This window comes from Nicotiana tabacum, chromosome 7 (assembly GCF_000715075.1).
Source record: "Nicotiana tabacum cultivar K326 chromosome 7, ASM71507v2, whole genome shotgun sequence".
Taxonomy (NCBI): Eukaryota; Viridiplantae; Streptophyta; class Magnoliopsida; order Solanales; family Solanaceae; genus Nicotiana; species Nicotiana tabacum.
In genome coordinates, this window is record NC_134086.1 from 43955944 (window position 1) to 44028032 (window position 72089).

The window sequence follows — 72089 nt, forward strand, 5'->3', positions numbered from 1 at the left end:
AGCTCTATGGCATAATCTGGAAACAAAAGAAGGGTAACATTTTCTAAATGCCCTATAGCCTCTCAATTATAAATGTGGCGCGCAATACACCCATAAGTGAGACTCTACGAGGCACGGCTTTTGTAACGGCCCGGCCAGTCGTTTTAAGAATTAATGCCTCGATTCCCGGTTAACTGCATTCCACGTGTCTGTTTCTGCTGTTGTGAGTTGACGGGAGGATTTATTTGGAATTTCGGAGAGTTTTGGGACACTTAGTCCCTAAATGAGAGTTAAGTTTTAGAATTTGGACCGTAGTCAGAGCAGTGTTGTGAAGACAACCTTGGAATAGAATTCTGTTGGTTCTGTTAGCTCCGTTGATTGATTTCGGGCTTAGGGGCGTGTTCAGATTGTGTTTTGGAGGTTCGTAGCTTATTTAGGCTTGAAATGCCAAAAAATGAATTTTTTGAAGTTTCAGGTTCGATAGTGAGATTTCGATCTAAGGGTCGGAATGGGATTTCAGAAGTTGGAGTAGCTCCGTAGTATTGAATGTGATGTGTGTGCAAAATTTCAGGTCATTCGGAAGAGGTTTGATAGACTTTTTGATCGAAAGCGTAAATTGAGAGTTTTTGGAGTTCTTAGGCTTGAATCCATGGTTAATTTGATGTTTCGATGTTGTTTTAGGTGTTTTAAGGATTTGTATAAATTTGTTGGGCAGAAAATAAGACATTTCGAGGGTTTGAAACCTAAAGTTAGAAAATCGATTTGGAGCTCGGGAGAGGACGATTTTGGGAAAATTTTGAAGAGGAAATCAGTGGGTAACTATTCCTAATCCCTTTCTAGTTGTATTCCTATAATCTAATCTTAGTTTTGTCATTTAATTTCAGATTTGGGATGGAAAATTAAAGAAAAGTTCCTAGGCCTAATTTTGGGGATTTGATCTAGATTTTGATGTCGGATTGGAATAATTTTGGTATAAATGGACTCATGAGAGTATGAGGATTCTAAATTTATAAATTTTACCCGATTCTGAGATGTAGGCCCGAGGGGCGTTTTGGTCATTTTACCTAATTTCGCGTATTAGCTTAGAACTAATTATTGGAATCAATTACTTGAAGTTGTATTTACATTATGCAATTGATTTGAATAGATTTGGGCCATTTGGAGTTGAGTACTTGTGGCAAAAGCGTGGTTTCGAGTTGATTTTGAGCCGGTTCGAGGTAAGTGGCTTGGCTAACCTTATGTGGGGGAAACTCACCTTACGATTTGGTATTATTGATATTTGAAATGCTTTGTACGTGAGGTGACGAGTGCATACTTGTGCTAATTGTTGAAAATCAAGTTTTCATTAAGTAACTATAATTGTGTTTCCTTTCCTGTTTATACTACTTGCAATTTAAGCTTGTTGTTAGCTTAGGGAAGCATGTCTAATTGATTTAATTGCTTTAATTGCTCAAACTGCCCTATTTGGATTATGTGCAGCATGCTAGGCTAGAAATACCAGTTTTACCTTGGTATAATGGAATTTGAATTGAATTGTGTATTCTTCGTGTTGTTGCTGTGTATTTACTTTGGGACTACGGGACGGTATCCCGGGAGATCCCCCCCTGCATGTTTACTTTAGGACTACGGATCGGTATTCCGGGAGATCCCCCTGCACTTTTATATTGGACTATGGGGACTGCACCCGGTAGATTCCCCAAGTATTGAGTATTTACATTTGGGACTACGGATCGGTATTCCGGGAGATCCCCATGCACTATGAGTTGGACTACGGGATGGCACCCGGGAGATCCACTAGATATTTATATTGGGACTACAGGACAGTATCTTGGGAGATCCCCGTCTGTTATCTCTGTGTTGAGTTGTATTCCTTTTCGTGATTATTTTGTCTCTGTTATAGTTGTTGTTGTTCTTTCTATCCTATGTTACTTCTTACTTTTGCACTTAATTATACTATCCTATTCTATACTATTATACCTTGTTATCTCATTTAACCTCAGTAGGCCCTGACTTTCCTCGTCACTACCTGACCGAGGTTAGGCTTGGCATTTACTGAGTACCGTTGTGGGGTGTACTCATGCCTTTTCTGCCCATGTTTTTCATGTGCAGATCTAGGTACTTCGACTCACTCCTACCACCCTTGAGGCGAGGCGATTTTACTAGAGACTTCGAGGTATATCTGTCGCGTCTGCAGACCGAGGAGTTCCTTTCTATTCTCTCTTTAAGTATTAGCACTTCTGTATTTTCTTTTTGTTAGACATTCTAGAGTTAGATACTTGTAGACATTCAAAAACTTATGATTTCATGAGATTCCAGGTTTTGGGAAATGTTGTTTCAGTTTTCAAAGTTTGTATTGCATATGCCGAGCGGCATCTTAAACGCTTCGTTATGTTATTTCTGTAGTTTATGGTTAGTTTTATTTTGTTATTACGGTTTCCACAATTTGTTAGGCTTACCTAGTCGTAGAGACTAGGTGCCATCATGATAGTTCACGGAGGGCGAACTGGGGTCGTGACAAGTTGGTATCAGAGCTCTAGGTTCATAGGAGTCATGAATCACAAGCTGGTTTATTAGAGTCTGGATCGGTATAGAGACGTTTGTACTTATCTACGAGACGTTATGTAACTGTTAGGAAAATTCTACTTTATTTGATTTCCTTGCCGTGCGAGATTTTGATATCATAATTCTAAACTTCTATCTTCTATTCTCTCATAGATGGTGAGGACACATGCTACCAGATATGATCAGGCACCCGCGCCCCCTACTGGAGCCGTTAGAGGTCGGGGCCCAGGTAAAGGCCTAGGACATGCACGTGGTGCAGCCAGAGCACCCGCACGAGCTGCCACCGAGGTGCCACCAGTAGTTCTAGCCGGAGTCCAGGCACCTGATATGCCTACTGCTACTACTACTCCAGCGCTACAGGAGACTCTTGCGTAGTTCATGAGCATGTACACCACTCTAGCTCAAGCAGGGTTGCTTCCCCTTGCTGCAGCCACATCTCAGGTCGGGGGAGGAGCACAGACTCCCGCCGCCCACACTCCTAAGCATCGAGTGCATGTTGATCAGGTCCCAGAGATTATTGTTGTACAGCCTGCAGTCCCAACTTAGCCCGAGGACAAGGTAGAGGCTTTCGAGGATGAGCAGATGAGGCTTGAGAGGTTTAAGAACTATAAGCCTCATGTATTCAGTGGTTTAGCATCAGATGATGCTCTAGGATTTCTAGATGAGTGCCACTATATTCTCCGTACCATGGGTATATCTGGATCGAGCGAGATTTCCTTCACTACCTTCCAGCTTTGAGGAGCTGCCTATGAGTGGTGACATACCTATGAGTTAGATAGTTCGAATGAGGTAGCTTCCCTGATTTCGACTCAGTTTTCAGATATGTTCCTAAGAGAGTATGTTCCTCAGAGCCGCAGGGACGCATGGCGCGCAGAGTTTGAGCATTTGTGCTAGGGTACTATGACTGTCTCGGAGTATGTTGTCCGTTACACTAGCTTGGCTAGACATGCCCCAACCTTGGTTTCTACTATTCGCGAGAGGGTTTGCCGGTTTATTGAGGAGCTTATTCCCAGCATCAGGTCTAGCATGGATCGTGAGTTGGAGATGGATATTTCTTATCAGTAGGTGGTGAGCATTGCTAGGAGGATAGAGGGTATGCATGTTAAGGATAAAGAGAAGAGGGAGGCCAAGAGGTCTCGAGAGTCGGGCCATTATTCTGGTGCTCGTGCTCTAGCAGCAGTTCGTCATGGTAGGGGTTATATGAGTCGCCCTGTTCATTCAGTTCTCCCAGCAGCCAGTGGTATTCCAGCTCCTCCTAGGCCTCAGGAGACTTATTATGCACCTCTAGTATCTAGTGCGCCTCCTGTGCGGGGTGTTTTTAGCGGTTAGTCCAGCAAACCTAGCCCGAGCCAGTCACAGCTGCCACGTCCTCCCAGAGCTTGTTTTGAGTGTGGTGACACACACCATATGGTGAGGGATTTCCCCAGACTTAGGAGGGGTTCACCTCCACAGACCTCTCAGCCATAGCGTGCCCCGCAGAGTTTTCAGGCTATAGTTACAGCACCATTTACTACCCACCTACTTAGCCAGCTAGAGTTGGAGGTCGGGAGGTAGAGGTCTCCCTAGAGGGGGAGGCTAGGCCAGATACTATGCCCTTCCTGCCTATACCGAGGTTATCGCCTCTGATTCTGTAATCACAAGTATTGTCCTGGTTTGTCATAGAGATGCATCGGTTTTATTCGATCCAGGCTCCACCTATTCTTATGTGTCATCTTATTTCACCCCGCATTTGGGTGTATCTCGGGATTCTTTGACTTTCCGTGTTTATGTTTCTACTCATGTGGGAGATTCTGTTGTTGTAGATCTCGTTTATCGGTCGTGTGTGGTTGCTCTTAGTGGTTTTGAGACTAGAGCTGATTTATTATTGCTCAACATGGTAGATTTTGATGTTATCTTGGGCATGGACTGGTTGTCTCCCCATTATGCTATTCTTGATTGTCACACCAAAATCGTGACGCTGGCTATGATAGGTGTACCGCGAGTAGAGTGGAGGGGTACCTTAGATCATACTTCCCGTAGAGTTATTTCATTCTTTCAGGCTCAGTGTATGGTTGAGAAGGGTTGTGACGCATATTTAGCTTATGTGAGAGATGTCAGTATTGATACCCCTACAATTGATTCAGACACTGTAGTACGGGATTTTTCTGATGTGTTTCCAGCTGATCTTCCGGGCATGCCGCCCTATAGAGATATTGATTTTGGCATTGATCTGTTGCCAGGCACTCAGCCCATTTCTATTCCTCGGTATTGTATGGCCCCTCCTGAGTTAAAGGAGTTGAAGGATCACTTATAGGAATTGCTTAATAAGGGTTTCATTTAGCCTAGTGTATCACCATGGGGTGTTCCTGTCTTGTTTGTGAAGAAAAAAGATGGTTCTATGCGTATGTGCATTGATTATCGCCAGTTGAACAAAGCTACAGTGAAGAACCAGTATCCCTTGCCTCGTATTGAGGATTTGTTTGACCAGATACAGGATGCACGAGTGTTTTCTAAGATTGACTTGCATTCAGGTTATCATTAGTTGAAGATTCGGGAGCCAGATATCCCGAAGACTGCTTTCAGGACTCGGTATGGTCATTACAAGATCCTTGTTATGTCATTTGAGCTGACCAATGCCCCAGCAACCTTTATACATTTGATGCACAGTATGTTCTAGCCATATCTTGACTCGTTCGTCATTGTTTTTATTGATTATATTCTGGTATACTCCCAGAGCCGGGAAGATCATGAGCAGCACCTGAGGATAGTGCTTCAAACTTTGAGACAAAAGAAGTTATATGCAAAGTTCCCGAAATGTGAGTTTTGGTTAGATTCTGTGGCATTCTTTGGCCACGTGGTATCGAGTGAGGATATTCAGGTGGATTCGAAGAAAGTGGAAGCAGTGCAGAGTTGGCCCAGACCATCCTCAGCTACAGAGATCTATAGTTTTCTTGACTTGGTAGGTTATTACCATCGATTTGTTGAGGGGTTTTCATCTATTGCAGCCCCTATGACCAGGCTGACCCAGAAGGGTGCTCCGTTTCAGTGGACGGAAGAGTGTGAGGTGAGCTTTCAGAAGCTCAAGACAGCTTTGACTACGGCCCCAGTTTTGATATTGCCTACAGGTTCGGGGTCTTATACTGTCTACTAGGATGCCTCGAGGATTGGCCATGGAGCGGTATTGATGTAGGAAGGTAGGTTGATTGCCTACGCGTCCAGACAGTTGAAGGTACATGAGAAGAATTATCTTGTCCATGATCTCAAGTTAGCTGCTACTTTTCACGCCTTGAAGATCTGGTATCATTATTTGTACGGTGAGCCTTATGAGATTTATACTGATCACCGGAGTTTGCAGCATCTATTCAAGCATAAGGATCTTAATTTGCATTAGAGGATGTGGTTAGAGCTGCTAAAGGACTAGGGTATGACTATTTTGTATCACCCGGGCAAGGACAATGTGGTGGTCGATGCTTTGAGTCACCAGGCAGAAAGTTTGGGGAGTTTGGCTTATTTACCAGCATGGGAGAGGCCCATGGCTATGGATGATCAGACCTTAGCCAGCCAGTTTGTGAGATTGGGTCTTTCGGAGCCCAGTCGGGTTCTAGCTTGCGTGGTTTCTCGGTCTTTCTTGTTTGATCGTATCCGGGAGCGTCAGTTTGATGAATCTCATTTACTTGTCCTCAAGGACGATATTCTGCATGGCGATGCCAGAGATGTGATTATCGGCGATGATGGGAAATTGAGGATGCAGGGTCGGATATGTGTACCCAATGTTGATGTGCTTTGGAAGTTGATTCTAGATGAGGCCCATAGTTTGCGGTATTCCATTCATTTGGGTGCCGCAAAGATGTACCAGTATTTGAGGCAATACTATTGGTGGATGCGGATGAAGAAAGATATAGTTGGGTTTGTAGCTCGGTGCCTCAATTGTCAGCAGGTGAAGTATGAGCACCAAAGACCGGGTGGGTTGCTTCAGCAGATAGAGATTCCGGAGTGGAAGTGGGAGAGGATTACCATGGACTTCATAGTTAGACTTCCACGGATATTGAGGAAGTTCGATGCCATTTGGGTGATTGTGGATCGACTGACCAAGTCCGCACACTTCATTCCTGTGTGTACCACCTATTCTTCGAAGCGGTTGGCAGAGATTTATATCCGGGAGATTGTTCGTCTGCATGGTATTCCAGTTTCCATCATTTCAGATAGAGGCACTCAGTTTACATCATGGTTCTAGAGGGTCGTACAGCATGAGTTGGGTACTTGGGTGGAGTTGAGTACAGTATTTCACCCTCAGACAGACGGGCAGTCCGAGCGCACTATTCAGATTCTTGAGGATATGTTTCTTGCATGTGTGATTGAGTTTGGAGGGTCTTGGGATCAGTTCTTGCCATTGGCGGATTTTGCCTACAACAACAGCTATCAGTCCAGCATTCAGATGGCACCGTACAAGGCTTTATATGGTAGGCGGTATAGATCCCCGGTGGGTTGGTTTGAGCCGAGCGAGGCTAGATTATTGGGCACAGACTTAGTTCAGGTTGCTTTGGAGAAGGTTAAGATGATTCAGGATAGACTCTGTATATCCCAGTCCAGACAGAAGAGTTACGCGGACCGGAAGGTTCGTGATGTTTCCTATATAGTTGGAGAGCGGGTTCTGCTTCAGGTTTCGCCTATGAAGGGCGTTATGAGATTTTGGAAGAAAGGGAAGTTGAGTCCGAGATTTATTGGTCCCTTTGAGATATCGCGGCGTGTTGGTGAGGTTGCTTATGAGCTTGCCTTACCTCCCAGCTTGGCAAGAGTTCACCCAGTATTTCATGTTTCGATGCTCCGGAGGTATCACGGTGATCTGTCACACGTGTTGGATTTCAAATTAGTCCAGTTGGATAAGGATCTATCTTATGTTGAGGAGCCAGTGGAGATATTGGACAGGAAGGTTCGAAAGCTGAGGTCAAAAAACATTGCATCAGTGAAGGTTCAGTGGCGGGGTCAGCCGGTCGAGGAGGCGACCTAGGAGACCGAGCAGGATATGCGCAGTCGTTACCCTCATCTTTTCACTACTTCAGGTATGCCTCTATGCTCGTTCGAGGATGAACGAATGTTTAAGTGTAGGAGGATGTTTTCGGCCGGTCATTTTAAGAATTAAAGCCTCGATCCCCTGTTAACTGCATTCCCCATGTCTATTTCTGCTATTGTGAGTTGATGGGAGGATTTATTTGGAGTTTCGGAGAGTTTGGGAGACTTAGTCCCTAAATGAGAGTTTAAGATTTAGAATTTGGACCGTAGTCAGAGTAGTGTGAAGACGGCCTCGAATTCTGTTGGTTCCGTTAGCTCCGTTAAGTGATTTCGGGCTTAGGGGCGTGTTCGGATTGTGTTTTGGAGGTCCGTAGCTTATTTAGGCTTGAAATGCCGAAGGTTAAATTTTTGAAAGTTTCCAGTTCAATAGTGAGATTTTGATCTAAGGTTCAGAATGGGATTTTCGGAAGTTGGAGTAGCTCCGTAGTGTTGAATGTGACGTGTGTATAGAATTTCAGGTCATTCGGACGAGGTTTGATAGACTTTTTGATCGAAAGTGTAAATTGAGAGTTTTGGAGTTCTTAGGCTTGAATCCATGGTTAATTCGATGTTTCGATGTTGTTATAGGTGTTTTAAGGATTGGTATAAGTTTGGATAGTGGTATATGACTTGTTCGTGCTTTTGGTTGAGGTCCCAGGGGCCTCGGGATGATTTCGGATGGTTAACGGGAAGTTTGGAGAGCGGGATTTGCAGCTGAAACTACTGAGTCTGCTTTCATAACCGCACCTACGTGAATGGGACCGTAGAAGCGGCTGGGAGACCGCAGATGCGGCCAGATGAGGAAAGGATAGAAGCCGCAGGTACGGAAGTTTCCACGCACCTGCGTGACCCCAGATGCGGTAAATTGGTCGCAGGTACAGAAATGGGAAATTAATGAATTATCGCAGGTGCGGTTGACTTTTCGCAGAAGCGGGACAGCAGGTGTGGTCCCTTGGCCGCAGAAGCGGATTTGCTGGGCCGAAAACAAGACATTTCGAGGGTTTGAAATCAAAAGTTAGAAAATCGCTTTGGAGCTCGGGAGAGGGTGATTTTGGGAGGATGTTGAAGAGGAAATCAATGGGTAACGATTCTTAATCCCTTTCTAGTTGTATTCCTATAATCTAATCTTAGTTTTGTCATTTAATTTCGGATTTGGGATGGAAAATTGAAGAAAAGTGGAGAAAAGTTCTTAGGCCTAATTTCGAGGTTTTGATCTAGATTTTGATGTTGGATTGGAATAATTTTGGTATAAATGAACTCATGAGAGTATGAGGATTCTGAATTTGTAAATATTACCCGATTCCGAGACGTGGGCCCGAGAGGCATTTTGGTCATTTTATCTAATTTCATGTATTAGCTTAGAACTAATTAGTGGAATCAATTACTTGAAGTTATATTTACATAATGCAATTGATTTGAATAGATTTGGGCCCTTTGGAGTCGAGTACTCGTGGCAAAAAAGTGTGGTTTCAAGTTGATTTTGAGTCGGTTCGAGGTAAGTGGCTTGCCCAACCTTGTGTGGGGGAAACTCCCCTTAGGGTTTGGTATTATTGATATTTGAAATGCCTTGTACATGAGGTGACGAGTGCGTACTTGTGTTAATTGTTGAAAATACAGTTTTCATTAAGTAACTATAATTGTGTTTCCTTTCCTGTTTATACTATTTGCAATTTAAGCCTGTTGTTAGCTTAGGGAAGCATGTCTAATTGACTTAATTGTTTTACTTGCTCAAACTGCCCTATTTGGATTATGTGTAGCATGCTAGGCTAGAAATACTTGTTTTACCTTGGTATGGAATTTGTATTGAATTGTGTATTCTTCGTATTGTTGTTGTGTGTTTACTTTGGGACTATGAGACGATATCACGGAAGATCCCCCCTGCATGTTTACTTTGGGACTACGGATCAGTATTCCGGGAGATCCCCCTGCACTTTTATATTGGAACTATGGGACTCTACCGGTAGATTCCCCAGTACTGAGTATTTACATTTGGGACTACGGATCAGTATTCCGGGAGATCCCCATGTACTATGAGTTGGACTACCGGACAGAACCCGAGAGATCCATTAGATATTTATATTGGGAGTACAGGATGGTATCCTGGTAGATCCCCGTTTGTTATCTCTGTGTTGAGCTGTATTCCTTTCCGTGATTATTTTTTCTCTGTTATAGTTGTTATTGTTATTTCTATCGTGTGTTACTTCTTACTGTTGCACTTAATTATATTGTCATATTCTATACTGTTATACCTTGTTATCTCATTTAACCTCGGTAGGGCCCTAACTTTCCCCTTCACTACCCGACCGAGGTTAGGCTTGACACTTACTGAGTACTGTTGTGGTGTACTCATGCCCTTTCTGCGCATGTTTCTCATGTGCAGATCCAGGTACTTTGACTCAGTCCTACCACCTTTGAAGTGAGGCAATTTTATCAAAGACTTCGAGGTATATCTGCCGCGTCGGCAGACCGAGGAGTCCCTTTCTATTCTCTCTTTAAATATTAGTCCTTCTGTATTTTCTTTTTGTTAGACATTCTGGAGTTAGATACTTGTAGACATTCAAAAGCTTGTGATTTCATGAGATTCCGGGTTTTGGAAAATGTTATTTCATTTTTCAGAGTTTGTATTTGTGACGACCCGATCGGTCGTCTTAAGAATTTACGCCCCGATCCCCTATTAACTGCTTTCCCCGAGTTTATTTCTGCTATTTTGTTTTTTGGGGATGTTTGGTTTTGAATTTCAGAAAGTTTTGGGACACTTACTTCCCAAGTGAGAGCTTAAGTGTTAGAAAGTTGACCATAGTCGAAACAGTGTGAAGACGGCCTCGGAATGGAAATCTAATGGTTCTGTTAGCTCCGTTGTGTGATTTCGGGCTTAGGGGCGTGTTCGGATTGTATTTTGGAGGTCCGCAGCTAATTTAGGTTTGAAATGCCGAAAGGTCAAATTTTGAAGTTTCTGGTTCGATAGTGAGATTTTGATCCGAGGGTCGGAATGAAATTCCGGAAGTTGGAGTAGCTTCGTAGTGTTGAATGTGACGTGTGTGCAAAATTTCAGGTCATTCGGGCGGGATTTGATAGACTTTTTGATCAAAAGCGTATTTTTAGAGTTTTTGGGATTCTTAGGCTTGAATCCGATGAAAAATAGATGTTTTGATGTTGTTTTGAGCATTCCGAAGGTTGGAACAAGTTTGAATGAAGTTATGGGATATGTTGGTAGGTTTGGTTGAGGTCTCGGGGGCCTCGTGATGATTGCGGATGGTCTACCGCAGAAGCGGAAACTGGTCCTAAGTGAAAGGTCGCAGGTGCGACCATTGGTCCGCAAAAGCGGGACCGCAGATGCGGTAATAGCTGGGCAGAAATGTGAAATTTTGACGGTTTAGTTTCAAAAGATGGAAATTCGATTTGGAGCTCGGGAGAGGGCGATTTTGAGAGGAAATTGAAAAGGAGATCAGTGGGTAACAATTCTTTAACTCTTTCTAGTTATATTCCAACAATTTATAGTTAGTTTCATCATTTAATTTCGGATTGGAGATGAAAATTGGGGAAAAGTTGGAAGAAAGTTCTTAGACCTAGAATTCGACTTTTGATTGAGAATTTGACCTTAGATATGGATAATTTTGGTATGCATAAACTCGTGAGAGTATGAGATTTCTGAAAATATAAATTTTACCCGATTCCGAGACGTTGGCCCGAGGGGCGTTTTGGTCAATTTACCTAATTTCATGTATTAGCTTAGAATTTCTTTGTAGAATCAGTTACTTGAAGTATTATTTACATTATGCAATTGAATTGAATAGATTTGGGCCATTTGGAGTCGAGTACTCGTGGCAAGAACATGGTCTCGGGTTGATTATTGAGCCGGTTTGAGGTAAGTGGCCTGTCCAACCTTGTGTGGGGGACCTTCCTCTTAGGATTTGGTATATTTGATGCTTGAAATGCCTTGTACGTGAGGTGACGAGTGCGTACTTGAGCTAATTGTTGAAAATCCGATTTTTTTAAGTAATTTCAATTGTGTTCTTTTTTCCTGTTTCATTTTACTTGCAATTTAAACCTGCTGTTAACTTAGAAAAAACATGTATAATTGACTTAACTAGTTATTTGCTTAAACTGCCTTAATTTAATTATGTGAAGCATGTTAGATTAGAAGAATCTGTTTACTTGATACGAAATTGAGCTTAATTGAGTATTCTTGTGTTGCTGTTGTGTGTTTTACTTTGGGACTACGGGACGGCATCTCGGGAGATACCCTATACATATTTATGATTTGAACTGAGGTGCGGGATACCAAGAGATCCACGGGCACGTATATTGAGGATACCAAGAGATCCTCGGGATACCAAGAGATCCTAGCATATATTAAGGATACCGAAAGATCCTCGGGATACCAAGAGATCTCTGGCATATATTGAGGGTACTAAGAGATCCCCGGGATACTGAGAGATCCCCGGTTATTTCCTTATGATTGTTTTTACCTCTATTTCAGTTATTGAATTCCTTGTTTTCCTGTATTAAATTCTTAGTGTTAGTTTTCGACTATACTGCTTATCTTATACCGTCATATCTTATATTTTTATTTTATCTTAGCAGGGCCCAGACCTTCCTCGTCACTACCCGACCGAGGTTAGGCTTGGCACTTACTGAGTACCGTTGTGGAGTACTCATGCCCTTTCTACGCATGGTTTTCATGTGCAGATCCAGGTACCTTGACTCAGACTTACCATCCTTGAGGCAAGGTGACCCTTCGGAGACTTCGAGGTATATCTGTCGCGTCCACAGACCGAGGAGTCTCTCTCTATTCTCTCTTGTAGTTACAGCCCTTCTGTATTTGCTTGTTTTAGACTATTCTGGAGTTAGAGCACTATGTAATATCCTTAGCTTGTGATTCATGGGTGTCCGAGTTTTGGGACAGATATATATATATATATATATTGGATTTGACAGTTATATTTTGTATGCTGAGCGGCACTTTTAAAATGCTATTTTATTACATTATTTTTGTTTTAAATTGTATTCTTCCGCAAATTTGTTTATTTTCCGCATTTTAGGCTTACCTAGTCGTAAAGACTAGGTGTCATTACGATGGTTCACGGAGGGTGAACCGGGATCGTGACAGTATTGTATATGTCGAGCGGCATCTTAAACGCTTCGTTATGTTATTTCTGTAGTTTATGGTTAGTTTTATTCTATTATTTCTGTTTCCGTAATTTGTTAGGCTTACCTAGTCGTAGAGACTAGGTGCCGTCACGATAGTTCACTGAGGGCGAACTTGGGTCGTGACATCTTTGTAGATTCCCTAATATACGACATGCTCTGATACCACTTTGTCACGCCCCGAACCTGGGGAGGTGTGGTTGGAACCCGGTGTCGTAGTGGCCCGAGCGAACTACTCTATAACTCACTCATTTCTTTTTATAACTATCATGGGCCAACACGGCCGCAACTCGTAATCTAAAATTTTAAGTGGGCAAATGTTATATTAATGAACCATCGTTCATAAAACATGAATACATATGGGCCGTCAAGGCCTCTGACATATTGTACATAGTAAACATGTGTCTACAAAACCTCTAAGATTATTTGACATAAAATGGGACAGGGTACCGGCCTACCCATAAGTATGTGGCAAAACTCTGATGCGATGACTCATAGACTTGGCTGCACTCCGAATGAGGTGGGGTCTTACCGATCCTTAACTGAATTCCAATCTCGTCTACTATGAGGGCTCGTCAAACTAATTATCTATACCTGCAGGCATGAATGCAGCGTCCCCAACAAAAGGACGTCATTACGAATAATGTACCGAGTATGTAAGGACATGTAAATAAATATATAAAAGACATGGAAGAAATATGGGGTAAATGACTCAACATGTAAGTCTGGATAACTCTCTAATTCATGAAATAATTATATTGACATGCATATACGTATAAATGTCATGTCGTGCATAGGTACATGTTTCATAAGATCATCAGGCCTCTGAGGGCATCCCATCATATCATCTCGGTCGCTTTGGGCAAAATCATCTACACATACCAACTGATCCGGTGGTGGTGCGTATATAACGCCATAACCTTTCCCATATCCCATATATATGGGATATATATATATATATATATATATATATATATGCATACATAACGCCATCTAGATTCATGGGTAAACGCACATGTATAAAATGAATGCAATGCATAATGAAGTAAGCCAATATGATCTCTTGGAATGTCATGAGACCCAATAGATAATATGCTAGTAGGACATATGGGGGATCAAGAACATAGGCAACCTTAGTACTTCTAAGAATAGAATTATTTATTAAACTTGCTTGTTTGCTCGTTTCGTTGCATTATGTGGATCATGCCAAAATGAAAGAAGGGATAGCCTTAACATACCTATTCTTATCCTAGTTGCTCAAGAGCTCAACTCGTTCAATATACCTCCACACATAAGTCTTTTCAACTTAATCTTACGTTCTCCCTCGATATACAACAATGTATCTACGTTTGTATCATATTATCAGATGCCAAATGGAGGACCTAGGAAGGATCATTCAAGATACTGCATAATGAACTAGTTTAATTCAATCAATCGTTCTACCAATATCCTTCCAAGACCTAAAGTAGGAAAGCTTATTGAATGTTAAGTGCACCACTCCATACTGCAGCTCCAGTAAGCCTCATTATCTAGAGCCAAATAGGTCTTTCTATTTTCGCTTCTTCAGCAGAAAAGGATTAAGTAGGTTCATGCCTTAGACGAAACTTTTAGTCTTTGAAAACATGTACCCATAACAGTTTCCTTTGATGATAAGTTGACAAATGATGAGGTATTAAACATGATCAACTATTTTTCTTACTCACGTCGAATCATATGGGATTGGTTATGGTAATTAGGACCTTTTCAGTTTTATGTATGCCTCATATTTTCTTACAGATAATTCTCTAATACTCATCCTTGTCCAATCTTCTTGAAATACAATATTTCAGTTGCTAACATTTATTTTTTTGAGAATGGTAACATGTTCAGTGGCTAACATTTATGATGTTATCAAAATCCTAACTTAGCAAAATAAGGCATCATCTTAACTTGGCAACTCATGTTAACTAAGTAGAGAAGGTTTATATAGAATCCAAGCTCTGCCTCTCCTATTAATTGTTGACGGTTTCTCCAACTTCCACCTAGCTTCCAAGACTTAGCTTAGTCATTATTAAATCCTTGCTTGCTGCCACGTTTTAGGCTTTGTTAAGCCTTATCCCAACATTTTAGTTAATTACCCACTAATCCTTAATTAACTATTTAATCTCCCACTATTCAATAATTAATTAATTGCCCACATAATTAAGAATTATCTCGAATTACTTAAAATACTACTTATTTTTAACACACTTTATATAACTTACTATCATGCTCATGTGGTATCCTATAAAATAAATACATATACTATTATTTAAAATATCCATGTAAAAATATATATATTTTCTCAACTTCTAATTTTTCTAATCTCATATAAAGAGTACAAATTTTCGTACGCTTAATTCTTAAAATGGTAAAAGATAACCCTCTTTTCTTGTGAGAAAATAATTTATATATCTTTTTCCTAATTTTACTATCTTCAGACGGTTCAGAACAAACACATCGTCTATTTCAACATATGTCGAGGAAGTCGACAATGTGAAATTCCTAATAGGCAGTCATTATATGAAAAGAGTTATTATAAGTTAAAAGAAATTAGAAAGATGTTAAACGAGTTAAGAAGTATCACTCTCAACTTGGATGTTCCTAGATTTATGAAACACCATTTTCAGGTGATACATAAAAACCAAAATGAACTAAAACATGGAATCATTTCATGGTTATGTATCCAAAACGTATCCAATATAAGAACATCACCTTTTTTATTAATTCAGAGTGTATTTGAAGAATCTGGGGAAAAAATCTTACACTTTTTCATATTTGTCTAATACAAATATGAGAAAGACAAATGAAAGAACCTTATAATACAGCAAGTGGATATAATTTTTATAATATGTATTTTTATAAACTGTCTTATATTATGTGTATATTTACCATATCTGAAAGTAGTAATAATGGTAACTATCCAAAATTATACTTATAAAACTTTTACTAAAATACTCTACTTAAAGATATACCACACTAACATAATATCTAACGATATTAAGGTTGTAAACTTACAGGGTCTCATAATAATAATAATAATAATAATATCTTAAACCCTCTATAACCTCCCAATAGACATAATCCCTTCGAACTCATATAGATTACTACGACTCATCCTAATATTAAAATACGGGATGTAACAATTATGATATTGATTCTGATGATATGGTGGGATCGGGTTGCGTGCCGCAACAAATTTTATATGTGATTCTTGATATTGATTAATGATTCTACGGTGAAATAACGGAGGATTGTGTGTATACAGTGGGATCGGGTTATGCGCTGCAACGTATTGTGTGTGTTGTATTCTTTGTTGTTATTGTGTTGGTTTCCATCATTGTTACATGAAATTAAGAGATCAGTTATTCGAGGTTCTCTGATTACAAGGATTGAATTCTTTTTCATAAATTAACTGCCTTAATTTCATTTCATGTTTTTCTTTTCTATTATTATTATTATTATTATTATTATTATTATTATTATTATTATTATTATTATTATTATTATTATTATTATTATTATTATTATTATTATTATTATTATTATTATGTGTACAGGTTATTGTAAGTGACCTGCCTTAGCCTCGTCACTACTTCGTCGAGGTTAGGCTCGGCACTTACAGAGTATATGGGGTCGGTTGCACTCATACTACACTCTGCACTTATGCAGATTTTGGAGTTGGTCCTAGCATCGGTCAGTAGATTGCTCGGATCCAGTGCTTGACGGAGACTTGAGGTACAGCTGCACAGGGTTCGCAGCCCTGAAGTCCCCTTATACATTTCCTTTAGCTGTTTATTTCGGATTCAGATAGTTATGCTTTCATTTATACTATTATTTGTAATACTCTAGATGCTCGTGTATTCGTGACGCCGGTTCTGGAATTTGTACTTGGATAAAGTCGTTTATCAGTTTTATCTACTTTATTTCAGTTTATTCAACTTATCAGTTTTCATTTGATTTGAATTGTTTAAAATGGTTAATAATTACTCCTTATATTGGCTTACCTAGCAAGTGAAATGTTAGGCGCCATCACGATCCCAAAGGTGGATATTCCGGGTCGTAACACTGAAGGGTACAACTTGTTTATTCATATATTCCCAAGTCCAATTATTTTACCTTTTAAATAATATCCAACTAATTTAGAATAGATTTCAACAGCAACGACTGAAAAATAGGGTCTTGTTCTTTAAATGAGTTTTAAAAGGAGGTGCATATTCAAATTTAATTCATATTTTCTAATTGGTGATAACAAATTATTCCCTCCGTTTTAATTTAAATAATATAGTTTGACTTGACATGGAGTTCAAGAAAAAAAGACTATTAAAACTTGTGATCTTAAAAGTTATGTGGGGCCATGATATTTGTGTGGTCATAAAAGTTTGTCATTAAGATAAAATGGAATGTTTAAAGTTAAATTATTTTCCAATTATAGAAATGTGTCATTCTTTTTGGGTGTCATCTAAATTGAAACGGAGGAAGTCGTGACGAATGGGATAGCGTTATAATACCTAATACACCAATTTTAACCTTTAAAATAATGCACATAGGAATGTCATATGAACAGAAATCATTTGTCATAGAACAGTCGAATATAGGATATGTAGACAGCCAATTTAGCATATGTAGAACAACTGATAAATGTATACAAGATCACTCTCCACATCAACCCTATAGTCTGCACAGTTAGAGCCAGATTAGCTGTTGAGCTATGCCCTTTCTAAGAGAAATACATGATCATAAACTAGTCTTATCCAAGATATTCAACATGCCAAAATCACAGAAATTTAAGGTAGTATAAACTATTCTGAGCCAAGAAACAGACAAATGACAGGTTTTAAGAGAATTGTAAAGTAACCAAACAAGATAGAGCTAGACCCCTTGGCTTTGAGAATTAGCGGGAAAAAACAAGTCTATCTTGTGATATGCACGATGAAAGAATCCAACTGAATTCGAGAAGCTCCCCCTTTCTCTGTGGACTGCCTTACGGCTTCTCCTAATTCTTCAGCTTTTTTTTTCTAAGTTCGTCGCCTTCTTCTGATGCCATTAACTTCCTAACAACATTCTAAATGGCGGATGCACTCACCAACTCCTTGCGTTTCTCCCACTCCCTAAAAAAAGTAGGCCTATTTTCAGTATTTCCGTCACCAAAAAACCATTTTTTGGTTGGTCAGAGTGCATAGGCCAAACAGCTATTGGCACTCCCATAGTAATACTCTCTACACAAGAATTCCAACCACAATGACTCATGAACCCCCCAGTCGACGAATGAGTCAAGATTTCTAGTTGTGGTGCCCATTCTCTGACCACTAAGCTACTTCTCTTACCCTTTCCTCAAACCCTTCTGACAACTCAACTTTTCTAGCTTCCTCAGTAAAGATATCTCCTCTATCGGCATCTCTCAGCACCCATATGTCTCTGTTTGCTCTGTTCTAATCCCATCGCAAGCTCCTTGACTTCCCTATCAGAAAATGAAGTTGTTGTTCCAAAAGATATATAAAGAACAGATCTTGGAGGTTGTTTGTTAAGCCACTCCAAACATATATTCTTCCTACTTGAGACATGATCAAGTTTAGTAGGCAGAACTGGTCCAATTGCCCATTGTTTCTTGATCATTTTGATATTTTGTTATCAATTTGATAACACGAGAAGACAAGATTCTTAATAATCTAGTAATCACAGCATCAAAGGAAATCCTTGGACAAATTTACATTCTTTGAAGGTGTTGGATAGTCATCAACCCTTTTTGAATGAAGAGGAACTCTGAAACTGACTATGAGTTACGATATGAGTATTCAAGTGACTACTCCAAACTATGTACTTTCTTGAAGATAATAACATGTCAAAACCAGAAACAAGATCCTCAGGACTTGGCTGAGACTGTCCCGAACTAGGATGTACGATTTCCAATATTCCCAATACCACTTTGCAAAGCAATAGATGTCTTAGTCCATCCTTGTCTTGAATAGCAGTTTGGAGACAATCAAGAGCAGAAAATTGAACTCCGTGGCAATAATTTGATTGAACAAAACCATTAGAAATTATGTCAATAATTTTCCTTTAAAGTTCCATGCCAACCAACCCTCTTACAGCATTCCCATTGCACTTCTTATCCATGGTTTTGTAATTAGAAGGAAAGATTGAAACTTTGTTTGCAAAAAATATGAATTGCCTCAACTTGAATTGATGATGCTAGTGCTGCCAAACCAGATACAAACTTGTCCATTTCAACTTTGTGCATCTTATGATCTTGATTGATTTGTAGAAAGTCACTATTACCAAATAACTGAGTTCTTTCTTAATTTTTACTGCCTGAAACCCCAGTCATTCGATCAGGAGTTATCAGACTTCGAACTTCAGTTTTGTTATGATGTGGTATGCTTGAGCTCGAGCTTTCAGCTGGATGCTGGTACTGATATTCAAGTCTCTGCCTTTTCGCGTCCAGCATGTTGGGCACCATGGTTAATTCTGGTAGAGGGTATAAAAATCAGAGAAGAAAGGATAAATTCCAACTATTAACATATAAGAGCTAAATCTGCTCTACGAGTTTCTTGGACAAAGAGGAAAAGATACCACTTGCGGAATGAACACTAGCAAACAATATGGCACTGCAAAAAGTAAAGGATTTATCAAGACACTTATATAGTAGTATGGAATTAAGCACAAATCCCACAAGAAATAGGGAAGTCAGAAACCTTTTTCCGGAAGTTAAAATCTTGAACTTGAACCGACATGGAACTGAATGCTTTTCCTATTTGAGGACAATAAGGTTAATAAAGATAACTTCCACATTTGTCAAACATGCTATGAACTAGAACTTGTGTCAGTATTTTGATTGTCGTAGTTTGACCAGGCACTTTTCTTATCACACATAAAATCGTAACTTTTCCTAGCAATGGAGTTTCAATACCCATTAGGTGGTGGAGTTTGGTAAAATCTTGGTCATTCGACCACCAAACCCAAAGCCATTGCAGGAACCAGCATGCTGTGACAGGTTTGCGTTAATTTCGATTTCATTCTCCGCTAATAACCAGAGGTGTCTTTTCTAAAGTGGAAGCATAGGTGTCTTTCTATTGGAGCCAGGCTTATACGATGTTATCTTTTTTGTAATAAGTTGGTGAAGTAGATACATCTTTCCATTCAATCTAGGTAACTTCATTCATTTCATGTTCACCTTCCATCGTCACATAATTAAAGTGCTAACAATCAGCCGTGTGGTACAGCCTATGATTAAAGGTAGCAATTGTGTGGCAGCTTTCGACTCGTACCATTGTCCCACTTTAACTTGAAAGAGAAATAAGAGAACTAAGCACAATTACTCTGATATGCTAGAACATTGCAAAGCTAAACATTTGTGCTCTGCAACAGAGAGAACAACATTCCCTGCTTTCACAACATGGGAGACTTGATGTAAAACACCCCGCTAAAGGGGCACACAGTTACTCGGATCATCTATTCATCTGATGTTGAAACTCAACTAAAATGTGATAGTCATCTGTCAAAATCTGAAGCACTGCCTTTGTATACTCCATCTTAATACACAAATCACAATTCCAAGCCTCCTTCGAAAACTCGCCTATCATTTTCATAAGATTTAAAATAGAAGCTATTTTATAACATGATAATTAGGTACAAACCACTATTAGGATTAAAATATATTGAGATCCAGGCCTTTGTATACAACTCTCTTTTGATAAGGCTTTGTATACATGCTGCTATGTCTGATGATAGGGCCTCATCTATACCTGGTTTGAGTCAGCAACAATTCTCTCAACTTGTCTCTCTGCTGCAGCAAACTCAAATCAATCATGCTCCTGAGCCTCAACCCAATCTGATGGGATCTGCTAACTTTGCTGGTAGTGTTCTTTCCTTGCCTGTTTATACTGATGATGATTCTCATGCTTGCATGTTGTCTAGTGTAAGTAGAGATGTGTGGATTATAGATAGTGGAGCTACTGATCATATGACCTCCAATAGAGAAATTCTTTCAAATCTGACTCCACTTCCTACTCCTTACTTGGTAACTTTACCTAATGGTTATAAGGCAAAGGTTACTTGTATTGGTTCCTGTACTTTATTTCCATCTTTCACTCTTCATCATGTCCTCTATATTCCTTCTTTTCAATATAATCTGATTTCTGTACACAAGCTTATTCAACAATTTTATTGTCTTGTCTTGTTTACCTCTATTTCATGTATTTTGATATAGGACCTTTCCATGAGGAAGCTTCTGGAACTTGGTAAAGTCGACCAAGGACTCTAAAAGCTTCTTCGTGATCATCAACTCAATGAAACATCTAATTTTCCTGTTTCTGTTTTTCGAAATAATATGCAAAATGTCTCCATTCCTGACCAGTCTAGTAAGACTGCACATAATAAGGCTGCTTTGCATACTATTCCTGTTGTTCCTTGTAATGATAAGGAGAGCATAAATAAAAATGATGTTCTTTGGCATCATAGATTAGGACATATTCCATTTTCTAAAATGAAAACCATCCCTTCTATTTCTGCTGAATTATCTGCCAAACAGTCCTTTATATGTCCTGTTTGTCCTCTTGCTAGGCAGGCAAGATTACCTTTTTCAGCTAGTTCTACTGTTTCTGATTCCTTGTTTGAGCCAATTCATGTTGACACATGGGGTCCCTATCATACTTAGACTTATTCTGGGGCAAAGTACTTTCTTACCATTGTGGATGACCATAGTAGAGCTACTTGGACTCACTTGTTGCATGCTAAATGTAATGCTTTTACTATGCTGAAGGCTTTTATTTCCATGGTGAAAACTCAATTTAACCTCTCTGTTAAAAAAATTCGAAGTGATAATGCCTTGGAAATTGAACTTTCCAATTCTGCCTTACAATATTTCTCAGATAATGGAATTATCCATTAGACTACCTGTTCTCACACACCTCAACAAAATGGAATTGTTGAAAGAAAGCATAAGCACTTATTTGAAACAGCTAGAGCCTTGATGTACCAATCTAAGTTACCAACAAAATTTTGGGGAGATTGCATTTTAACGAGTAGATTAATTCATGTGCAAGGCATTGAACAAGTATCAGTTTGCAATGAGAGAAACTTATCCACACATGGTGTTTAAACCAAACCACGTGAATTTACCGCAGTTGAGAATAACTTGAGATGAGAATACACACAAATTAACTAGAGCTAAGAGAGAAATGTGTATAAAAGACATATCTCATAAATTCATTGATATGGTGGAAACACCGGGTGTGCGAGTTTTCTCTGCTTGCTATTATTTAAATTCATGAAATACCACCATGTACCCTCAAGAATCCAACTCTTTAATTAATGAAACCATTTCTCTTGTATGGGTGGGGTGGGGTGGGGGGAGGAGGGGGTTGGGGGGAGATTCTTTAGGCCGTTCACGCAGACTGTATTTTGTAACATGATAGTACCTTCCGGACAGAAGAAAACAAATACGAAAACCATTCCTTAGAAGGCAGTGGAGTTGGCTAAAAGTGAATTCTCATAATGCTGCTGAATTATTTAACAAAATAGCAAGCAGAGTTTTCCAAGGTAAAGAAAATACAGCAGCTATTGAAAAATTTACAGGAAAAAGATGATAATTAGCTACAAGCCCTCCTATTGTAGCAAATAAATCGTAACCAGAACATAACAAGCTTCTAAATAAAATAGTTTCTTAGAACCTTTGCTATCTTATTTAAGATAGAAATATGATGAACCACTAACCCGATATCTATCTTTACGGTCTTTGTAGTGATTGATCTTGACAATTATACAATCAAAGAGGCATACAACATAAAATGAATGCTGTTTTTAAAGCAGCTAAATAACAGTTTTAAAGTCAAATTGCTTAAAAAAAAGTAAGCACATAAGTGACCAAGACTAATTTTTACCTGAGTTTATTGTGAGATCAGTGTCATGATTCAGAGAAGGGCAAAAACATCTAAAACTATTCCTTTTCAAGACCGTGTGTGCTCAAAATTGAACTACTCGTTTCTTTAAGACGCCACCATTCTATAATATTGAATTAATTCAATATACAAATCCAAATTCTTTCCTTCATTTAATACAGTTAACTTTTCTTTGGTATCAACGAATTACCATCAAAACATTAGAGGACAAAACAATTACCATTCATAAAACTCTAAGGGTTCATTTTATTGAATCAAATATGAGGACCAAATCAAAAAATATTATACAAAATACACTAAAAATGACTAAAAATCATGAAAATAATGATGATATACCTGAGTACAGCATCATCTCAGAATATTGCATCAAGCAATATCGTAACCCTCAATAACCTTGCCTAACATAGGAGACACAAGACTCTCCATGAAAGATCTAGTTCTTTCAAACTTAGCAGTTATTCCACCAACCTTCATATCCCTCCATTGATCCTCTTTCATGTTGTAAACAATCAAATTCTCTCTATCAACATTCAATACAACATCATCATCACTAATTGAACAAAATGGCACCAAACCATGCACTAAATCCAGTCCAGCAATCCTAAATTTGGTCCAAGACTCCTCAACCCCATATCTTTTCATCATCCAAAACTCAATTTTGTTTTCTTCTGTATCATTCAACAACATACAAAGACACCCTCTAAAAGCCACAAGATCACAAAGCACAAAATTATTGTCATCGAGTGCATTAGGGACTGGCAGCTCCAAGAATGTCTCATCATTTAAATCAAAAGCAACAATTACAGAGGAATAATCAGGAGATTTCCTAGCCAACCAATGCAAAGCCCCATTTACTAAAACCCCAGAACCGCCAATAGGAACTCCATGATCAACAGGTAGCTTCCCATGCCTCCTCCATAGATCCATTCTAACAGAGTAGACATCAACAAAAATATTGTCTAAATCCCGTTTATATCGAGAAAGAGTAACCACCTTATAGTCATTACTAGCAAAATCGTACCCTAGACCACACATGCTAAAGCTACCCGGCACAGTAAGAGCCAAATGAAAGTTTGGAATTCTATGGTACTCTAAGGTTGTGGGGTTGATTAAATATTTAATATTTTCCGTATTCTCCACCAAGACCAAGCCATTACATGAGCCAACCACTTTTTCCCAGCTGTGTGAGAGCTGCGGAAAATTAAGCTTTCTTGAAATGGCATTAGTTGTTCCATTTTGGGGGTTTTGGTTAAATGTGATAGTGTGAAGAGCCCCAGAACTAGAGACGAAAATGAGTTTCGATTCTTCTTTATGGGAATGGATGATATGATGAAATTTGATGAATTGTGGGTCTGAGAGAAAATTGAGCCACTGTTTTGACACGCATCTAAACTGGCCTATGGACTTTGCAGGCAGCCGAGAGAGTATGTCAATGATGATTTCTTGGGCTAGATATTCAGCTTTGCTCATCGCCATGGTTGAATTTGGATTTGGACGAGAAATTACGGAAGAGTATGGAATCGGTACAGCGTAAAATAGGGGTGGCAAAATTAGTAGGACCTGTTAGTAGCATTTGATTGGAACTTGGAAGTTTTTAAGATTTTATTAAAACTAGAAAAAGTTTTCACCTAACAGAATATTTCCTTTCAATTAGTTTAGTTGGAATCTGGATAATATATGATTGAACTTTGAAAGAGAAAAAAAGGTACTCCTACTTGAAGTTGCAGTTGATTACGTGTATTTGGAAGTTAAGTCATATCTATATATAAATATAATCGGCATAAGAGAGGTGATGTGGCACCATTCTCTGTTCAACAAAATTATTTATTCTTTTTATTCTTTTTTGATTTATTTTTTTTGTTTAAAATATTTTATTTCCATGTTAAAGAGACCCAAAAGTCACGCCAGTTAAGCCATTGAGAGTTACAACGGCTGAACATAATGAGGCAACGATTAATTTCAGAATGAATAAATTGAACAAAACAGATAGATTCTTATGCATCTGAAGCCAATCAATGTCCATAAAGTACCCTTGAATGCGGTGGCAATGGAGAGGAGTATTCTTCAGTTTTTTCTCATATTCCCCGCCTCCCTAAAGAAGCTTCATGTGATCTTTTTTGACTGCATATTGTATCCATTTTGTTTGAGTTTCTTTTATACTTTATTGTTATATTTTTAATCAACTTGAAGTTTTCCGACAATACATAAGCCGGTGCTAAATCTGTAGCGAACTTCCCGGCTGGTTTAGGGGATATATTGACAAAGAAAACGTCGGGAGTGTATTGACAAAGAAAGAAAAAGAAGGCAGCGACAATACAAGGATAGAGAGATGGACAACAAATCTGCTTATAGAGATTCTGTTGTTGATCGGTTTGAATAAATTTGCATAATGATATAATTATGAGACTTTGTACTTTGTTGTGTGGATATATAAACAATATTCCCAATTTGGCAAGATGGAATCGCTGGTATGATTCATTATTTAATTTATAGATTATTAGCTCCATCAGATATTTTAGTTCATAAAGTATACCTATGTTGGAGCAGGCATGGAGGATCATGACTTTGCTTACTTTTAGCCGGTTAAAGAAAGATTGAAATCAATTCTTAAGTGTCTTCATATCTATAGCAGGAAAATAATTATAATACCACAACTACAGTTTCTGATATCCTTTCTCATGCTGTTAAATTGCTTTTCAATAAGCTTGGTCAAATTCATCAATTTATTTGTCTTGTTGAGATTATCAATATCATTTAAGTAATTTATAAAAGTTCATAAAATGTAAATGGAAAATGACTATCTGCTATATTCCTCCTTTTGTTTAGCGAAGCAAGATCGATGCAACTTTGTAAGTGGTGTGTATGCAGTATGCTTCCCATTCTTCTGTTTTAAGACACAATGAATGTTCATTTTAAGAAAATAATGACGTCAAGCATCAACTATGGCTCATGCTGATAAAAAAATATTTTTTTTAGAATTTTGACGGGAATAACTATGATTTTAACCAGATTTTGAAGAAATAATATAATGACAATTACCAAAAATACATTTAACTTTATTTCTTTGGTTATAAGTATTTATTACTTTAGAACGAGAATATACGTATGCAATTATATTTGTCAAAATAAATTTTTTTGCAGTAACATGTTTCTATTCTTTGTAAGAATAAATATCTTTTTCCTTTTGGAGTTGGATAGCAGGAGAGATGATTGGACTATGGGATTCTATCAATACAAAAAAAAAAAAAAAAAAATAGGGCAACAAGTATTAGAGTGTTACTCATGTATTTTCTTTTATCATGTCTAAATTTATAATTAAAAAAGTCATTTTGTAAGTTCACTAAATTCTTTTACCATCGCGCGAAGCGCGAACCATTTAACTAGTTTATTCATAAATTTACACTTTAACATATTTGAAATTTTGTGAGTAAAAATCTTTATCCTTGAAATACTCTTCAAACATGTTTTAAATATTTGATAATAACTTCAATATTGAAGATCAGTATTTATAATTAAGTTCAATATTTGCAAATACTATGATGGGCAAACTTTAACTTGTATACAGAGTCGAAGCTAAGATTTTGAATATATGAATTCTAGATATTTAGGAAATGCAGTTTTTTGAGTTCTAGATTAATGATTTATACGTATATATTAAGTGAAATTTTTAATACAAATATAAAATTCAAGCCAAAGCTACTGATTTTTGCTCAACTGTAACTAGAACGGTAGCTCCTCTTGTGGATAATTATTTTTTCATGAAAACTACCCGTGCGTTAGAGGTCAATTATTTTTTTCATCAAAACCACCCGTGTGTTAGAGGTCAAAGCTTTGACTCTTACCCGTGTGTAAATCAGAAAAGATGAAAGGAGGATGCGTTGTACCATACCTCCAATTACGTACTCATTTCAGCTATGTGCTATAGATATAAGTAAAGGCTATAGCCATCGATCTATAGTCATCAATAATACTAAAGTGTCCTGTTTTGGCCGAACTTAGAAGTTGGGAATTCATTTGGTCAGTTAAAATCCTCTGTGAAGAATAACTTTCTCTCGGGCTTGTCCCTAATCCATTATCCCTGAGCTGTGTTCTATTGCTTCTGAACTTCAGATACCAACTTGATAATATGGAGAACGCTCAAGCCAACTTTAACAATCCATTTTTGAAGAGTAAGATCAATTGAAGTGTGTGTAATACTCGCTTCATATTCGTTTTCTATGTTATATAATACCAGGATAGCATAAAAATCTCAAATTCTGATGTGATGGGGTTTGGTAAAATCATGGTCATTCACCACCAAAGCCATGGCAGGAAGCAGCATGCTGTGATAGGTGACAGACACTTCTCTTGATCTGATTTTATTCTGCAATAGTTACCTATATAGAAAACCTCAAATCTTGAATTTGCAATGAACTAGAGGCGATATGAAAGGTAACATGCATGGATGTTATTCTTTTATGTAGTACCTTGGCAAAGTACATGAAATTTTTCACTTTCCAGCATTCAGGTCATTCTAAGATTGGAGGTTGCAATTGCATGTAGCTTGTTACAATATAAAAGGCTGTTGTTTACTCATAGTAAAAAGAAACTCAATTTCTGACTTATTCTTGGATCAGAAGATTCTCTATCAGCATACTCACACTGTCAGTTAGACAAGCACTCTCCTGCCAGTTATAGCAATAAGTGGCTGTAATAGAGTTGATTGTCTAATATTTATCAAAATAAGCAATCTGTACCATTTTTTCAACCAAAAACAGAAATACGACAGGGAAGCACAATAATTTGATATGCTAATAAAACATTGCAAAGCTAAAAATTTGTTTACTGAAATTCGAACGATAATCCTTTCTTTCACAAGAGGAGAAGATTTTATGTAAAACAACCTGTTAAATGCGCGTTTATCGCTACTCAGATCATCTATTAAAGCTCAACTGAGATATGAACGATCAACGATCAAATCTCAAGTATAAGGGTTTAATCAAAAGCGACATTTTCTCCTAACATTGCTAGTATTGCCTTTGCAGACTTCAAAATATACCAAACACAAATGCATGTCTCAAGTACTACCTTTGTATACTTCATCACATTATACAAACCACTATTAGGATTAAAATATATTGAGATCCAGGCCTTTGTATACAACTCTCTTTTGATAAGGCTTTGTATACATCAGCTTAACTTCTATTCTGCTGCAGTAGATTAATTCCTGTCCAAAGCATAGACAAAGTGTAAGTTTGCTATGAAAGAAACTTATCCATACCTGGTGTTTAAACCAAACTGCATGAGTTTAGCATAGTTGACAGTAAATTGAGTTAAAATAAACACAAATTAACCACAGTTAAGTGATAAAATGTGTATAAAAGGGATATGTCATACAATCATTGATATGGTGGAAACATCGGGTGCGTGAGGTTTTTCCATTTGCTATTATGTACATCCATGAAATACCACCATGTACCCTCAATAATCCTACTCTTTAATTAATGAAACCCTTTTCCCGTTTATGGGCAGGGAGGTAAGATTCTTTAGGCCATTTGTCCATAGACTAAATTTTGTAGCATGATAGCAACTTCTGAAAAATAAGAATAATATGAAGAAAAACATCAAGTGGCTTCGGAGTGGGATGAGCTCTTTGGTGCAGTCAAACAATCTGCGCTCCCACGTACTGACTTGGATCACTCTCCAATTATCCTAGAGTATGGTCATTGGGCTAGAAATGTCTCTTATTTTAAGTTCAAAAATATGTGGTTAGAGCACCCTAATTTTGAGGAATTGGTTAGAAATTGGTGGATGCTTTTCAATATTTTGGGCAGCCCGGATTATATTTTTGCAAAGAAGCTCGAGTTATTGAAACTTCAGCTTAAAGAATGGAACAAGTCCACCTTGGTCTTTTGGAGAATAGCAAAACTTCTATACTGAGTGAAATCATGGAAATGATCAAGAAGCTGAAGAAACACCACTCTCGGATGATCTCTTACTCTCCAAAGCAAACCTACATATGGAGCTTGAGGAGATTTTCAAAATGGAAAAAATCACCTGGACACAGAAGTCTAGGTGCCTTTGGTTGAAGCAAGGGGACAACAACACTGCTTTTTCCACAAGATGGCACTCTCATAAGAGATTCAATCATATTGACAAGCTGGAGATTGGGGAGTACTTTATGAAAACGAAGAGGTCATCAAAAATGAGATTCTTAGTTTTTATGAGGCATTATACAAAGAGAATGAAAACTGGAGAACACTTTGGGAATGTGTCAATGCTCCATGCATTTACAGCGAGGAAAAGGAGTGGCTTCACAGACCTTGCCGGAAAGAGGAGATACATTGGGTCATCAAAAGTTGCGAAAGTGAAAATCGCTGGGTCCAGATTGGTTCTCAATGTGTTTCTACAAAAGGTGTTGGCTGATTCTAAAAGTTGATTTGTTGAATGCTATTAATCACTTTCATGATTGTGAATATTTTGAAAGATTAAATTCTTCTTATACAGCTCTTATCCCTAAGAAGACTGATGCAAAGGAACTAAAAGATTATAGACCTACTTGATCGGTAGTTTCTATAAGATCTTTTCCAAAACTTTGGCGAATAGGCTTAAAAATGTGCTGCCAAGTCTTGTCAGTCCTTCTCAGATGGCTTTTCTTAGTGATAGAAACATCATAGATGCAGCCTTGATCGCCAATGAATGTTCGGATTCAAGGATGAAGTTGGGAAAGCCGAGAATAGGTTAACTTAAATTGAAACAGAAGGAGTAATATATAGATTGATATGTCTTGATTCTTGAGTAAAAATGTGAGGTTGTTCATTTTAAGGGCCTTTTTTCATTGTTAGTTACTCTTATCTATGTATTGCTACTGTTGATATCAATCTTAAGAGTCTCTCCACTCTCAACAATGTGGTTAGCTTCTTAAGTAGCGATACCACCTGATATCTATCTTAAGAGTCTTTATAGTGATAGATCGTGCAATTATACAATCAATGAGGTAGAAAGCTTAAATTTGTTTCCTTTTCTAGAGCAGCCTGATCATAGTTCTACCGTCAGTACTGCTTAAAAAGGGTATCCATGGGAGTGGCGAACACTAATTTTACATGAGTTCATTGTGAGATTAACTTATGATTCAAAGAAGAGCCAAAACTTCTAAAATTAATCACATAACTTATGATTACATGTGCTCAACATTGAACTATATAAGTTTTCCTTAAAGGCCACCGGCCATTCGATGATGTTGAATTGAAACAAGTTATAATTTCAAGTTTTTCCCATTTCAAGTGATACAATCAATCACTAAATCTATCTTCGGGATGGAAGAATTACCATCACAAACACTATGAAGAAAGAATTACCCTTTGCCGATCCTTTATGGGGTTTAATTTTATTGAATAAAATGCAGGGACAAAATTAAACATACTATATAAAGAAATTGTAAAAATGCCTTTGTAATACCTGAGTACAGCATCATCTTAGAGTATTGCATCAAACAATAAAGTATCAAGACTCTCCATGAAGTATCCAGTTCTTTTCAACATAGAAGTTATTCCATCAACCATCATATCCCTCCATTGATCCTCTTTCATATTGCAGATAATCAACTTTTCTCCAATCACCTCCGATAGTACAAAATCATCATTACTCATTAAGCACAACGGTATGAAACCATTCACTGAATTTGGTCCTTTAAATCTAAACGCAGTCCAAGAATCCTCAACTCCGTACTCTCTCATTATCCAAAGCTCAACTTCGTTGCCCCCATGAGTAATATACATAAAAGACACCCTCTAAGAGCCACAAGATTATACCACCCCAAATTACCTTTACCAAAAACAGTAGGTGTTGGCACCTCCGAGAATGACTCAGAAGTTAAATCAAAAGCAACGATTATAGATGAATACTGCAGCATAGGAGCTTTCCTAGCCATCCAATGCAAAGCCCCATTTACCAAAACCCCAGAACCGTTAGCATGAGTTAAATCATGATGAGCTATATGATCATGAGGTATACACTCAAGTCTCCTCCATAGACCCATTCTCACAGAGTAGACATCGATAAAAGTACTGTCAACAGTCCATTCATATCCAATATATCGAGAAAGAGTAACAACCTTATAATCATCAGTAGCAAAATCATACCCTAGACCAGACATTGCACAGGTACCTGCTGCAGGAAGAGCCAAATGCAACTTTGGAATTCTATGGTACTTTAAAGTTGTGGGGTTAAACAGATATTTAATCTTTTGCCTATTAACCACCAAGACCAAGCCATTACATGAGCCAATAACTCTTAGCCAGTTATCTGGCAGCTCCGGAAAATTAAGCTTTTTTGAAATGGCATCAGTTCCATTTTGGTTAAAAGTGATAGTGTGAAGAGCATGAGAAACAGAGATGTAAATGAGTTTTTCTTCTTTTTTGTGGGCATGGATAATGTGGTGAGCTTTGATGAATTGTGGGTCTGAGAGAAGATTGCGCCATTGCTTTGACACGCACCTGTAATGGCCTATGAATTTCGCAGGCAGCAGGGAAAGTATGTCAAATACGATTTCTTCGGGTAGGGTTTTAGCTTTGCTCATAGCCATTGAAGGAGTGTAGGATTTTTCTTGCCTGTGACTCTAGTTTTTCTATTATTGGGAAAAAATGAAAATAAGGAATTTACCGTTTGAGTGGAAAAGTTTTTTTCAATTTGTTTCAAGTATTACGAAAATTAGAAAAAGTTTCTATCCATCAAATTTTCTCTTTCGATGTAAAAAGTTGAAGTGCAAATTGAATAAGAGTACTTGAAAGTTGAAATTGTATTTGGGTATAAATTTACTCCAAAAAGTTGTATTTTTCTTTACTTAAGACCATTATTTCACTAAAATAAGATTTCAGTATTTGTGAATAATCACTTCCAGAATGGGAGCTTTGGCGTAACTGGTAAAATTGCACAGAACTCATCCTCTTCTATTTCGAAGGGGAGCCTTGGCGTAACTGGTAAAATTACCTCCATGTGACCAGGAGGTCACACGTTCGAGCCGTGGAAACAACCTTATTGATTATGCAAGACTTATTTTTCCTAAGGAAGAAGGTCATACTTGCCCAGGTATTATGCGAACATGTGTGGAATTAATCACAACCCTTCCTCTTCTATTTCGCCTTTCTAAAGAGCAGGCTTGAATACAGAAAGAGATTCGTACTGTTTGCTGACTAAAAATTTATGATCTTTGCCTCTTTTCACAGTCAAAGTCAAAGGTGTCAAAGGTTTGTTGGTAGCAAGATCAGTGATGGGCCTAAGCGATCACGACATCTTGTTGATATTGATTGAGGAGTTTGATGAAGTTTAGCTAACTGAATCCTCGCGGACAATTGTGGGTGTGGCAAATTTCTTCAGCTATGAGAAATGGTCTACATATGCCTCTGTAGCTTAAAAATTATCACAGTTTACCCCTCCCCTAAAATACTGTATTCATTTAATCTTTTTAATTATCACTATCTTTTTAATTGATGCCTCATGATTATAATTGATTTGAATGGATCATGCTACACATCCCAACAACATTCCTACAATTAAAATAAGTTAAAAAATTAAATTCTAGATGGATATTCAAATTTGAAGTTGATGTTTTGCTGTGGTGAGACTCGAACCCCATTGAAGGAGCTTCAGGGAACAAAGTTCCACTCAAATCTGGAAAATTTTACTGTATAATGATTGGGTGAAGTTAAAAATTATTGAAAAAGCTTGTAGTAACTTGAATCTTGAATGCTCGATTGATTGTGTTTGACTAACATTGATTATGGGAATTACAACTGAAACTTACAACTGGAAATGCTAGATTTATTGGGCTGAAATTACAACTGAAACTTACTTAAATAGGGACATTACATAATGGTATCCAGAGGTAAAATGGCATAATAACATTTTATCTCTTTCTATGCAGCCAACTATACAAAATATTTAGCATCTACGAGTTTGTTATAAAAGAGAAGAACGAATTTATAATGAGTAACCTAGATATGTTTACCTAGTTAAAGTCAGACTTGCAATGTTTGTACAACATAGTGTTAAGATTGGTGAAACCGATCAGAAATGGAGAAAATTGAGACTAAGGTTTGATTAATCGGGCATGTTTGCAGAGAGAAGAATCGAGATTCTTTTCTCAGAAATTGAATAAAAATATTTAAGTCTAACTATTTATACTGGGACAAAATTGGAAAATACAAAACAAGAGAAAAAAATGATTAGGTTGTATTGGCTAATAAATACAATTGGCCAAACAGCTAACTAACTATTAATAAGCCCAATTGACTACAAATCAAGTAACTCCAACACATAGCTTTCCACCATTGCAGACAGAAGTAATTCTTCAAATTTTATTTTTAAGATAAAATTGGTGCCCTAACACCACCTTGGATAATACCAAATCATAATAAAAGCTTTTGAAAAATCTAAAACACCCAACAGTAAATACAAATAATGAAGACGGATAGTAAACAACAAAAGAATTGAGCAAGCACTTCACAACTCCATTGCTAAAGCAACTGTCATTGACCACTTTTTCTCTGCAGGACATATCATTGAGTTTCTAATAATAGAGACACACATCTGTTATTGCCGTTGTTAAGTAATAGGAACTCAGCTCTTGTTACACACCATGTGAGGCCTACCATAAGGGCAGTGTCGACGGACGATCTTTTCAGCCAATTAACACTATTTTACGACCCAGCTAGTATCCCTCTTATTCTCTTGTTCATCAGTTTCGCACAAAGGGTATGATGAAGAAGTCTTTATACCGTTTTTATCAACTTCATCAAATAGAGCAACCTCTAATGCTACGTTCCTTTTGAGAATTCACATCTACTAAAAAATCAAGATTTACCCAAATTATTAGATGATGGCCTATCTAGACCATTTCACAAGTTTATGGCATATTTGAACATTTTTGTTCTAAATTTTGGATGCAGTGCAGCAAACCATTATAATCTGTTTCACTTTCACTTTTGCAAAGCATGATTGACACTAACTATTAACGAAGAGCATATATAGATTATTTTCCATAATTCAAGGATATATTTTACCCTTTATCTCTCCAACCAAATGTTGAATTATTTTGGCAAGATATTATGATAGGGATTATTTTTCGTAATCTCTAAAACTAAATGGACAGGGTCAAGGTTTAAGCCGATGAGTAGAGGGCAAATTGGACCACCTAGCATCGAAGTGAGATGCCACCGAAGAGGACGTGGTGTTGACCAAAGTGCAGCTCTGAGTGACAAAAAAAATGTCGACAAATGGTCTCTACTAAACGGAACTCAGGGCACAAACTTGCCTCAGTCGTCGCAGAGCATAACGCTCTTGGCCAAGAGTATATTACATTGAAGTCCAAATTAGAGGTGGCTTCTAACGAGATCTCGGAAGTCCAAGATATGATATCCTAATATAAGGCCAATGTCGAGATAGTCAAAGCCCGGAACATAACGAAGGTTGAGTATGTGAAGTGGCTATCTCAGAGGGAGGCTCTCGAAGAGATCCAAGTTTGTAGGGGGTTGACGTAGCGTCCAAGATCGAAAAGGCTAAGAGGTTTTATGTCGAGGCCAAAACGAGGTACCAGCCTAAGGGATCATATTTGTATGTTTTTCACTTTGGAGTGGTTTTCTTGTGCCTCTGTAAATAGTTTTTGATAAATATAATAAATTACCCTTAGGCTATACATTGTGTCCTTTAATTTTTCTGCATTTCCTTCTGCTTAGGACTTAGAATATATAACTTGTATCTCGGACTTAATGCATTATCGATGCCTTAGCATAAATTTTGTTATTGCTCAAATTGTTCAACTACAAAAGGCCGAATAAGGCCCAGGTCAAGTAACGACTATGAGTTGCTTTGACTTTGAAGGATCTAACAAAAAATGAAACGAAGTCAAAAAATTTATCTAGACACACTTAATATTTTTCGAAGGTGGCTCTTTCCTTGACCATAATTCTAAACTGATTGATTTGATCAGATCGTGCATAATTTTTATAGACTTAAAATGTGTAAGGACCTTACTTTTTATATTTATGAACTCAGACGTCTCTGATTTGTTTATGCATTAGGGTCGAAGCTCTAATAGCTTCAAACCTTAAGTTGGTCGTAGCCTTTCATATTAAAGCCCTGCCTCGTAGGCTTGAACCCTCGGGGTTTAGTAATCCGATCTACCCGGTCTTTTTGTCAGACGGTAGTCCTCAGTTTGGGGCGACCCGCAGGCTTAGAGGTCTTTAAATAATTGGGCACAGTCTCGTGGGATCTTATTGCTTTTGGGGTTTCATACCCCCTGATTAACGATGACCCGTGGGCTTAGAGGGTTTTGAACCCAATATTTTATTCTAAGTGGCATAATGATAATAATGCTCGTTTAAGCATGAACCGATGAAGCATAGAAGGTGAATTTCTCACTTTATTACTTCAAATGTAATGTAAATAATCAAAGATACAAAAACTATCTGCCATGGAAGGAATGAACTATCTAGGCACAATTCATTTGATTGTTTGAACCTTACAATAAATATTATTATTCAAGCTTTGGCTTGCGATATCGATAAAATCGTCTTCGAAATTTCTGAACTTAGTCATTGGTTCTTGATTCAGGGTGTGATAGTCCCCTGGTACTTGAGGCCAAATTTTGAGGGCTCGAGTACTAATGATCTGATGTGGGCAGTGCCCGGTACTTGATCGGTCCTCAAAACTAGAGTAGCACGCTTACTGTTGTCTCGTTAAAAATCTTGTCATAAAACCCACTTCGGAAAAAATCAGCCGAAGGGAAAAAGAGTGCAACACGTGATTTTAGACCTAATTCTTGGACTTGACTTCGGTTAAGTACCTGCACGGGTTAGCTCGAAAGATAATAAACCTCAAAGAAGATTAGGTATTCATACCTTAACAGTAGTACCGCTTTAAGTGTGCCACATTCTAGTTGTCTTGCAATTGTATGCTATTTTCGGATTCAAGCTGGTACAAGCCCTTTTCGGTTATACCGGTGACTCTGTATGGTCCTTCCCAATTCGGGTCTAATTCCCTGTCATTCAGGTTCTTGGTATGTAGTGTGACTTTTCTCAATACTAGGTCCCCGACTTGGAAGTGTCGAAGGTTTGCCCTTCAGTTGTAATATCTCCCCATCCGTTACTTTTGAGCTACTAATCAGACCAGCGCGGCTTCTCGTTGTTCGTCTACTAATTCAGAGTTGTAGACATGGCCTCGTTATTTGATGTTTTCGTAGCATATTGGAACCTCAAGCTCGGTTCCCCCACTTCTACTGGAATTGAAGCCTATGCACCGTATACTAGAGAAAATGTCACGACCCAAGTTCGCCCTCCGTGAACTGTCGTGACAGCACCTAGTCCCTACGACTAGGTAACCCTAACAATTGTGGAAAAAGAAACAAAATGCGGAGAAACTAATAAAAACTGAAGATAAGCAAATATAGAAGCGTTTAAGATGCCACTCGGCATATACTAATACAAGATCTCAAAAAACTGAAGAACTTCCCAAAACCCAGAATCTCATGAAATCACAAGCTAAGGATACTACATAGTTCTCTAACTCCAGAATGTCTAAAACAAAGCAAATACAGAAGGGTTGTAACTACAAGAGAGAATGGAGAGGGACTCCTTGGTCTGCAGACGCGGCAGATATACCTCGAAGTCTCTGAAGGATCATCTCGCTTCAAGGATGGTAGGGCTGAGCCGAAGAACCTGGATCTGCACATGAAAAACATGCACAGAAAGGGCATGAGTACACCACAACGGTACTCAGTAAGTGCCAAGCCTAACCTCGGTCGAGTAGTGACGAGGAAGGTCAGGGCCCTACTGATTATAATTGAAAAATGAGGTAAAACTGTATAGAATACGACAATATAATTAAATGCTAACATTATGAAGTATTACAGGATAATAAAAATAATAACAAATACAACAGAGAAAAATATCATAGAAAGAATACAGCTCAACATAGAGATAGCAACCAAGGATCTATCAGGATACCGTCCTGTAGCCCCCAAATATAAATATCTACCAAACCGGGGATCTACCAGGATACCGTCCTGTAGACCCCAAATGTAAATGTCCAGTTGATCTCCCGGGTGTCATCCCGTAGTCCAACTCATAGTGCATCGGGGATCTACCGGGATATGTAGTCCCCAAATGTAAATATACAGTACTGGAGGAATCTACCGGGTGCAGTCCCGTAGTTTCATATAACTATGCAGGGGATCTACCAGAATATCAATTCGTAGTCCCAAATAAACAAATAAGGGGGATCTACTGGAATATCAATCTGTAGTGCCAAATAAAACACACAGCAACAACACGAATAATATCCAATTCAATCCAATTTCATGCCAAAGTAAACCGGTAATTCTAACCTAGCATGTTGCACAGAATTCAGATAAAGCAGTTTGAGCAAGTACATCAATTAAGTCAACTAGACATGCTTTCCTAAGCTAACAGTAGGCTTAAATTGCAAGTAGTATAAGCAGGTAAGAAAACACAGTTATAGTTACTTAAGGAAAAACAAAATTTTCAACAATTAGCACATGTATGCACTCGCCACCTCACGTACAAGGCAATTCATATATTAACAATACCAAATCCTAAGGGGAGTTCCCCTACACAAGGTTAGGCAAGCCACTTACCTCGAACCGGCTCAAAATCAACCTGAAACCACGCTCTTGCCACGAGTACTCGGCTCCAAATGGCCCAAATCTATTCAAATCAATTGCATAATGTAAATATAACTTCAAGTAACTGATTACACTAATCAATTCTAAGCTAATACGCGAAATTAGGAAAAATGACCAAAATGCCCCCTGGCTCACCTCTCGAAATCGGGTAAAAGTTACGGATTATGAACCCTCATTCACTCATGAGTCTAACCATACCAAAATTATCTAAATCCAATGTCAAATCCCCAATCAAAACTAGAAAATTAGGTCTAAGAACTTTTCCAAATTTTCCCCCAATTTCTCACCCCAAATCCGAAATTAGATGATGAATTCACGTTTAGATTAATGGGTTATACGCAAAAAGGAGTTAGGCATCATTACCAATCGATATATCTGAAAATCCCTCAAAATCTCACTCAAATCCGAGCTCCCAAGCTCTAGTTTTGATAAAAATGGCTAAACCTTCGACATTGAAATTTTATATTCTGCCCAGGCAAATTCCTAATCGCGGTCGCGGAAACTCCCACGCGATCATGAAGAGAAACATCATTGACACCCAAATTAACTCTACGCGATCGCGGTTGATCTCACGCGATCGTCATGAGCAACTTCCAAATCCTCAGCTGCCTCACTTCTTCCTCATCACGAACGCGACGTAGCCCACGCGTTCGCGATTCAACTCCTATTATTACTACGCGTTCGCACTCCCCTTCCTGCGATTGCGTAGAACAAAATCCCCTTGCCTCATACAAGCCTTCACGATCGCGAGCCTCCTTATGCGATTGCGATGAAGAAAAGTCTGCAACAAAAACCAGCAAAAATCTGATCCTTCTCCAAGTCCAAAAATGGTCTGTTGAGCATCCGAAACACATCTGAGGCCCCTAGGACCTCAACCAAATATTCCAACCAATCTTAAAACATCATTCAAACTTGTTCCAATATTCGAAACACTCAAAACAACATCAAAACACCAATTTAACATCGGATTCAAGCCTAAGAACTCTAAAAACTCTAAAATCATGCTTTCTATCAAAAAGTCTACTAAACCTCGTCCGAATGACCTTGAATTTTGCAAGCACGTCACATTCAACACTATGGAGCTACTCCAACTTCCGAAATTCCATTCCAACTCCGATATCAAAATCTCACTATCGAACCGGGAACTTCAAAAATTTAACTTTCGACATTTCAAGCCTAAATAAGCTACGGACCTCCAAAATACAATCCGAACACGCTTCTAAGCCCAAAATCACCCAACGGAGCTAATGGGACTGACAGAATTTCATTCCGAGGCCGTCTTCACATTGCTCCAAATACGGTCCAAATTCTAAAGCTTAAGCTCTCTTTTAGGGACTAAGTGTCCCAAAACACTCCGAAACTCGAAACCAAACATCCCGGCAAATCAAAATAGCAGAAACAAATACGGGGAAAGAAATTAATAAGGGATTGGGGCGTTAATTCTTAAAACAACCATCCGGGTCGTTACAACCTCCTACACTTAAACATTCGTTCGTCCTCGAACGAGTATAGAGACATACCTGATGTAGTGAAAAGGTGAGGGTAACGGTTGCGCATATCCTACTCGGTATCCTAGGTCGCTTTCTCGACCGGCTAACCCCCCCAATGAACCTTCACTGATGCAATGTTCTTTGACCTCAGCTTTCGAACCTTCTTGTCCAATATCGCCACTAGTTCATCAATATAAGATAGATCCTTATCCAACTGGACTGAACTGAAATTCAACACATGCGATGGATCACCGTGATACTTCCGGAGCATCGAAACATGAAATACCGGATGAACTCCTACCAAGCTGGGAGGTAAGGCAAGCTCATAAGCAACCTCCCCAACACGTTGCAATATCTCAAAAGGACCAATAAACCTTGAACTCAACTTCCCTTTCTTCCCAAATATTATAACGCCCTTCATAGGCGAAACCCGAAGCAGAACCCGCTCTTAACCATATAGGAAACATCACAAACCTTCCGGTCCATGTAACTCTTCTGTCTGGACTAGGTAGTGCGGAGTCTATCCTGAATCACCTTAACCTTCTCTAAAGCATCCTGAACCAAGTCTGTTCCCAATAATCTAGCCTCGCCTGGCTCAAACCAACCCACCGGGGATCTACATCGCCTACCATATAAAGCCTCGTACGGTGCCATCTGAATACTGGACTGATAGCTGTTGTTGTAGGAAAACTATGCCAATGGAAAGAACTGATCCCAAGACCCTCCAAACTCAATCACACACGCACGGAACATATCCTCAAGAATCTGAATAATGCGCTCAGACTATCTGTCCGTTTGAGGGTGAAATGTTGTACTCAACTCTGCCCGAGTACCCAACTCATATTGTACGGTCCTCCAGAACCGTGATATGAACTGAGTACCTCTATCTGAAATGATGGAAACTGGAAACCATGCAGATGAACAATCTCCCGAATATAAATCTCTGTCAGTCGCTCCGAAGAATAGGTAGTACACACAAGAATGAAGTGTGTGGACTTGGTAAGCCGATCCACAATCACCCAAATGGCATCGAACTTTCTCAAAGTCCATGGTAGTACAACTACAAAGTCCATGGTGATCCTCTCCCACTTCCACTCCGGAATCTCTATCTACTGAAGTAACCCACCCAGTCTCTAGTGCTCATACTTCACATATTGACAAATGAGACACCGAGCTACAAACCCAACTATATCTTTCTTCATCCGCCTCTACTAATAGTGCTTCCTCAACTCCTGGTACATCTTCGTGGCACCCGGATGAATGGAATACCATGAACTATGGGCCTCCTATAGAATCAAATCCCGAAGCCCATCAACATTGGGTACACATACCTGACCCTACATCTTCAATACCCCGTCGTCACAAATAGTCACATATGTGGCATCGCCATGTAGAACCTTGTCCTTGAGGACAAGCAAATGAGGGTCATCAAATTGACGCTCCCGGATATGATCAAACAAGGAAGACCGGGAAACCACGCAAGCTAGAACCCGATTGGGCTCCGAAAGATCCAATCTCACAAACTGGTTGGCTAAGGCCTGAACATCCATCGCCATAGGCCTCTCTACTACTGGTAAATAAGCCAAACTCACCAAACTATCTGCTGATGACTCAAATCTTTGGCCACCACATTGGACTTGCCCAGGTGATACAAGATAGTGATATCATAGTCCTTCAGCAACTCTAACCACCTCCTCTGACACAAATTAAGATCCTTCTACTTGAACAGATGCTGCAAACTCCGGTGATCAGTTAAATCTCACAAGGCATACCGTACAAATAATGATGCCAGATCTTCAAGGCATGAAAATAGCAGCTAACTCGAGATCATGGACAGGATAATTCTTCTTATGTACCTTCAACTATCGGGACGCGTAGGCAATCACCCTACCGTCCTGCATCAATACCGCTCCAAGGCTAATCCTCGGGGCATCACAATAGACAATATAAGACCCCGAACCTGTAGGCAATATCAAAACTGGGGTTGTAGTCAAAGCTGTCTTGAGCTTCTGAAAGCTCGCCTTACACTCTTCTGTCCACTGGAATGGAGCACCCTTCTGGGTTAGCCTGGTCATAGGGGCTGCAATAGATGAAAACCCCTCAACAATTTGATAGTGATAACCCGCCAAGCCAAGAAAACTGCGAATTTCTATAGCTGAGGATGATCTGGGCCACTCTACACGGCTTCCACTTTCTTCGGATCCACCTGAATACCCTCACTCGATACCACGTGGCCTAAGAATGCCACGGAATCCAACCAAAACTCACATTTCGAGAACTTTGCATATAACTTCTTTTCCCTCAAAGTCTGAAGCACTGTCCTTAGGTGCTGCTCATGATCTTCCCTACTCCGGGAGTATACCAGAATATCATCAATAAAAACAATGACGAACGAGTCAAGATATGACTGGAACACACTGTGCATCAAATGCATGAAGGTTGTTGGGGCATTGGTCAGCCCAAATGACATAACAAGGAACTCGTAATGACCATACTGAGTTCTGAAAGCAGTCTTCGGGATATTTGGCTCCCAAATCTTCAACTGATGGTAACCTGAACGCAATCCAATCTTAGAAAACACTCGTGCACCCTGTAGCTGGTCAAACAAATCATTAATACGGGGCAAAGGATAATGGTTCTTCACTGTAACTTTGTTCAACTAGCGATAATCAATGCACATATGCATAAAACCATCCTTTTTCTTCACCAACAAGATAGGAGCACCCCAAGGTGATACACTAGGTCGAATAAAACCATTATCAAGCAATTCCTGTAACTGATCCTTCAACTCCTTCAACTCAGGAGAGGCCATGCGATACGGAGGAATAGAAATGGGCTGAGTGCCCAGCAACAGATCAATGCCAAAATCAATATCTCTATCGGGCGGCATGCCCAAAAGATCATCTGAAAACACATCATAAAAATCCCGTACTACTGGGACTAAATCAACTGTAGGGGTATCAACACTGACATCTCTCACATAAGTTAGATACGCATCACATCCTTTCTCAACCATACGCTGAGCCTTAAGGAATGTAATAACTCTACTAGAAGTATGATCTAAGGTACCCTTCCACTCTACTCGCGGTACACCTGGCATAGCCAACATCACAGTTTTGGTGTGACAATCAATAATAGCATAATGGGGCGACAACTAGTCCATGTCCAAGATAATATCAGAATCTACCATGATGAGTAATAATAAATATGCTCTGGTCTCAAAATCACTAAGAGCAACCACACACGATCAATAAATGCAGTCCACAATAAAAGAATCTCCCACAGGACTAGAAACATAAATAGGGGAACTCAAAGAATCCTGAGATACACCCAAATGCGGGGCAAAATAAGAAGACACATAAGAGTAGGTAGAGCTTGGATCGAATAAAACCGATGCATCTCTATGACAAACCAAGAAAATACCTGTGATGACAGAATTGGAGGCGACAACCCCGGTACGGGCAGGAAAGGCATAATATCGGGCCTGGCCTCCCCTTCTAGGGCGACCTCTACCTCCTCAACCTCCACCTCTAGCTAGCTGAGCAGATGGGGTAGCAATTGGAGCTGTAACCATAGCCTGAGAACTCTGTGGGGCACGCTGTGGATGAGAAGTCTGTGGAGGTGCACCCCTCCTAAGTCTGGGGCAATACCTCACCACATGGCGTATGTCACCATACTCAAAGCAACCTCACGGCTGATGTGGCAGTGGGAACTGTGCGGTAAGGGTACTCTAAGACCCCTAAACACCTGAAACACTGTGTGAAGCCTGAGACGAAAACTAAGCTGGCTGACCCACAAAACCTCTACCATGACGTACTCTTCCTCCAAAATAAGGACCAGTGGGTCTCTCCGATTTATGAGGTCTCCACGCTTCCCTATACTCTCTCTCCTGACCTCGTCTATCCTCTCTCTCCTGGACCCACCTGTCCTCTACTCGGCAAGAGATCTTTACCACCCGCTGAACTGGGATCACAAGCTATGTCGCCATGACACCTGGAACCTAACCAATGCGAACTCACTGCTCTGGAGTAGGGGCGGAAGAAGTCTGGGTCCCTTCCCCGATCTGTGAAGTAGTTGGTACAACTTGAATCAATCCCGCCTGAACCAATGTACCAAAAATGCTCAAGAACTGTGTTAAGGTCTCCTGAAGTGCTGGAGTAGTAGTAGCAGTAGGTGTATCAGGCGGCTGGGCTCCAGTTGGAACTGTTGGTGGCTCCTCTATAGCAGCTCGCGCGGGTGCCTTGCCTGCACCGCGTGCGCGTCCTCGGCCTCTACCCTAACCCCGAACTCTGACGCCTCTCGCAAGGGGCGCAGGTGTCTGGTCACCTTTGGTAGCACGTGTTCTCACCATCTGTAAGAGAATGGAAGACAGATGTTTAGGATTGTGATGTCAAAAATCTTGCACGACAACGAAATCAAATGAAGTGGAATTTTTCTAACGGTTGCATAGCCTTTCGTAGATAAGTACAGACGTCTCTGTACCGATCCGCGAGACTCTAATAAACTGGCTTGTGATTCATGACTCCTATGAACCTAGAGCTCTGATACCAACTTGTCACGACCCAAGTTCGCCCTCCGTGAACTGTCGTGACAGCACCTAGTCCCTACGACTAGGTAAGCCTAACAATTGCGGAAAAAGAAACAAAATGAGGAGAAACTAATAAAAACTGAAGATAAGCAAATATAGAAGCGTTTAAGATGTTGCTCGGTATATACTAATACAAGATTTCAAAAAATTGAACAACTTCCCAAAACCCGAAATCTCATGAAATCACAAGCTAAGGATACTACATAGTGCTCTAACTCTAGAATGTCTAAAACAAAGTAAATACAGAAGGGTTGTAACAACAAGAGAGAATGGAGAGGGACTCCTCGGTCTGCGGATGCGGTAGATATACCTCGAAGTCTCTGAAGAATCGCCTTGCCTCAAGGATGGTAGGGATGAGCCGAAGAACTTGGATCTACACATGAAAAACATGCGCAGAAACGGCATGAGTACACCACAGTGGTACTCAGTAAGTTCCAAGCCTAACCTCGATCGAGTAGTGACGAGGAAGGTCAAGGCCCTACTGATTATAGCTGAAAAAATGAGGTAAAACAGTATAGAATACGATAGTATAATTAAATGCTAATAGTATGAAGTAACACATGATAATAAGAATAACAACAAATACAACAGAGAAAAACATCACAAAAAGAATACAGCTCAACACAGAAATAGCAACCGGGGATCTATCAGGAAACCATATTGTAGCCCCCAAATATAAATATCCAGCAAATCGGGGATCTACCAGGATATTGTCCTGTAGCCCCCAAATGTAAATGTCCAGTGGATCTCCGGGGTGTCGTCCCCTAGTCCAACTCATAGTGCACCGGGGATCTATCAGAATCCCGACCCGTAGTCCCCAAATATAAATACCTAGTATTGGTGGAATCTACCAAGTGCAGTCCCGTAGTTCCACATAACTGTGCAGGGGGATCTACTGGAATATCAATCCATAGCCCCAAATAAACAAACAAGGGGGATCTATCGGAATATCAATCTATAGTCCCAACTAAAACACATAGTAACAACAAGAATAATATCCAATTCAATCCAATTTCATGCCAAAGTAAACAGGTAATTCTAACCTAGCATGCTGCATAGAATTCAGATAAAGCAATTTGAGCAAGTACATCAACTAATTCAACTAGACATGCTTTCCTAAGCTAACAGTAGGCTTAAATTGCAAGTAGTATAAGCAGGCAAGAAACACAGTTATAGTGACTTAAGGAAAAATAGGATTTTCAACAATTAGCACATGTACGCACTCGTCACCTCACGTACAAGGCAGTTCATATATCAACAATACCAAATCCTAAGGGGAGTTCCCCCGCACAAGGTTAGGCAAGCAACTTACCTCGAACCGACTCAAAATCAACCCGAAACCACGCTCTTGCCACGAGTACTCGACTCCAAATGACTCAAATCTATTCAAATCAATTGCATAATGTAAATATAACTTCAAGTAACTGATTCCACTAATCAATTTTAAGCTAATATGCAAAATTAGGAAAAATAACCAAAACGTCCCCGTGCCCACATCTCGGAATCGGGTAAAAGTTACGGATTATGATCCATCATTCGCTCATGAGTCTAACCATACCAAAATTATCCAAATCCAATGTCAAATCCCCAATCAAAACTAGAAAATTAGGTCTAAGAACTTTTCCAAATTTTTCCCCAATTTCTCACCCCAAATCCAAAATTAGATGATGAATTCATGTTTAGATTAATAAGTTATAAGCAAAAAAGAGTTAGGAATCATTTCCCAATCGATATCCCTGAAAACCCCTCAAATCTCGCTCAAATCCAAGCTCTCAAGCTCTAGTTTTGATAACAATGGCTAAACCCTCGACTTTGAAATTTTATATTCTGCCCAGGTAAATCCTTAATCGCGATCGCGGAAACTCCCACGCGATCGCGAAGAGAAGCATCACTGACCCCCAAATTAATTCTACGCAATCGGGGTTGACCTCATGCGATCGTGAAGAGCAACTTCCAAATCTTCAGCTGCCTCACTTCTTCCTCTTCGCGAACGCGACGTAGCCCACGCGTTCGCGATTCAACCCCAGCTATTACTACGCGTTCGCACTCCCCTTCCCGAGATCGCATAGAAAAACATCCCCCCTGACTCATCCAAGCCTTTGCGATCGCGAGCCTCCTCACACGATCGTGATGAAGAAAAGTTTGCAATAAAAACCAGCAAAAATCTGATCCTTCTCCAAGTCAAAAAATGGTCCGTTGAGCATCCGAAACACACTCGAGGCCCCCGGGACCTCAACCAAACATGCCAACCAATCCTTAAACATCATTTTAACTTGTTCCAACCTTGGGAATGCTCAAAACAACATCAAAACACCAATTTAACATCGGATTCAAGCCCACGAACTCCAACAACTCTCAAATTGCCCTTTCGATCAAAATGTGTATCAAACCTCGTCCGAATGACCTGAAATTTTGCAAGAACGTCACATTCAACACTGCGGAGCTACTCCAACTTCCAGAATTCCATTCCAACCCCGATATCAAAATCTCACTATCGAACCGAAAACTTTAAAAATTCAACTTTTGGCATTTCAAGCCTAAATAAACTACAGACCTCCAAAATACAATCCAAACACGCCCCTAAGCCCAAAATCACCCAACAGAGCTAACATGATTGATGGAATTCCATTCCGAGGTTGTCTTCCCACTGCTCCGACTATGGTCCAAATTCTAAAGCTTAAGCTCTCTTTAAGGGACTAAGTGTCCCAAAACACTCTGAAACTCAAAACCAAACATCCCGGCAAATCAAAATAGCTGAAACAAACATGGGAAACGAAGTTAATAAGGTATTTGGGCATTAATTCTTAAAACAACCGGCCGGGTCGTTACAGAAAATAGTGTCTCACTGATGCTCGACCTCGAGGTTGTTTGATATGCTCATAGGACCTCAGGCAAAATTTCCTTCCACCTTTGTTTTGAATCGTCTAATCTTTTCTTCAGGTTCTATAGTATGGGCTTGTTTTTCGACTTTGCTTGACCGTTCACGCTCGAGTTATAAGGGGTCGATAAAACCTTTTTGATTTTGTTATCTTCAAAGAACTTATTGACCTTGTTGCCGATGAATTGTCTCCTATTATCACACGTAAAACTCACATGAACATGGCACGGCATTATCCTTCATGCATTATCACTCATATCATGGCACGACATCACTCTTCATGATTTTACATTTACGATATTAGCACGGCATCACCCTTCGTGCATTAACACTCACTCACAAATATCACGCACGACATCACTAAGCAAAAATCACAAAGCAATTCAGGCAAGGGAATCAATAAAATCACAATAGAATCCCGGCAAGGAAACAATAGTATAATAATAATATCCCGGCAAGGGAAACAATATCATAAGCAGTAACATCCCGGCAAGGGAAACAATATCATAAACCTCTTTTATTTTCCACAATTACTTCACAACTCAATTCTCAACATGAGCCAATGCTATACAATGTTCAATTACCAAGAATTCTTCCACGAGCCTTGTTCAACATTAGAAATCATCATATAAGCATGGACAATACATAACGGGGTCACAACAATCATAGTATAAGACTCACGGTATCCTTAACACCAACATATAGATACTCGTCACCACACCTATACGTCGTACTCAACAATTAACACATAGCAAACAAGACCACAACTCCTATTCCCTCAAGCTAAGGTTAGACCAAACACTTACCTCAATGCCACGAACACAATCAAGCCGCAACTACGCTTTACCTTTTGATTTTACCACCAAACCACTTATATCTAGCCACAATTTAATTAATAACATTAATAAATGCTAAATAAACCAATTCTAATGCATGAAAATAGGTTTTCAAATGATTTTCCCAAAAAGTCAAAAATCAACCCCGGGCCCGCTTGGTTCAAACCCAAAATTCGGACCAAAACCCGATTACCCATTCACCCCCAAGCCCGGATATATAATTGGTTTTGGAATCTGACCACAATTTGAGGTCTAAATCCCCAAATTTCGATATTCCTAAACTCTACCCAAAATTCCCAATTCCGCCATGAAAACCCTAGATTCTAGGATGAAATCTTGTAAAAAGAAGTTAAAAGAGTGAAAGAAATGAGTTTAAAATCACTTACTTGTGTTTTGGGGAAAAAAGAGTGTTTGAAAAATCGCTTATTATGTTTTAGGGTTTTGAAAAATGAAAAATGGCTGAAAAGTCTCGTTTATATACACCCCTCTCAGATCCTCACCGCCGACCGCAAAAAAAGGATTGCTGACGCGGAGCTCCACTGCGGACCGCAAAATAACGAGTGCGGCCGCGGACGTTTGGCCTTGCCTACCGCTGACCGCAAAAGTCCCACTGCGGCAGCGAAGACCCCAGAGCGGTCGCGAAGATTCATCGCGGACCACGAAGCTTAGTTCAGAGACCTGCAACTTCACTGAACCTGCAACAGCTATTTCTCTAAGTCTAAATTCACTCTGTGACCTATCCAAAACTCACCCGAGCCCTCGGGCTCCAAACCAATCATGCACGCAAGTCTAAGAACATCATACGAACTTGCTCGTGCGATCAATTCATCAAGATAACATCAACAACTATAAATTAAACCTCAAATTCATAAAATCGCTCAAGAACATTGAAATTACTATTTTCTCAACTATAGGTCCGTTTTATACCAAATCAATTCTGATCTTTACCAAATTTTACAGATTCAACTTAATTATTATTTTAAATTTGTACCGGGATTCGAAACTAAGATACGGGCCCGATACCATAAAGAAATTACATCAATTCTCTTCTAAAAGCCTTTATATTTTTTAGCAAACAATTTTCTTTAAAAAATTCTTTTCTCGGGCTTGGGACCTCAAAATTTGATTCCGGGCATACGCCCAAGTTCCAAATTTTACTACGGACCCTACGAGACCGTCGGATAACGGGTTCGGATTCGTTTACCATGAATGTTGACCAAAGTCAACTTTAACTAATTTTAAAGGACAATTTCCTTATTTACTTAGATTTCACATAAAAGCTTTTCGAAAAAGCGCCCGGACTGTGCACGCAAATTGAGGTGAGACAAAAAGAGGTTTTTAAGGCCTCAGAACACAGAATTTTCTTTCAAAACGAGTGATGACCCCTGGATCATCACATTCTTCACCTCTAAAATAATTGTTCGTCCTCGAACAGACATAAGAAAAGTACCTGAGTCGGAGAAAAGATGGGGATATCGGCTCCGCATATCGAACTCGGACTCCCAGGTCACTGCCTCAATAGGCTGACCCCTCCACTGAACACGTACCGAAAGAATACTCTTCGATCTCAACTGACGAACCAGCCAATCTAGAATAGCTACCGGCTCCTCCTCATAGGACAAGTCCTTGTCCAACTGGATAGTGCTGAATTCTAACATGTAGGATGGATCGTCGTGATACTTTCGAAGCATGGACACATGAAACACTGGATGCATGACTGATAAACTAGGCGACAACGCAAGTTTGTAAGCCACCTCTCCCACTCGATCAAGAACCTCAAAAGGACCAATGAATCTAGGGTTTAGCTTGACCTTCTTTCCAAATCTCATCACGCCCTTCATAGGCGACACCTGAAGCAACACCCGCTCGCTGACCATGAATGCCACATTACAAACCTTACGGTCGGTATAACTCTTTTGCCTGGACTGAGCTGTATGAAGCCTATCCTGAATGATCTTAACCTTCTCCAAGGCATTCTGTACTAGATCCGTACCCAACAACCGAGCATCTCCCGGCTCAAACCACCCAACCGGCAACCGACACTGCCTACCATATAAAGCCTTATAAGGATCCATCTAGATGCTCGACTGGTAGCTGTTGTTGTAGGCAAACTCCGCTAAAGGCAAGAACTGATCCCACGAGCCTCCAAAGTCAATAACACAAGCTCGGAGCATATCCTCCAAAAGCTGAATGGTACGTTTGGACTGTCCGTTTGTCTGAGGATGAAATGATATGCTTAACTCAAGCTGAACTGCCTCCAGAAATGAGAGGTAAACTACGTACCTCGGTCAGAAATGATAGACACGGGCACACCATGAAGGCGAAAAATCTTCCGGATATAGATCTCGGCTAACCTCTCAAAAGAATAGGAAACTGCCACAGGAATGAAATGTGCTGACTTGATCAGCCTATCAACAATAGCCCATACTGCATCGAACTTCCTCTGAGTCTGTGGGAGTCTAACAACGAAGTCCATAGTGATACGCTCCCACTTCCACTCAGGAATCTCAATCTTCTGGAACAAACCACCAAGTCTCTGATGCCCGTACTTTACCTGCTGACTCCGCCGCTGGTGCTGCTGCTCGAGCTCTAGGCTGAGCCCGGCCTCTGCCTTGGGCCCTAGCACGGCCTCCGCCTCTACCCATCGCAGTAACTGCTACAGGGGGCTCGGGATGCTGGTCAGCTGATGAAGCAGTACGTGTCCTCACCATCTATGAAAGAACAGAGTGGAAGTTCAATTAGCATTGAGAAATCAAGTCGCACAATAGGAAAGAATAGATGTGAAGTTTTTCCACACTCTGTAGCCTCTGGGGGATAAATACAGACGTCTCCATACCGATCCCTCAGACTCTACTAAGCTTGTCCATGAATTGTGAGACCTAAGCAACCTAGAGCTCTGATACCAACTTGTCACGATCCAGATTTCCCACCCTCGAGAGTCATGATGGTGCATACTCATGAAAGCTAGGTAAGCCAAGTATTATAGATTTATTATTCTTTTTCCTTATCCTTTTAACAGTTACGAATTAACATGTGATCAACAGTAGCGTAATCATAATAAAGATAAATGTAGAAGATGAAATCTAATAGTTTAATCAAATACTAGTACAGAATCCAACATACAACTCTACCCAGAATTTGGTGTCACAGTGTCACGAACCATCTACGAATGCTAAAAACAGTGGTCTGAATGAAAATATAAATCTGTCTCTGAAATACATAAAAATAGAATGGAAAGATAGAAGGGGACGCCAAGGCCTGCGGACGTCTACAGGACTACCTCAGGTCTCCGCTGCTAGACTAAAGGCAGCAACCTCACTGTGGTCCAAAAGCTCCAGCACCGGGATCTGCACACAGTGCAGAGTGTAGTGTCAGCACAACCGAACCCATGTACTGGTAAGTGTCGAGCCTAACCTCGGCGAAGTGGTGACGAGGCTAGGACAAGACTACCGAATAAACCTGTGCAGTTATATCCTATACAACAAATAATAATGACAGAAACTAGCAGTTAAAGATGGGAAGGGGAAACATGCTCAGGGGAAATATCATGTACAAACAGAAATTCAGTAAAGAAGCATATGGAACACCAAATTTCAACCATAAGCAAGAATAAGGAGAACAATAACAAGTGCACAACTTCACCCTTCGTGCTTTTACCTCACATAGTCATGGCACGACATTATCCTTCGTGCATTATCACTCATATCATGGCACGGCATTACCCTTCGTGCTTTTACATTTACGATTTCGACACGGCATCACACTTCGTGCATTAACACTCAATCATAAATATCACGCACGACATCACCCTTTGTGTTGTTACACTCTTCATTACCCAAGCAACAATCACAAAGCAATTCGGGAAAGGAAATCAATAAAATCACAATAGAATCCCGGCAAGGGAACAATTGAATAACAATAATATCCCGGCAAGGGAAATAATATCATAAGCAATAACATCCCGGCAAGGGAAACAATATCATAAACCTCTTCTCTTTTCCACAATTACTTCACAACTCAATTCTCAACTTGAGCCAATGCTCTACAATGTTCAATTACCAAGAATACTTCCACGAGCCTTGTTCAACATTAGAAATCATCATATTAAGCATGGACAATACTTAACGGGGTCACAACAATTATAGTATAAGACTCACGGGCATGCTTGACACCAACGTATAGATACTCGTCACGACACCTATATGTCGTACTCAACAATTAACACATAGCAAATAAGACCACAACTCATATTTCCTTAAGCTAAGTTAGACCAAACACTTACCTCAATGCCACAAACACAATCGAGCCTCAACTACCGCTTTACCTCTTGATTCCACCACCAAATCGCTTGTATCTAGCCACAATTTACTTAATAACATTAATAAATGCTAAATAAATCAATTCTAATGCATGAAAATAGGTTTTCAAATGATTTCTCCAAAAAATCAAAAATCAACCTCGGGCCTGCTTGGTCCAAACCTGAAATTCGGACCAAAACCCGATTACTCATTCACCCCAAGCCTAGATATACAATTGGTTTTGGAATCAGACCTCAATTTGTGGTCTAAATCCCCAAATTTCGATATTCCTAAGTTCTACCCAAAATTCCCGATTCTACCATGAAAACCCTAGATTCTATGATGAAAGCTTGTAAAAAGAAGTTGAGGAGTGAAAGAAATGAGTTTAAAATCACTTACTTGTGTTTTGGGGAAGAAAGAATGTTTAAAAATTGCCTCTTATGTTTTAGGGTTTTGAAAAATAAAAAAATGGTTGAAAAGTCTCGTTTATATACACCCATCTCATATCCTCATAGCCGACCGTAGAAAAAGGACTGCGGCCGTGGAGCTCTATCGCAGACCTCAAAATAACGAGCGCGGCAGCGGAATTTGGCCTTGCCTACCGTTGACTGCAAAAGTCCCACTGCGGCAGCGAAGACCCCAGCGTGGTCGCGAAGATTCACCGCGGACCGCGAAGCTCAGTTCAGAGACTTGTAACTTCACTGAACCTGCAACAGTTATTCCTTTAAGTCTAAATTCACTCCGTGACCTATCCAAAACTCATCCGAGCCCTCGGGCTCCAAACCAATCATGCACGCAAGTCTAAGAACATCATACGGACTTGCTCGTATGATCAATTCATCAAGATAACATCAACAACTATAAATTAAACCTCAAATTCATGAAATCACTTAAGAACATTGAAATTATTATTTTCTCAACTATAGGTCCGTTTTATACCAATTCAATTCCGATCTTTACCAAATTTTACAAATTCAACTAAATTATTATTTTAAATTTGTACTGGGCTCCGAAACCAAGATACAGGCCCGATACCATCAAGAAACTACATCAATTCTCTTCTAAAAGCTTTTGTATTTTCTAGTAAATAATTTTCTTTAAAAAAAAATTCTCGGGCTTGAGACCTCGAAATTCGATTCCGGGCATACGTCCAAGTCCCAAATTTTACTACGGACCCTACGAGACAGTCGGATCATGGGTCCGAGTCCGTTTACCAAGAATGTTGTCCAAAGTCAACTTTAATTAATTTTAAAGGCCAATTTTCTTATTTTACTTAGATTTCACATAAAAGCTTTTCGAAAATGCGCTCGAACTACGCACACAAATCGAGGTGAGACAAAAAGAGATTTTAAGGCCCGGAACACAGAATTTACTTTCAAAACGAGTGATGACCTTTTGGGTCATCACAAGAAATTTGAGGGGATATGAGAGAGAAAAATAATACAAAACTTATTTTATGGCTTAAGGGTATGAGGTGACCATAAATAGATATTTGGCTATAAAAAATCAAAAGGTAGCTATAGAATATAATTTTTTAAACGGGTATATATTTAAAATAAATAAGATATCAACTTTTGCTATCGGAAGTAACTAATCCTTATTTAAATCCATCAATTTCCTTTGACGGATCATGTTTGATTAAAAGGTTAAGATAAGTTTTAATTAATCAATCATATTTAGAGAGCTTTTGTGTCTGAGAGAGAGAGAGAGGGAGACAGAAGAGAGTTATAGATGTGTGTGAAAATTGAGTATGCGGAGGGATGATTATTTAAAATTAAAAAAGAGAAAAGTGTGATGAATAGAATTGTAATTAGAATGAATGTCTATCTTGTAGAAAGTTTTAATTTGTGGCTAAGTCATTTTCCCCTATAAATAGAGGGGTCGTACCCATTGTAAATCATCCCAAAATTCAATAAGAATTTCCTCTCTCTCTTTCTCTGCAATATTCTTCTTCTTTTTTATTGTTTTATTTCACGTTATCAGCACGAGACTCTACTGCCTCAAGAAGCTCTTTGGGAAAATTAAGGTATAACTTTTCTTCTCTTTTTAATTATGACTGGCATTATAAAAAGAAAGTTTGTTGCCTTTGAAATTTCGGGTAAGAACTATATGACATGGGTGTTGGATGCTGAAATCCATTTAGATGCAATGGGTCTTGGAGACGTCATTACAGACAAAAATAAAGCATCCACCTAAGACTGTGCTAAGGCGTTGATTTTCTTGCGTCATCACCTTAATGAAGGGTTGAAAATAGAATATCTCTCAGTCAAAGATCCGCTTGTTTTGTGGAATGGCTTAAAGGAAAGATATGACAACTTAAAATTGGTCACTCTTCCACAAGCACGATATGATTGGGCTCATCTGAGGCTCCAAGAATAAGTCTGTTTCTGAATATAATTCTGTGATGTTCAGAATTACTTCTAAATTGAAACTCTATAGAGATACTATCACTGACTATGATATGCTTGAGAAAATGTTTACAACGTTTCATGCCTCCAATATGGTCATACAATAGCAGTACAGAGAGAAAGGTTTCAAGAAGTACTCTGAGCTGATTTCTCTTCTCCTTGTGGCTGAACGAAACAATGAATTGCTCATGAGAAATCACGAAAATCGACCCACTGGGTTTGCACCATTTCCTGAAGTGCATGAGGTGTATTCCCATTATGCTAAGCGTGGAAAAGGCCGTGGACCTATTCGTGGTCGTGGTCGTGGCCGTGGACAAGGAAGAAATTTTTCTAGTGTTAATCACCCCCAAAAGAAAAATAACTACCAAAAGTAGAAAGGGAAAGATGAGAATCCAAAGGCGAATGGTTCAGAAACTGAATGTTATCGTTGTGGTGGAAAAGGGCATTGGAAAAATATTTGTCGTGTACCAAGACATTTGGTTGAGCTTTATCAAGCATCTCTAAAGAATAAAGGTTCTGAAGCCAATTTTATCTCTGACAATAATTTTGACATCACCCACTTAGATGTGACAGACTTCTTTGAGCACCCTGATGGGAAAATACACCACTTGATCAGTGATGGATCCGAGGTTAAAGATGATTGAGTAGTTTAAATTTTATTTTTGCCTATTCATAGTAGTTAGTGAATAAACATCATGTAATCATAGTTCTTTACATGAGTAGTAGCCATTAGTTTTATGGAATAGTGTTAGTTCGTTTTGTTTAAATGTAGTTCTAGTATTCGTTGCAAACGATGTTTCAATTTATTTAGTCTTCAAGGATTAATTTATTATTTATTAAAGTAATTGTGATGTGAAAAAAAAGGTTACTGGAGTTGAACAATAGAAGTTGTAACATTCTATGTATAATTTTGGTTAATAAATAACATGTTTAAGTTTTCAATATCCAGTTGACTACAATATTATATTGTTTAACAATTGTCTTTATATGTGTAGAAACATGTTTTATGTTTTCAATATCCAATTGCGCCTATGCTGAAAGGTTGTGTACGTAAGTCAGTAGTGTTCGTTGTTTTCCCTTACCTATTAGAGAAGAATTAGCAAACAACAATTCATCAAGACCTAGAAGACCTTTCAACTGTGAATCAAGATTAGAAAACGTTCAACAGTCTTTATTCAATGGATCAAACAAATGTGGATATCTCTCAAAGTAAACTTGGATAAAAGTTCAATTGTAAAAATATTTGTTTAATTGATTCATGTACGACACATATAATATTGAAAGAGAAGAAATATTTCTCTCATTTAAGTATGTGTAAGGCACATGTTACTACAATTTCTGATAGTAGTAATTTAATTGAAGACTCTGGAAGAGCTACTATAACTCTGCCTAAGGGAATAATACTTATAATAGAGAATGCAATGTTCTCCTCCAGGTCCAAGAGGAACTTGTTGAGTTTTAAAGATATCCGCCGAAATGGATATCATATTGAGAATATAGATGAGAATAGTCTTGAATATCTCATCATTACCAAGAATGTCTCTGGTCAAAAGAGAGTTATTGAGAAGTTCCCACATTTACCTTGTGGCCTGTATTGGACAAGAATTTGTGCAATTGAGGCACATTCTACCGTAAACCAAAAGGTTACTGATTCCATTACGTTTGTACTTTGGCATGATCGATTGGGACACCCTGGATCAATTATGATGAGACGAATTATAGAAAACTCAAATGGGCATCCATTAAAACATTTAAAGATTCTTTTAAATAATGAATTTCCTTGCACTTCTTGTTATTAAGGCAAGTTAATTATTAGACCATCACCAACAAATATTGGAATTGAGTCCCATGATTTTTTGTAACGTATACAAAGGGACATTTGTGGACCTATTCACCCACCTAGTGGATCGTTTAGATATTTTATGGTCTTAATAGACACATCTTCTAGATGGTCTCATGTGTGCCTATTGTCATCTCGCAACCTCGCATTTGCAAAATTAATGGCACAAATAATTCGATTATGGGCGCAATATCCCAATAATCCAATTAAGTCTATTAGACTTAATAATGCTGCTGAGTTTTCATACCAAGCATTTAATGATTATTGCTTATCAATTGGGATAAAAGTGGAACATCATGCAGTCATGTTCACACTCAAAATGATCTTTTAGAGTCTTTAATTAAACGTCTCCAATTGATAGCAATACCGTTACTTATGAAAACAAGAATGCCCACTTCTGTTTGTGATCACGCCATTTTGCATGCAGCAATGCTAGTTCGTCTCAAACCGACAAATTATCATAAATATTCTCCGTTGCAATTAGTTTTAGATCATGAACATAATATATCCCATTTAAGAATTTTTGGATGCGGAATATATGTGCCTGTAGCCCCGCCATATCGCACTAAAATGGGTCCCCAAAGAAGGTTAGGAATATATGTTGGGTTTAAATCGCCCTCCATTATTTGTCATCTTGAAACATTGATGGAGGATTTATTCACTGCTCGATTTGCAGACTGTCGATTCGATGAGGCACTTTTTCCAAAATTAGGGAGAGAATGGTGAAACCAAACGGGAAATTTTGTGAAAAAATCCATCATTATCTCATCTTGATCCACGTGCCTCTATTTGTGAAAAAAGAGGTGCAAAAGATTATCCATTTGCAAAGAATAGCAAATCAAATACCAGACGCATTTACGGATCTTAAAAGAATAACAAAATTACATATCCATGCAGAGAATATTCTGATCCGTATTGATGTCTCTATTGGACAATCTTCTTGTGTTATAGCTAATGAGTCAAAAGCACGCCTAAAACGCGACAGACCATTGGGTTCTAACGATAGAAATCCTAGAAAAAGGAAAACAAATGATCAAGATGGCACTACGAAAGAGTCTCATGAAGAAATCCACGATTTAACCAATCCTAATATTCATGAGGAAATCACTGAGCCTGAGACTCACTGGTGTCGATTATGAAGAGACATATTCACCCGTTATGGATGCTATAACGTTCCGTTATCTCATTAGTTTTGCTGTCTACGAAAAGCTTAACATGCATTTAATGGATATGGTTACCGCCTACCTTTATTTGCTCACTTGATAATGAGATATATATGAAAACTCTCAAGGGATTTAAAATGCTTAACACATAATTCAAAGTCCCGGGAAATGTTTTCAATCAAATTGCAAAGATCTTTATATGGTGTAAAACAATCAGGACGAATGTAGTATAATCGTCTTAGTGAGTATTTATTAAAGGAAGGTTATATAAATGATGCCACTTTGCCATGTATTTTTATAAAGAAAACAACATCGGAATTTGTAGTACGTGCCATATATGTCGATGACATAAACCTTATTGGAACTCCTATAGAACTCCAAAAGGCAAATGATTATTTAAAGAAAGAACTCGAGATGAAAGATCTCGGAAAGACAAAATTATATCTCGGTTTGCAAATTGAACATTTGGCAGACGGAATTTTTGTCCATCAATCTGCCTACATAGAAAAGGTATTGAAACGGTTTTACATAGATGGAGCACATCTATTAAGTACTCTGATTGTTGTTCGATCACTTGATGTGAATAAGGATCCATTCCGACCTCAAGAAGAGAATGAATAGCTACTTGGTCCTGAAGTACCATATCTTAGTGCAATTGGTGCACTTGTGTATCTTGCTAATAATACAAGGCCTGACATAACCTTTTTAGTTAATGTCTTAGCAAGATATAGCTCTGCTTCGACAAGAAGACATTGGAATGGAATCAAACACATATTGCGGCATCTAAAAGGAACTACTGATATGGGCTTATTTATGGCAATAATTGCAATCCTAATCTTGTTGGTTATGTCGATGCTGGGTATTTATCCGATCCATACAAGGCTCGATCTCAAACAGGTTATATGTTTACCTGTAGAGGCACTGCGATATCTTGGCGATCGACTAAGCAATCAATTATAGCTATTTCATCTAATCATGCTGAGGTAATTGCTATTCATGAAGTAAGTCGAGGGTGTGTGTGGTTAAGGTCTATAGTACATCTTATTCGAGACAAATATGGTTTGAAATGTGACAAACTACCCACGATTTTGTATGAAGACAATGCAGCATGCATAACCCAATTGAAAGGAGGATTTATAAAAGGAGATAAGACAAAACATATTTCATCAAAGTTATTTTTTATTCATGATCTTCAAAAGAATGATGATATTAATGTGCAACATATTTGTTCAAGTGATAATATGGTTGATTTATTCACAAAATCTCCACCGACGTCAACCTTCAAGAAGATAGTGCACAAGATTGGGATGCGAAGGCTCAAGGATGTGAATTGATGCTCTCATCAGGGGAAGTTAATACACGTTGCACTGTTTTTCCCTTACAAGGTTTTGTCCCACTGGATTTTCTTTGCAAGATTTTTAACGAGGTAACCAAAAGGCGTATTATTAAACATGTGTACTCTTTTTCCTTTACTAGATTTTTTTCCCACTGAATTTTATTTTAGTTAAGGTTTTAACGAGACACATTATTTATTGAGTAGACATTCAAGGGGGAGCGTTATGAATAGAATTATAATTAGAGTGAATGTATATTTTGTAAGAGTTTAACTTTGTGGCTAAGTCATTTTTCCCTATAAATATAGGGGTTTTACCCGATTGTAAATCATCCCAAAATTCAATAAGAATTTCCTCTCTATCTTTCTCTGCAATATTGTTCTTCTTTTTTATTGTTTTATTTCAAAAAGAAACTTATATCATATGTTTACCAAAGAAAACCTTATATCAACCAAATCAATAAAGTTATATCAAAACTTTCGTGGATTCACATCAATTTTGTTTGTTCACTCTTTGTCCAGTCAAACAAAATTAAGACATTTAGACAAGTATTCGCAATTGGTATTATACACGCAAAGTCTCAGAATGTAACATATGTAATTTCTATACATTATGTAAAATAGATATATTAAAATTTGTACACTTTTGCTGTTAATAAATATTAGTACTGTAGTTTATATAACAGCAAAAATAATTATCATTTTTTTTTTGCTTTTATTGGAATTAAGTAGCAAAAAGATATTGTTCATAACTTCGTGTTAAAGGCAAAAGGTAAGATTATCCAAAGTAATCAAGTTCTTTAAGACTTTAACCTAAACAGCTAGGGATCTTCGCTCATAACTTTATTTCCTCCAATCATCTTGAAAAAGAAAACTTATTAGTGATTCTTCTTTTTTCTTCTTCTTGTTTTTGAGAATAAAAAATAAATACATTGAAGAGCAAATTATGCTATATGCCCATAAAAGATAAAATACTTACACATATCTACCCATGTTCATTTCTATTACATTTTATACCTATGCGGCACATTTATTTTACCCGCTCTACCCATTCTTATCTTTGCCATTGCTTAGCATGAAGTTCAATTCTCATATTCATATGCACCTCTGTTGTATCTTTTAAGTGCACCACATTTTTCTAATATGTTTTATATCTTATCATAATAATACTAATTAAAAATAATATAATATAATATTTATTAAATAATATATAATATTATAAAAATGTATGAACCTGGAGAGCACAAAAAGATATTATTATTATTATTATTATTATTATTATTATTATTATTTTGAAGATTTATTGTTTGATTCGATGTGGGTCCTATAAAATATTGCTTATAGTATTTTTGAGTAAGCTTCTAAATTTTTATGTGTACTTGAATATCCACCATTGTTGGGCATGGAGCTCAATTTTATTTTTGAAGATTTCTTATTTGATTCAAAGTGAGTGTTGTTAAATATTGCTTATAGTACCTTCTGAAAGTTCATACTGAAATTTGATAGCATTTGGAGCTGATTTGAGGTGATTGAGATTGAAATTTTTAGCTGAAAAACGAAGAAGAACACAGCTACCCAATAGTATACCGCTACAGTGTACAATATGTTGTAGGAGTATATAGCTATACTGCAACAATATACTATTATAGTTTACAATATACTGCAACGGTATATTGTAATAATCGAAGAAGAACACAGTTACCTAACAGTATACCGCTACAGTATACAATATACTATATGAGTATATAGTTATACTGCAATAGTATACTATTATAGTATACAATATATTGTTATAGTATACTATAATAATATGCAATATATTGTAACAGTATGCTATAATAGTATACAATATACTATAATAGTATACTTATTACACGTAAATTCACTTGTCTTTTCCCTTTTAATTTGCTTTAAGCTTTTACCCAACGTGAGGGGCAAATTGAAAATACAAAAATAAAATAAATATTATAGTATGATATATAATGTATGTATTATAGTATGCTATATAATGTAACGGTATACTCTTACAATTAGACCCTTTTAGAATTTTTTAAAATTTTTATTGATAATTGATATTATTTTAGTTTAATAATTGAATTAATTTTTTTTAACTCTTTGCGTACAAAATTGTATACACTGTTGGTATAGCTATATACTATACTGATATCATAAGTTAGTTAATATTTTTTGGTTGTATTAGTTACATTTAATTGGTACACACTTTAATTTTTCTTTAGTAATAATATAAAAAAGGAATAATGAAAAATAGTGAAAACAGTAAATGAAATTAGATTATGAAGATAAAAAGAATATAAAAAGAAGAAGTTAAATGAAATTAGAAAAGGGAAAAAGAAAAAAATAAGAAGAAAACGAGAAAAAAGAAAAGGAGAAAAGAAAACAAAAAAAGAAAAGAAGCATAGAAATAAAAAAGAATTGGAGAATAAAGAAAAAATTCCATACAAAAACTGCTATGGGTAGGATATATAATTAGTTTATGAGTAAAAAAATAAATGGGTAGATAAGGGTAAATAATTTTGTTTTTGTAGGCAACTGTGTCATTCTCCCAATTGAAAGCACGTTAATAGCTATATCCACGTGCATTTTCCTTTTCAGATCACTTGAATCTTTTTAAGCTTTCATTCTTTCTAGAGCTGTCACAACGGGCTGGTCCAACCCGGCATAGCCCAGCCCACACGAGCTTTGACATGTGACGGTTTGGGTTGGGTTAGGCCTACCCACTATTTTGATGGACATTAAAATGGTTAGCCTAGCTCATCCCTATGTAGGTCATAGACACCACGGGCCGGCCCGTCATTTTTAAAATTATTTTTCATATATATATACATACACACACACATCTATTATTTTTCTAATAATTACTATAAAATATCTATTATTTTCTAATAGATTACTATAAAACACAAAAGGAGGGCAATATTTCATTTGTTGAAAGTCAATACTCAAAACAAACTACTCAAAAAAAATTTCAAGGTGTTCATGGCATATCTAACACCAACAAAGTATCTTCATCAAGCACATTTATATTCGCTTGTGAAACAAATACGTCTTAGCATCCTCACTTTTATATAAATCTATAATTATATGCAATATTACTTAGTTAAACATTAAGAAATAACTAAAATTTTAACAATAGAAGTATTTAAATTCACATAAAGAAATATTACCAGCTTGAGATTGGACTGATCATCTTGTTATTTTTAGTTTCCTATATTTTTATATTTTTAGTTAAATAGGTTTACTAAGCCCACAGGCCGGCCCAACCTCGATCAAGTCTCATAGGTCACGGACTTATTTGGGTCGGGCTTATAAGCTTTGTTTTGAAATATACTCCAAAAATCATAGCCCAATCTTATTAAATTAGGGATTGAATTGGGCTGACTCAACGAGCCAAACCCATATTGACAGATCTAATACTTCTTGAAAACTAGGTGAAGCTTTTGAATAAAGGAAAATTAACACCTAAGACTGCTTTTCAATATTCTGACTACTGAAACTTGTATACCAATTTAGAAGTTTGTATATGTACCATATATTATTTTGGTCTCATTTTATATAACATGATTATTATTTAGGAATCAAATAACTTCTTCATCTAAATACAAAGTTTCAAACCAATCTGAAAATCCTTTTTACCTACAAGCTATGATTTATAAGTTATACATAATATTTATATGGAGTTTCTAAATATATAAATTTTATTTTAAAAAAATAAATTAAAACTCAAGTCCAAATTCACAAAATGGATAAATGCATTGACCCTTCTTGCTCACCACTACTATTCTTTCATGACGATAAGACTAGATGCTTTTGCCCGTGCAAAGCCGGGCCCAACATTTCATACTTTTAGGTAGCAGACTCTTTTTTAAAATCCTTGATTTGGTTTAAGTACTAATAAATATTATTCAAAAAATTGATGATTTTTTAAATGCATATTTTGATATGATTGGCCATTGCTTTCAACCAATATACTCCCATAACATGGAAGTCAAGTAAACGTAATCTGAGATGACAACTAAACATGAACCTTAGAACTTGGAGTGTAAAATAACTTCAAACGTCTCAAACATCATGTATTTACAAGGTAATGTATATTAAAAAGTTTCAAACATAAAGATAAAAAACTTAAAAAGTCTAATGGAGACCATGTAAATCAAACGTCTCAAACTTTAAGATGCAAAAACTGAGGAAATGTAATGCTTAGGGAAACAACAAAAAAATTGAAGCATTATGCTACGCAATCATAGAAACGACGCAAAATTTGAAGAAGTCTAATGCTTATGAAAACAAAGAATGAATCATTTTACTTCTCAACCATAGAAGTCAACCACCAAACTATGCCACATACGCTTGAATTAGGGAATCAATCTGAATTAGTGAATAATGACAAATCATATTTAGCTGAGACAATAAAGGGACATCAACGTACAATGACAATAATAGTAAGAAACACTTAAAATGCACTTTATTTTCACAATGGGTGGAGAATTGCCAAGCTTAGGAGGAATTGTGTCCTTTGAATCGGTTAGTATCGAAGTCGAAAATCTTTTGTTTTCATAAAAAGCTAATCTCCTTTAGTATTTTGTACCGTCACCTGTATACTTATTCAAAGTCCTGCATATCAAAAGCATAGTAACATTAAAATCTTGAAAATTTTCGAATGGTAGAAGCTAAATACTTTAATACTTCATTGGGAAATAACTTATAATTCCTTCAAAGAAGAGATTTGGTGCAAGTATTAAAAAAAAATCCATTTAAGAAGCATAATAAACGTTACTTCAAAAGAGAAAGTAGAAATGCAAATTAGAGGTTCTACTGATATGTTCCAAAATATATCAAAAAAATTGAATTCCATTGCAAAAGATTAATAACCAAATAAATATATAGAAAGTACACAAATTACATTAGTGGAAGACACCTCTTTGCAACTTCTCGAGAACGATTAAAATGACGCAATAAATGCAATCATCTTGAAAAATCTCAGTCAAGTAATAATAATAGAATGACTCAGCAACATAATAAGTAACAGAAAGATAAATAAATTTTCTCAATTAACAAAACCAAACTTTTTGTATCTAGTGTTTTTGGTGAATCTTGCTTTGAATACTATTTCCCTCTCGTTGCTACCATGCTAAAAGCTAAGAAATTTTAAGAAAAAACTTAAAAAAGGGAAGTATTTTAGTATCTTGAAAGAAGAAAATCGTCTTTGAAGAGCTGCAGAAGAGATGTAAGTTTCTGTTTTGCGTAAGTTTGCCCATTTAAATTTACTTTCAAATGGACATATAACTGAAGCACTACTTTGCAGAGAACTACTTGCTCTTTCTATCTCCATTACTTGAACACAGTAATGGTGGCCATATTGTTCCATTTTCTTCCTTATATCATATTGCCGATGTGACGATCCGGCCAGTTGTCTCGTGAGTTATCGCTCCGTTTTCCCCATTTCTGCTTCTTATTGCTTTGTCTATCAGTTCTATATGTGATCGGGTTGGTTGACTCGGGTTTTGAAAGGGTTTGGTAAGGTTTGAGATACTTAGTCTCTTTTGAGGAAGCTTAAGTTGGAAAAGTCAACCAGATATTGACTTATGTATTAGAGGGCTCGGATATGAGTTCCGATGGTTCGGATAACTTCGGGAGGTGGTTTGGGACTTAGGAGCGTGATCGGAATGTGTTTTGGAGGTCCGGTGTAGATTTAGGCTTGAATTGGCAAAATTGGATTTTTGGCGTTTTCCGGTTGATAGGTGAGATTTTGATATAGGGGTCGGAATGGAATACCGAGAGTTGCAGTAGCTCCGTTGTGTCATTTGGAATGTGTGTGCATAATTTCAGGTCATTCGGACGTGGTTTTGTTGGGTTTTTGATCAAAAGCGGAATTCGAAAGATTTTGGAAACTTAGGCTTGAATCCGATGAGTTTTGATTGATTCGATGTTGTTTGAGGTGTTTTGAAGATTGGTATAAGTTTGAATAAGGTTATGGGATATGTTTGTGTTTTTGGTTGAGGTCCCGGGGGCCTCGGAGTGATTACGGATGGTTGACGGAGAAGTTTGGAATTTTGGTGAAGCTGCAGATTTTCTGCTTCTGTTATTTCCGCACTTGCGGATTGGGGACCGTAGGTGCGATGCCGCAGATGCGAGGGAGATGGCCGCAGAAGCGGAAGAAGGTGAGGGAGGTAGAAACCGCAGAAGCGGTTGGAGGAACCGCACCTGCGATGGCGCAGGTGCGGATAGTGAATCGCATATGCAAAAATGAGGACTTAAGTGAGGACCGCAGATGCGGTGGTCTTGACCCAGAAACGGTACCGCAGAAGCGGGAATTGGGCCGCAGATGCGAAGTCCCTGGGCCAGAACATATAAATTGTTTCCTTCGCGAGTTTTGAGCTATTCCACCATTTCTAAGTCGGCTTTGGAGCTTTTTGGACGATTTTGAAGAAGGATTTCAAGGGAACTTCATTGAGGTAAGGATTTTGGACCTAAAACTCGTTCCTATGGTATTATTTCACGTATTAGAGCTGTAATTAATGGAATTAAAGGTTAATAATTAGGGAAACTAGGGCTTGGTATTGGAGACCTAGACTTGAGGATTTGAGGGACCATTTATGGTCGGATTTTGGTACTTTTGATATGTATGAACTCGTGAGGAGATAAGGAATCTATTGATGTGAATTTTATCCAATTTCGAGACGTGGGCCCGGGGGTCGGGTTTTGGTAATTTCGGGATTTAAGTTGTAAATTGATTATTTTCGCTTGGGCTTCGTTCCCTTAGCATATTTTGACGTCGTGATTCTGATTTTGGATAGATTCGACGCGAATGGAGGCCGATTCGAGGGGCAAAGGCATCGTGGGATAGAGATTTGATCGGATTGAGGTAAATAATGATTGTAAATGATGTCCTGAGGGTATGAAACCCCGGATTGCACATCGTTGTGCTATATTGAGGTGACACACACGTTAGATGATGAGCGTGGGGTCGTGCACTATTGGGGATTGTGACTTAGTCCATCCCGAATGACTGTTTTACCGCATATTTGACTGAAAACTATTTGCTATCATCATGTTTTGGGCTGAATGCCACATTTGGGCTTCGTGTCAACTATTTGAACCCTTAGGGGATTTTTTATTGATATTTCCTCACTGTTTTGACTTTATACTTGAACTCAGTCATGCTATATTCTACTATTTTTTATGACTTAGCCATGTTTACTCTGCTTTAACACTTAAATGATATTTTAAAATGATATTTTAGGCTGAGCATCATATTTTACTGTTGCCCGAGTGGCTGTGAGATTCTGATTGAGTAAGGCCGAGGGCCTATGTTGTGAGGAAACACTGATTATGATTATGAGGTCGAGGGCCTGAGATTTGTATGCCACAAGGTGCTTATTGATATGAGGCCGAGAGCCTAATGATGATGCCACGAGATGACTTGATATTGCGCTTGTGTCGTAAGGGGCCCCTCCAGGAGTCTGCACACCCCCAGTGAGCGCGGGTACCCATTGTGATGTGAGATATAGCCCAAGGGGCTGGTATTGTTCTGAGATATTGCCCGAGGGGCGGATTGGTTGAAATTGTGCCCGAGGGGCGAATCTTTTATGTGTTTATCTTTCTTATTATCTGTCATTTACCTGTTTAATTGTTGAAAAGGCATTTCATGAAGTTTAAACTGAACTTAAATGATTATACATATCTTTACTGATTCTACTGTTTCTACTGGTTTTACTGCTTCATTATAGCCTGTAATGTGCCTTACGTGTTTTCATATCTCTCAGTTGTTTATTTATGATTATTACTCACTGAGTTGGAGTACTTACTTTACTCCCTGCACCCCATGTGCAGATTCAAGCGTTGCTAATCCTGCTAGTGCGAGTTGAGAGCTCCCGGCAGACTTCGGAGTTCACGAGGTAGCTGTTTTGGCATCCGCAGTCACGTGTTCCCCCCCCCCCCCATTTATCTCATTTCTATCTCTTTTGCAGTTACTTTGTAATAGTTTATAGACTTTTCAGACTTGTGTTGGGATTGATAGATGCTCATGACTAGTGACACCCCGATGTCGGGCTGTGTTGGTTTTGTATTCCGCAAATTGTATTATTCACCGTATTTTGGTGTTCTATTATGTTTAAATGGCTTAATTCTTATTGTTTAATTGCTTAAAACTGAAATGGGAATGAGTCGGCTGGCCTTGTCTTCAGGAGAGGCGCCATCACAACCGGGTCTGGGTTTAGGGTCGTGACAAGTTGGTATCAGAGCCTAGGTTACATAGGTCTCACGAGTCATGAGCAGGTTTAGTAGAGTCTCACAGATCAGTACGGAGACGTCTGTATTTATCCTCGAGAGGCTGTAAAACCGTTAGGAAAACTTCATATTCTTGAATTTCTTGTCGTGCGAATTTGTTGATCCGAGTACCAAACTTCTGTTATTCTATTCTATCACATATGGTGCGGACACGCGCTACCAGTTAGGATGGACGACCACCAGTACCACCAGCTGTGGCTACTAGAGGCCGAGGACGCAGTCGTGGTCGCGGTAGGGGCAGAGGTATGACCCGCACAACAGCTAGGGTAGTACCTGCAGATCCACCAGCCACCCCAGTTCAGGATCAAGTCCTAGTTATGGACGCTCCAGCAGCACCAGCTTAGGCACCAGCTGTGCCCATTGTGATTCCGGGACTTTAGGAGGCCTTGGCTCAGATTCTATCAGTTTGCACTGGTCTAGCTCAGGCGGTTTCAGTCACTATAGCCGCAACTACTTCTTAGGCTAGGGGAGGCAATCAGACTTCTGTCGCTCGCACACCTAAGCAGGTCATGCAGAGACTTCAGACGCTGGGGACACATCCAGCCCAGCCGGTTGCAGCTGCTCAAGACTATGTAGTTCCTGCCATGCCAGAAGATGAGCAGCGTAGGTTGGAGAGGTTTGGTAGACTTCAGCCTCCGACTTTCAGTGGTGCAGAGGGCGAGGATACCCAGGGTTTCTTGGATAAGTGTCAGGGGATGCTTCGTACAGTGGGTATTCTGGAGACCAGCGGGGTCGCTTTTACTACTTATCAGTTTTCGGGAGTTGCCTTCACTTGGTGGGAGACTTTTGAGAGGCGTAGGCCTGTTGGTGCAGCACCCCTTACCTGACAGCAGTTCTCTGTTCTCTTTCTGGAGAAGTATGTATCGTAGTCTCGCAGAGAGGAGCTGCGTAGGCAGTTTCAGTGGTTGCGTCAGGGAGAGATGACTGTGATACAGTATGAGATGAGGTTCTTCGAGTTAGCTAATCATGCTATTTAGGTGGTTCCGACAGATAAAGAGAGGATTAGCCCATTTATATTGCGTCGTATCGTATGGCACCAGCGAAGTTGAAGGAATTAAAGGAGCAGCTTCAAGAACTCCTTGATAAAGGGTTCATTCGTCCTAGTGTGTCATCTTAGGGTGCGTCGGTTCTATTCGTGAAGAAGAAGGATGGCACTATGAGAATATGCATTGATTATAGACAATTGAACAAAGTAACAATCAAGAACAAGTATCCTTTGTCTCGCACTGATGATTTATTCGACCAGCTTCAGGGAGCGAGAGTGTTCTCCAAGATTGATCTCCGTTCAGGTTATCACCAGTTGAAGATCAGGGACTTGGATATTCTTAAGACAGCTTTCAGGACCCGATATGGTCATTATGAGTTCTTGGTGATGTCTTTTGGGCTGACCAATGCCCTAACAGCGTTAGTGCATTTGATGAACAATGTGTTCCGGCCTTATCTCGACTCATTTGTCATAGTCTTGATTGATGATATTCTGGTGTATTCGCGTAGTCAGGAGGAGCACGTGGAGCATTTGAGAGTTATGTTGCAGAGATTGAGGGAGGAGAAACTTTATGCAAAATTCTCCAAGTGTGAGTTTTGGCTCAGTTTAGTGGCTTTCTTAGGGCACTTGGTGTCCAGCGAGGGTATTCAGGTTGATCTGAAGAAGATAGAGGCGGTTCAGAGTTGGGCCAGACCGTCCTTAGCCATAAAGATTTGCAGCTTTCTTAGTTTGGTGGGTTATTATCGCCGGTTTGTTCAGGGATTCTCATCTATCGCATCACCTTTGACCAAGTTGACTCAAAAGGGTGCTTCATTTGTATGGTCGGACGAGTGTGAGGAGAGCTTCCAGAAGCTCAAGACAGCCTTGACCACGAATCTAGTGTTAGTTTTGCCATCAGCTTCAGGTTTATATACCGTGTATTGTGATGTTTCGAGAGTTGGTATTGGGTGTGTATTGATGCAAAAGGGTAGAGTTATTGCTTGTGCTTCTCGTCAGTTGAAGACCCATGAGAAGAACTGCCCTGTTCATGATTTAAAGTTGGCTGCCATAGGTCACGCGTTAAAGATATGGACGCATTACTTGTATGGTGTGTCTTATGAGGTGTTTACTGATCATCGTAGCCTCCAGCATTTATTCAAGCAGAAGGATCTTAATTTGAGACAGCAGAGGTGGTTGAGTTCTAAAGGATTATGCTATTACTATATTGTACCATCCGGGAAAGGCCAATGTGGTGGCCGATGCTTTGAGCTGAAAGGCGGTGAGTATGGGGAGTTTGGCATATATTCTAGTTTGGGAGAGACCTCTTGCAGTTGATGTTCAGGCCTTGGCCAATCGGTTCGTGAGGTTAGATATTTCGGAGCCCAGTCGGGTATTGGCTTGTGTGGTTTCTTGGTCTTCATTATATGATCGCATCAGAGAGCGACAGTATGATGATCCGCATTTGCTTGTCCTTAAGGACGGAGTTCAACATGATGATTGCAGAGATGTGACTATTGGTGATGATGGGGTGTTGAGGATGCAGGGCCGGATATGTGTGCCCAATATGGATGGGCTTTGGGAGTTGATTCTGGAGGAGGCCCACAGCTCGCGGTATTCCATTCAACAGGGTGCCGCAAAGATGTACCAGGATTTGAGGCTGCATTATTGGTGGAGGAGAATGAAGAAAGACATTGTGGGATTTGTAGCTCGGTGTCTCAATTGTCAGTAGGTGAAATATGAGCATCAGAGACCGCGTGGATTGCTTCAGCAGATGGATATTCCAAAATGGAAGTGGGAGCGGATCACTATGAACTTTGTAGTTGGACTCCCATGGACTTTGAAGAAGTTCGATACTATTTGGGTTATTGTGGATCAGCTGACCAAGTCCGTGCACTTTATTCCTGTGTGTACTACCTATTCTTCAGAGCGGTTGGCAAAGATCTATATCCAGGAGATTGTTCGTTTGCATGGTGTCCCAGTTTCCATCATTTCAGATAGGGGCACTTAGTTTACTTCGCAGTTTTGCAGGTCTGAGCAGCGAGAGTTGGGTACCCAGGTTGAGTTGAGCATAGCTTTTCACCCTAAGATGGACGGGCAGTCCGAGCGCATTATTCAGATATTGGAGGACATGTTGTGTGCTTGTGTCATTGATTTCGGAGGGTCATGGGATCAGTTTCTACCACTTGTAGAGTTTGCTTATAACAACAGCTACCAGTCGAGTATTCAGATGGCTCCATATGAGGTTTTGTATGGGAGGCGGTGTAGGTCTCCAATTGGTTGGTTCGAGCCCGGTGAGGCTAGGCTATTGGGGACAAACTTGGTGCAGGATGCTTTAGAAAAGGTGAAGGTAATTCAAAAGAGGCTCCATACAGCGCAGTCGAGACAAAACAGGTATGCTGACAGGAAGGTTCGGGATGTGTCCTACATGGTTGGCGAGAAGATTTTGTTGAAGGTTTCACCAATGAAGGGTGTTATGAGATTTGGGAAGAAAGGTAAAATGAGTCCTCGGTTCATTGGACCTTTTGAGGTACTTCAGAGGATTGGGGAGGTCGCTTATGAGCTTGCTTTGCCACCTAGTTTGTCGAGTGTGCATCCGGTATTTCATGTTTCTATTCTTCGGAAGTATATTGGCGATCTGTCTCATGTTCTGGATTTCAGCACAGTTCAGTTGGATGGTGATTTGACTTATGATGTGGAGCCAGCAACTATTTTGGAGTGTCAGGTTCGAAAGTTGAGGTCAAAGGATATAGCTTCAATAAAAGTGCAGTGGAGAGTTCGGCCCGTGGAGGAGGATACCTGGGAGACCGAGCGGGAGATACAGAGCATATATCCTCACCTGTTTGAGGCTTCAAGTATGTTTCTTGACTCGTTCGAGGACGAACGTTTGTTTAAGTTGGGAAGGATGTGACGACCCGGCCCCAGTTGTCTCGTGAGTTACCGCTCTGTTTCCCTATTTCTTCTTCTTATTGCTTTGTCTATCAGTCTTATATGTGATCGGGTTGGTTGACTCAGGTTTTGAAAGGATTTGGTAAGGTTTGAGACACTTAGTCTCTTTTGAGGAAGCTTAAGTTGGAAAAGTCAACTGGATGTTGACTTATATGTTAGAGGGCTCGGATGTGAGTTCCGATAGTTCGGATAGCTTCGGGAGGTGGTGTGGGACTTAGAAGCATGATCGGAATGTGTTTTGGAGGTCCGGAGTAGATTTAGGCTTGAATTGGCGAAATTGGATTTTTGGCGTTTCCGGGTTGATAGGTGAGATTTTGATATAGGGTTCGGAATGGATTCCGAGAGTTGCAGTAGTTCTGTTGTATCATTTGGGATGTGTGTGCAAAATTTCAGGTCATTCGGACGTGGCTTGGTTGGGTTTTTGATCAAAAGCGGAATTCGAAAGATTTTGGAAACTTAGGCTTGAATCCAATGAGTTTTGGTTGATTCGATATTGTTTGAGGTGTTTTGAAGATTGGTATAAGTTTGAATAAGGTTATGGGATATGTTTGTGTTTTTGGTTGAGGACCTAGGGCCTCGGGGTGATTACGGATGGTTGATGGAGAAGTTTGGAATTTTGGTGAAGCTGCAGATTTTCTGCTTCTGTTGTTTCCGCACCTGCGGATTGGGTACCGCAGGTGCGATGCCGCAGATGCGAGGGAGATGGCCGCAGAAGCGGAAGAAGGTGAGGGAGGTAGAAACCGCAGAAACGGTTGGAGGAACCGCACCTGCGATGGCGCAGGTGCGGATAGTGAATCGCATATGCGAAAATGAGGACTTAAGTGAGGACCGCAGATGCGGTGGTCTTGACCGCAAAAGCGGGAATTGGGTCGCAGATGCAAAATCCCTGGGCCAGAACATATAAATTGTTTCCTTCGCGATTTTTGAGCTATTCCACCATTTCTAAGTCGGCTTGGGAGCTTTTTGGATGATTTTGAAGAAGGATTTCAAGGGAACTTCATTGAGGTAAGAATTTTGGACCTAAAACTCGTTCCTATGGTATTATTTCACGGATTAGAGCTATAATTAATGGAATTAAGGGTTAAAAATTGGGGAAACTAGGGCTTGGTATTGGAGACCTAGACTTGAGGATTTGAGAGACCATTTATGGTCGGATTTTGGTACTTTTGATATGTATGAACTCGTGGGGAGATGAGGAATCTATTGATGTGAATTTTATCGAATTCCGAGAAGTGAGCCCGGGGGTCGGGTTTTGGTAATTTCGGGATTTAAGTTTTAAATTGATTATTTTCGCTTGGGCTTCGTTCCCTTAGCATATTTTGACGTCGTGATTATGATTTTGGATAGATTCGACGCGAGTGGAGGCCGATTCGAGGGGCAAAGGTGTCGCGGGCTAGAGATTTGACCGGATTGAGGTGAGTAATGATGTCCTAAGGGTATGAAACCCCGAATTGCACATCGTTGTGCTATATTGAGGTGACGCACATGTTAGATGACAAGCGTGGGGTCGTGCACTATTGGGGATTGTGACTTAGTCCATCCCGAATGACTGTTTTACTGTGTATTTGACTGAAAACTATTTGCTATCATCATGTTTTGGGATGAATGCCACATTTGGGCTTTGTGCCAACTATTTGAACCCTTAGGGGATTTGTTATTGATATTTCCTCACGGTTTTGACTTTATACTTGAACTCAGTCATGCTATATTCTACTGTTTTTCATGAC

The 72089-nt window shown here is 39.0% G+C and overlaps 2 protein-coding genes and 1 pseudogene across 2 annotated transcripts; all 3 read right to left on the minus strand.

The window, feature by feature from the left end:
* Positions 1-17328: 17328 nt before the first annotated feature.
* On the minus strand, positions 17329-18351 carry LOC142182683 (zeatin O-xylosyltransferase-like; annotated as a pseudogene).
* A 73-nt stretch (positions 18352-18424) lies between these two features.
* LOC107784090 (F-box/kelch-repeat protein At3g06240-like) lies at positions 18425-24355 on the minus strand. Its single transcript, XM_016605156.2, has 2 exons — positions 22971-24355; positions 18425-19203 (listed from the first exon to the last, which is right to left on the minus strand). The coding sequence occupies exon 1, from the start codon at positions 24108-24110 to the stop codon at positions 23001-23003; it is 1110 nt and encodes a 369-aa protein (XP_016460642.1). The 5' UTR covers positions 24111-24355; the 3' UTR covers positions 18425-19203; positions 22971-23000.
* Positions 24356-26560: 2205 nt separating this feature from the next.
* Positions 26561-31669, minus strand: LOC107784091 (F-box protein CPR1-like). The gene is made up of 2 exons (XM_016605157.2): positions 30072-31669; positions 26561-27840 (listed from the first exon to the last, which is right to left on the minus strand). The coding sequence occupies exon 1, from the start codon at positions 31195-31197 to the stop codon at positions 30349-30351; it is 849 nt and encodes a 282-aa protein (XP_016460643.1). The 5' UTR covers positions 31198-31669; the 3' UTR covers positions 26561-27840; positions 30072-30348.
* Between the last annotated feature and the right edge of the window lie 40420 nt (positions 31670-72089).

Coding starts and splice junctions, on each gene's coding strand:
- LOC107784091 (XM_016605157.2), bottom strand. CDS start 31,197: ATGGCTATGAGCAAAGCTAAAACCCTACCCGAAGAAATCGTATTTGAC.
- LOC107784090 (XM_016605156.2), bottom strand. CDS start 24,110: ATGGCGATGAGCAAAGCTGAATATCTAGCCCAAGAAATCATCATTGAC.